General features: G+C 43.3%; 5 protein-coding genes across 7 annotated transcripts in view; 4 read left to right on the forward strand and 1 right to left on the reverse strand.

Moving 5' to 3' along the window:
* Positions 1-1334: 1334 nt before the first annotated feature.
* On the forward strand, positions 1335-2537 carry GJA8 (gap junction protein alpha 8). The gene has a single exon (XM_009984062.2). It carries the CDS (start codon positions 1335-1337, stop codon positions 2535-2537), a length of 1203 nt encoding a protein of 400 aa, XP_009982364.2.
* An 8900-nt stretch (positions 2538-11437) lies between these two features.
* LOC104381154 (Golgi pH regulator) lies at positions 11438-31758 on the forward strand. 3 transcript variants are annotated; one of them, XM_086617519.1, is made up of 14 exons: positions 11438-11497; positions 14938-14997; positions 15871-15974; positions 17481-17587; positions 18483-18584; positions 24740-24860; positions 25112-25192; positions 27603-27746; positions 28975-29089; positions 29486-29578; positions 29939-30034; positions 30594-30683; positions 31323-31388; positions 31551-31758. In XM_086617519.1, exons 1-14 carry the CDS (start codon positions 11456-11458, stop codon positions 31755-31757), a joined length of 1428 nt encoding a protein of 475 aa, XP_086473645.1. In that variant the 5' UTR covers positions 11438-11455; the 3' UTR covers position 31758. The 3 variants fall into 3 exon arrangements, with proteins under 3 accessions (XP_086473645.1, XP_086473653.1, XP_086473662.1); XM_086617527.1 differs by having other exon boundaries at positions 27603-27712; positions 29001-29089; XM_086617536.1 differs by lacking the exon at positions 11438-11497 and adding an exon at positions 12000-12047 and having other exon boundaries at positions 27603-27712; positions 29001-29089.
* A 1733-nt stretch (positions 31759-33491) lies between these two features.
* PDZK1 (PDZ domain containing 1) lies at positions 33492-40693 on the reverse strand. Its single transcript, XM_086617507.1, has 8 exons — positions 40484-40693; positions 39925-40177; positions 38825-38961; positions 37334-37529; positions 36881-37077; positions 36174-36368; positions 34580-34879; positions 33492-33572 (listed from the first exon to the last, which is right to left on the reverse strand). Exons 1-8 carry the CDS (start codon positions 40691-40693, stop codon positions 33495-33497), a joined length of 1566 nt encoding a protein of 521 aa, XP_086473633.1. The 3' UTR covers positions 33492-33494.
* An 18574-nt stretch (positions 40694-59267) lies between these two features.
* Positions 59268-62168, forward strand: CD160 (CD160 molecule). The gene is made up of 5 exons (XM_086608427.1): positions 59268-59296; positions 59425-59523; positions 60200-60544; positions 61669-61800; positions 62068-62168. Exons 2-5 carry the CDS (start codon positions 59433-59435, stop codon positions 62166-62168), a joined length of 669 nt encoding a protein of 222 aa, XP_086464553.1. The 5' UTR covers positions 59268-59296; positions 59425-59432.
* Positions 62169-69574: 7406 nt separating this feature from the next.
* The window catches only part of LOC104384367 (cell surface glycoprotein CD200 receptor 1-B-like), a 10716-nt gene continuing 10639 nt past the window's right edge, over positions 69575-69651 (forward strand). Inside the window, exon 1 of the mRNA XM_009992745.2 lies at positions 69575-69588. The gene's annotated coding sequence lies outside the window, so the exon portion shown is untranslated. The remainder of the gene's footprint in view (positions 69589-69651) is intronic.

The raw sequence follows: 69651 nt of genomic DNA on the forward strand, positions 1-69651 counted from the left end.
CTGAAGGAGGAGGGAAGTTTAGATACTCAGACTTCCATGCTGTTAACTGTACCTTCTTCTTCCCAGCACTTGTGTATGTGTGTCTGCATTTAGGAAACTATAGGTGGAGGTAGTATCTAAGAGCTGAACTTCTAGATCCCTATGAACAGCTGTTTTATGAATAATGTTCCCTGTTTCACTTGTCATATTCCACAAGCCGGTCTCTCTGGATCACTGTAATATTGTGCATTCCTCAGAGACGTCAGACTGCTGTGATGTGTTAAATCAGCCCATCCCAAATAAGTTTCCTCTTTATTTTCCGTATTCACAGATTTTCCCTTGCCTACAATTACATAGTGGGAAATTTAAGATACACAGGATGAAGTCCTGGCCTAGGAATAATTTATTATCACGCAAAAAGAATGACAGATGTAATGTTTGACTTAAATTACTTGAAAATTGACTACTTTCTTAGCTTTCCAATAGGATATCTGCAGCTGGCCTACAGCTTAGTGTTAGCCTGAGGTAGCAGCACTGACAATTCAGAGAGAGAAAATAGTCTTTTAGGTCCCAGTTGTAGACCTCTGTGTTTTCCTCCAGGCTGGTTCCAGTACCAGTGTGGCAACTGACTTTAGAAGAGGATACAATGAATAGCCCCAATAACACCAAATAATTATACTGTGTATAATGCATACTATATAGCAAAACTAGTATATATGGTAGTTATTAAGCTTATACAGTATTCCTAACTCAGTAATGGTGTTGCAATTGCTGTTCTTACCCAACAGAGTGATTTCTAATGTAGAATTAATAATAAGTAACCTAGAGAGAATTCAAGTTTGTGTAGGTGTAAGACGGGCACCAATTCGAGATGTGTTTGGCTCGTGTGCAGTTCTCATGCAGAAGAGCTTGGGTGCTTGAAAACTTCACTCTCTTTTCTAACCACTGCAGCTGCATGCTGATAAATCTGTTCTACTGTACTGCTGGTGAGTGTCTGTATGTGTACAAAATCTAAGCAGGCTCGTGCAGCTGAGCCTACAAGGCACCATAGAAGGCTCTTACCTGGAAAAGGAGTTAAATATACTCCCTGGCTGAAAAGTAATTGCCCATTTAGAGCCATGGAAGAAAGAATTTAGCAAGCTGTTTGCTCTGGCGTCCCAGCCCTTCTGCTAATAAATCATTATGGCCAGACAAATAAAGAAGCTAGCAACCTTCTTTCTGTTCTCAAAGCATATTAGGGAAATACTTACTAGTTGAAAGCAACAAAAGACATCAGAGGGAAAACCTGAAATCTTTTAAATTTAGCATAATTTGTGGTCATTCTCTTTCTTTTTTCTTTCCTTAGACAGTAAGAAATGGGTGACTGGAGTTTCTTGGGGAACATTTTAGAGCAGGTGAACGAGCAATCCACTGTCATCGGGAGAGTTTGGCTCACGGTGCTCTTCATTTTCCGCATCCTGATCCTGGGAACAGCTGCCGAGCTAGTGTGGGGAGACGAACAGTCGGACTTTGTATGCAACACCCAGCAACCTGGTTGTGAGAACGTCTGCTATGACGAGGCCTTCCCCATCTCCCACATCCGGCTCTGGGTCCTGCAGATCATTTTTGTATCCACACCTTCGCTAATGTACTTTGGGCATGCGGTGCACCATGTCCGCATGGAGGAGAAGAGGAGAGAGAGGGAGGAAGCTGAGAGGCGTCAGCAAGCCGAGGTGGATGAAGAGAAGCTGCCCCTGGCTCCAAACCAAAACAAAGGCAACAATCCTGATGCAACCAAGAAGTTTCGCCTGGAAGGTACCCTCCTGAGAACCTACATCTTCCACATCATTTTCAAAACCCTCTTTGAGGTGGGATTCATAGTAGGTCAGTACTTCCTGTATGGCTTCCGAATTCTCCCCCTTTACCGCTGTGGGCGGTGGCCTTGTCCCAATCTTGTGGACTGTTTTGTCTCCAGGCCCACAGAGAAGACCATCTTTATTATGTTCATGCTGGTGGTGGCTTCCGTGTCCCTCTTCCTCAACCTGGTGGAGATCAGTCACTTGATCCTCAAAAGGATCCGGAGGGCTCTGAGAAGACCAGCGGAGGAACCGCTTGGGGAGGTCCCGGAGAAGCCACTCCCTGCCATCACAGTCCCCACCATCCCGAAGACCAAAGGCTACAAGCTGCTGGAAGAAGAGAAGCCGGTGTCCCACTATTTCCCTCTCACGGAAGTAGGGGTTGAGCCCAGTCCTCTTCCATCAGCCTTCAACGAGTTTGAGGAGAAGATTGGGATGGGACCATTGGAAGATCTCTCCAGGGCATTCGAGGAGAGGTTACCATCGTATGCACAAGTGAAGGAACCGGAAGAGGAGAAGGTAAGAGCAGAGGAGGAGGAGGAACAAGAAGAGGAGCAGCCGCCACCTCAGGAAGAGCCAGGGGTGAAGAAAGCAGAGGAGGAGGTGGTGAGCGACGAAGTGGAAGGGCCTTCAGCACCTGCTGAACTCACCAATGATATGAGACCCCTCAGCAGGCTAAGTAAAGCCAGCAGCCGGGCCAGGTCAGATGATTTGACTGTATGAAGGTGCAGGATACAGGGAGCACATGGAAAGGAAAAGGCTGAAGAGAAAAGGAGAGATAGAGAAAGAATCAAAAGATATTTTTAAGCAAAGTGCTAAAACGGCCATTTGAATATTATTTCCTCTTGAGATTCTCAACTGGAAAGGTACTATCATGGTACCCATGCATTATTTGCCCTGCATGTCCATTTGAAAAGGAACACTTGCCCTGTTTCCACGTGCCAGCTTACTCCTTATAATAATATCTAGACTGTACACATAACTGATGTCTTCTAAAACCTAACGTGGCAGTGAAACCCAAATGTCACCACTGTGAACATATTTACCGGAAGCTTTGTGTTCCACATTTCTCTATGGGGAGGATCTGTCTTTTCAGCCAGTGAGGGGGAAGACTGATCAACAACTGTACCTAGCATTTCTTTTTCTGTTTCCACCTATGGCATACTGAGCAGATCTCCCCTTCGCTGTTGGCATGGAATTGCAGTTATTCAATTCACAAAGAGAATTCTGTGCTTAGCGTCAACACACTGAAATAATAAGCTGTTTCCCCTCTCTATTCGGAAAATAAAGGCCAAAAAATCCCAAACTTCTCTATGAATGCAAATCTGAGTTAGGTAAAAGTATTTCCCCTTTGTCAAAATTGTTTCTGCTCTTCAAGTGATATTGACAGTTGGCAAGGTTAACAGTAGCTCTCTACTAGGATTTAGCAGATGCCCACAGATGGATTATTTGTTCCCAAGAGGGCCATCCAGCCCCAAGCCTATTTCAGAGAACTGGAAAGAATAAAATGCAAGTGATATTTTGTACTTCTAGTCTTGTCACTTAAAGATCTGAAACTCAATTTAGCAAAGCAAGTGTGGGAAGTCTGCTGTGAAAGGAGGAAACAGCTAGAGCCCCTAGAGCATGAAACCAAATATAAGCCTTCACAGCATGATCCTGACATGTGCTCAGCTCCTGGAGCTCCCAGACTTACAGGCACTTTGCAAACCTCAGGTACAGAGTCCTGAAGGCACCTGTGAACCTAAACCAGAGGTCTGGGTAACTATGTGACCATTTAAACCTCTAAATACAAAACTGGTTGTTCAAGATTGAAAAATCTGATAGGATAATAGTCTTTTGACATCCTTTGTTTTTAATTTGACAGACAGGAGCCATCCAGTGGTCTACTTCTCTATTAAATGCCAAAGTCCTGAGTAAAACAAGGCCTTTCAAAAGATGATTTGGACTTTTTGTGCCAACAGATCTGCACAGAACTCTCAGAGCCTCAACAAAATCTTTTTTGTTACAAAAGGCAGAAAAGCACGTGCTTGCAAATGTTTAAATGTCTGTGGGTTTCTAATTTTAGGACTACAGCAGCACCTTTTGGCTGGGACAGTGCAGCAATGTGTTCAGAAGCTTCAGGTTAGCAGCTATGTCCCCCCAAAACTGACCCTCATGCCAGAAAAGTGCAGGTATGCACTCTCATCTGCTCTGCTCTGCAAACCTCAGACCCAGCCAGCTCAGCAAATTCTTTCTGCTGGGCTGCAGCCCATCCCATTGTTCCCAGGGCAGGCTCTAATCCAGGTCAGGAAAAAAAGGTCTTTGGTTCAACACATAAAACTCATCCTGCCATTAGCTAGAAAAGATGCCCTGCGGTCTCCCATTGTAGCAGGGCTCACTCCAAGCCCATGGAAGTCAAACGGGTGTCTGAGAGAGCTCTGGGTAGGCTTGGGCTCACACCTCCAGTCCTGCTGCCCTGTGCCCCAGCCCAGGCAGCCACCAGTTACAGTCAGTTCTGTCCCTCACTGATCTGACCTGTCTGGTGGCGTTCCCCTGCCTTGTTACGCAGCTGCCCGGTACGAGCGCAAAGGTGGCTGGACTTCACTGCCGAGTGAAGTAAGCTGTATATATGTAGAAAGTTTGTAGCGTGCATTGGGATTCCTCAGCACCATAGCGGTGCCACGTATTTTCCTTTTTTTTTTTAATACTATTAATCCTTTTGCTCCTCTTGGGCCTGTGTATTTTCCCAAGGTTTGCAGCCTGAGGTCAAAATCTTTGCTCCCTGGACAAAGGCCGTTAGGTTGTCCTTCCTTGTGAAGGAAGCCTGGAAGGTATTTTCTCAGTCTTAGGAAGGAATATGACAAAGCAACGCATGTGAAGGAACATGTGGAGAGAGAGTCTGGAGGCTACCATTTATCCACTCTCTTAATGCAGAAACAGGAGAACAGTTAACACAAACGAAAGGCAACTGAGGAAAGAGAATGTTTTTCAGCAGGAAAAGGGTCCACTGTGCCCAGTACTCCACTAGAATTCAAGCAAGGGCGAAGATTTAGATGAACAGCAAAATCACCATACTTACACGAGATGAGATCTTTTTATTTTCTTCACAGAAAGATATAAGAGAGGTTCTAAGCATAAACCAGCCCACTCGTTGAAGGGAGTTGGAAACACACTTTCCTATATGTCAAAAAAACCCCACCATATCTGTAATGGTTCGGTATGAGGTATCTTCCACCTTCTTCAGAATGTCTGACCCTTCCAGATACCAACGGACTTGATGAATCACCCCCACCCTTGTTTACTTCTAATTACTTGACAATTCCTTTTACATACAAAGTATTTTAATCACCATCCCTGTTCCTGGCCTCTGACATGCATACCTTCATTAGATCATTGGACTAATTAAGATGAGTGCTTATTCATCCGAGGTATACGGTTCACAATATGGCTGCCAGGTGGTCCAGTCTTTAATCATCAGATGTGGAGTATGTCGTTCTTTTTTACTGGAGTGCCTCAGTAAAATGCACTATATGCAGCACATTGAACGGACACTGCAGTTCTTTCACAGCTGCTGCAGGAAAGCTCTTTTCTTCATGACAGCACAACGAAACAAGCCAGCGTTTTCCTCCTGCATCCAGTCAACTGCTTGCTGATCTTTTTTTCAAGCCAGTTTTCAAGTACCCTGCCAGGCTGCTGGCCAATCTGTAGCCACCAAAGACAAGCCATGGCATCAACACAGTGCTTCTCAGCAAACTGGGCAGGGAACTAACAGTCCGGACTTCTGGCATTCGGCCTCATCTCTGCAATGAAATCACTGTGGGACTGCCAGCAAGTCATTCTTCCTTCTTGTACCACTGGGAATCATCTTCTACCTCACGAAGACAATGTGAGGCTCGATATATTGTGTTAGTAATAGAATGGGAGGTCCTTGGACGGAAGGCCCTACAGATGAGCAAAGGATTATTGCTATTTCTGGATGTGATAGCATATAAATGTGTTTTATTCCCTCTCAGTGAGACAAATTTAATAATTTATTCAAGAAATTCCTAATGAAGTTGCGTAACAGCCTCAGAGCTGTGGATTCAGTGTATGATTCTACTGAAAAAAATAATTTAGCAAAACTTAGACATTTATGTAAAGAAGAGGGAAAATTATCTTCTCGGGAAGGGGGAAGTCACTAGACAATTAGAGCCATGCCCTAAAGGTGTGTGTACCCCCTTGCTCCCTGTGCAAATAAATTACTAACTGATCATATGGCTCTCTGCAAGGAGCATAAGGTGCAAGTGTCAAAATCGCCTAAGGAGGTGAAAGTAGAAGAGAAAGGTAGTGTCTTAGCTTACAATAGCATGTGGGAGTTGGTGTTTTCTAGTGTCTAGAGCAGTGGACCTAGGATAATAATCTTAGACTTATTTCCAGCTCTGCTTCTGACTTGCTGTGATAATCGCTTTACCTCTCGGTGCCTGTTTTCTCCACCTGTAAAATGGGTGTAAGAATTTCCACCTACCTCACAGGGATGTTGTGAGGCTTCCTTAACTCTGTTTGTAAAGTAAGTAGGAATGATCTGATGAAAAGCACTGCTGAAATGCATGGTATCCTGGTTATTTCCTGGCAGAACTGCTAACTTGGTTAATAGATGACTCCTCGACCAGAAGGGCAGTAGTTTGAAACTGTGAACACTGCATTGTACCAACATCATCAACACAAGTGTGGATCTGCCACGAGTAAAAAATACTTTATTGATCCCTCACTCCTTTCTCCCACCTTAGCCTTGGCCTGGTTGTACAAAGCAGTGGTGATAGTGTGGTTATGTGGACCCCTCATCTCCATCCCCAACATCCATTCTGGAGCAGCATTTATGCTTAAATAAGACAGTTCCTGGAGTGGGGTGCAGGTTTGTGGAGCTCTAACAATTTTAAGGACCTTGCAAGGCATGTGGGAGAGGGCTGTATAATGCACAATATTGCTGGGCTTCTGTTTTAAACCACTCAGTGCGAACTCCAAGTAAATTTTCCAGAGTCTCCATGGAAGAGTTTACAATTGTTTATGGAACACAGTAAAAAAGCCACCCTTCATGAATGCAAACCCACAAATTATCACATTATACTGATTCTTTCCTCTGAGTGAGATAGATACCCGTGATCTCTTAGTGTTGAAACACAATGAGGTACAGGTTCCTCCTCCCGTAGGAGGGGAGAGAATTGGGGGGATCTCTGCTCTCCAGGCCTGTGTGGGCAGGAAATCTCCTTACTGAGGGAGGAAAGTCCAGTCCCTCCTCCACTCAGTAACGCACTGACTCTGCAGTTTTACATTTAAAGAGCAGCGGTGTCACACAATGCTGGAAAAAAAAGTGGCAGTTTGCTGTTTTGTATAGAAAAAGGCTTTTCAGGCTGACAACTGAAAGTAATCCTAGCCTAGGCACAGTTTTGTTTAGTAAAGACAGGAACATCCATGAGAACTAGACTAAAGCCTTCCTGTAAGCCTGAGGCAGTTGTAATAAAACGGTATATGGTGCCAGATTTCCTGAGGGCCAGGGTCAGAAAAGCATATCAAAATCAAGGGCCTTGTCTAAGTATTGGAATATTTTTTTTTTCCCCCACAGAATGACACTACCATTTCTTAGGCTCTGTGTGTGCTACACCTTTTAACATGGCTCAGGAAAGGCTTTTTGCCAACGCCAAATGTGCTTATGCAGTTGAGTAGTAACCATGGCAAACAAATGTGTGTTGACTTGCCAAGATGTAGCCTGGCACGCAGTCCTTTCCTTGGAACTAGCTTGGCACACACCTATTTCAGTAGAACAGGCAAGACTCGTGTCTCTCAACAATTCAAGTTATTTTCTCAGCAGCTTGATGTACAAAGAGACATTGAAGGTTTGTTCAGCCTAGAGAGGAGAGGGTTGAAGGGGTAGGGAGTCCGATCTGCTGTCTTCAGATACCTAATGGGGAGTTACAGGGAAGATGGGACAGACTCTCGACAGAGGTGTACAGCAAAAGATCAGAGGCAAGGATCACAAGGAGCAGCAAGGAAAACTTTGACTAAAAAGTTCTGACGAGGAAAAAAAAATGTTCAAATGGAGAGCGGTTCAGCACTAAAGCAGGTCCCCAGAGACATGGTGCAATCTCCGTCCTTGGGGGATGAAGCCTGACTGGGAAAACCACTGAGCACTCTGGTCTGACTTTGCATTGAGCTGAAGGTTGGACCAGCTGGTCCCTTCCTGCCCGACCTGTCCATCTCATGGGAGGCTGAAAGCTCAGGGCAGCAGCTGCATGGTGGAACAACAGGTGTAGGGCACTTTCTGCCTCACCGGTGTGTCCTGGTAGAGCTTGCTTAGACTGCCCCAGCAGGCAACACCAACTAACCAGCCATCGCAGCAGAGGCCGATGTGCAAAGACAGTCAACTGACGTTTGGTAGCTACAAGAGCTGCTTGAGGCCAGAACCACGTGTTGTGTAACTGGTTTGGAAAAAGCATTACAAATAAAAAATCTAAAAAAAAAAAAAAGAGTATGCTTGTCAGCAGAGAAAATTATGGAAATATAAGGGGCTTAGGTCTTTCTAGCTCCCTTTAATTTCAGTGTCAAGTGTGCCTTTAAATCCATCTGAAAGTGCAGAGGACTGCATTTTAACGTTCTGTCAACAAAAACCTGTGTATTTTAAAGCTTGCTGATCTGGGATGAAGCAGAACTGAATAGAAATGGTGATTACAGAGCTACTGACAGAACATTTTGAAAAAAAACAAAGACTGCTGGCCTTTGCCTTGCTAGATCCAGCCTGGCACAGTAAAAGCAAAACAAGCCATTTATTGGTTTCCAAGGAGGAAAGGCTATATTGCTTGGAAAAGTCACGCAGTAGCCCACCAAACAACTTTAAAGTCAACACAGCAAAGAATTTATGGCAAAATATTAAACAGTAAAGCAGGCTCCTGTGGTGTTTCCCTGTAGCTCAGGGGAGAGATGGATTAAAGGATGATTGGGATAATGAAACACAGTCACAAACGAGCATACCAAAAAATCCTGGGTGAGAGGCAGCTGCGGGGCAGAGGCCATGCAGGAGGGCAGCAGGGAGCCCCAGGTGGCAGGGCAGCATGCCAGCTGACGGGCAGGCTGCAGGTGAAGGCTGAAGCGAAGAAACCTGTGAGCTCATCGGCCGAGCACCTCATTGTAACGACAAGGCAAGCCAACTCGAGACATGAATTAAACTCAGCCTGTTAACAAATCTTGTATTTCTGCATTTTAAGAAGGTCAGGAACTTTAAAATAATTTAACTGAACTTTTATGCACTGGTTCTTCTATTTACCTGGTAGAACTGAGAACCAGAACTAGCATGGGCAAAGTGTTTTTTTTCCCCAATTCTTCTACCTAAGTATATGAAGAATTACTGGGACAAAAATGTTCAGGTAAATTTCTCAATACATATATATTAGTTCAAAGAAAAGTCATAGACAATCCCATAAAGGAACTAATCTATTGCTAGTGAACATCATCCTCCTGAGCTCACCACAAATAAATTTAAAAGAAATTGAGAATCAGAATGATGCCTGACTGCTCCCAGCTTCAGAGCTCCTGTTTATGAAAACCTCTGGAGAGAAAATGGATGGATGGCTGCCAGCTAAGCCTATTTGTCATGAATATGCCCCGTAGCACCTTCTGGAAACCTGTGCTATCTCTAAATTTGCTCTTGGCCAACAAACTGTTTTAATTCAATATGCCCCACCTTTCCGCTTTACTTGAAAGATTTGACTTCAGTTCCCTCTACAAACCGAACATAAAATAGCTATGTTCACACTTGAATATGTGGAAGAATACAGCACGGAAATGAGTGGAAACCTGCCAATGTACTGACCAGCCCTTCTTCCTCGTGCGCTGCCTCTCCTCTCTGGCCACCTCCAGCTACATTCTGTCTCCTGAAACTATCAGCCTCTCACAACTGAGAAGTTTGCCTTTGTATCTGTGGAGTGTTGTGGACCCTTCTCCCCACACATGCACATCAGCGGCTATCTAAGGAGGAAGAACATGGAATAAATTTCTGTGTAAAATTTTCTTTTTACACTTTTTGTCTTCCCTGACAGAGAAATTCTGGGGCTGGGGGGTAGATCTGAGTTTTTCCAGTAGGAATTATCTTCTTCCCCGTGTGCCTCTCCCAAGACTCAGAGATCAGTAATTTACAGCTCAGTAGGGGCAAGTTTCAAACCTATTTATAAACATAAGCAAAGAAGAAAGTTTAAAAGACCTATGACCAAACTGCCTTGTTTTTTAACCTTATGTTGAAGTAAGAGGACTTGCCAAGGTGTAAACAAGAGCAGAATTTGGCTTTGTACAATTTATTTTTAAAGGATTTCCTGTTAACTTCTGTCTTTAAAAAACGACCAACAACTAACCTTGCCCCACAACCTGCCAATACACAACAAAACAACCACAAATCTCTCCAAACTCAGGAATCTCACCACTTTAGGAAAGACCAGTTTCTAAGTAGCAGATGCAGAAAGGAAGAACAGGGAAGCTCAGATCTCATCTCTGCAGTAACTGGCAGCAATACCAGAAGCCGTAAAAAACAGGCCTCAGATCAGATACAGGAATCTGCTCCCTCAGTTCGTTTCCTCAGTGAAAGCTGAACGTTTTTTTCTCTTTGCAACGCTGTAGACAAGGAGACAAACTTCAAACCGAGACAACTGACAGCAAGACAGAAAGCCAAACAATCAAAGAGACTGTGGGACTAATCGGTGACTCAGCACAACCGAACATAGATTCGTTTTCCTAGTGAAATGAGTTGTAATGAATAAAGGTTCCTGATTTTCAATCAGCAGGGGCTCCGTGCTTCGTTAACCTCTCGGCTAACGCACTTGATCCTTTCTCTTCTCATATGATTTATTATTCCAGATGTAGTTTTGTGTGGCAAAGGTTAGGTGTGTTTTTAAAACAAAAAACAAAAGATACAGACACTGTTAAGGGCAAGCAGGGACGTGACTTGACTGTGACATGAAGGATTGGATCTCACACTGATAGGCATCAGGAAATTTTCTGTTTGAACTTTTACTTCCCTTCTGGCCCCATTCCTCGATACATTATAATTGCAATGCCCCAAAGGTGTCCGCGGCTGGGTTCTCGGTGCAGAGGGAGGACGGAGGATGGAAAGGGCGCCTCGTGGGAGATCGGTCTCCCCTTAGGTGGGACGATGGGCCTAGAGGAGCCGCGGCGTGCCACGCTCCGCTGCTGCACGACTCTTGACAGGAGTCCAAGCGGTGGCAAAACGGCGTTTGCACCTCCGGCCAACCACCTCCTTCCCCGGCCGGCAGCGAGACCCCTTCCCTCGGCTTCCCGCTGCGGTCAGGGAGGCACCATCCGTCCTGAGTTTCGCCAGCGGCCAGGAAAAGGGGTCAGGTTTCCTCCAGGGCCCCCTGCCTGCGGCAGCGAGTCCCGGCCACCGGGCCCACGCGTGATGCCCCCGGTGGGGGCGAGACCCCCTCCCCGCAGCCCGCAGGGACGCCACACCGCCCCACTCGCCCGCCGCCGCCAGCCGCCAGCCCCCTGCGGGGCGGAGCTTATTCCTGGCCCCGCCCCTTCCCCTGGCCCCGCCCCGCCGCGGAGAGGGCGGTGCGCCGGGCTGAGGAAGACACGCGCGCGCCTGCGCACTGCCGTGGGGGCGGGCGGCGGCGCTGGTGGCCGCCATGAGCTTCCTCATCGACTCCAGCATCATGGTCACCTCCCAGGTACCCTGCTGCTGCGCGGAACGGTCGCCCCCCTGCCCTGGAGGGGGGGGGGGTGGCGGGGGGGCGAGGTGGGTCTCGCCGCGGCCCGCCCCGGCCCGCTCACCGCCGCTCCGGAAGCGGCCGTTGGGAGCGCGTGGGGGCGGTGCCTGCGGGCGCGCATGCGCAGCTGCCGGCGCGCCGGGCGTGCGGCCCCTGAGGGAGGGTGGGCTGGGGGGCGGCGGGAGCGCCGCGGGGAGCAGCGGCGTGTCGCCCCGCTCCCGGCGCCCCTCGGCCTCGCCCGCCGAGCGCAGGGAGCGGCTCCCTGCCTTCACCGTCCGGGGCTCTGCAGCAACGGCGGAAAAAGGCCTCGCTGCTGCAAGTCGAGGGGCTTTAGGCGGTTAGCTTGTCACGTCGGGGCTGCCCGCCCTTTTCTGCCGCCGGAGCTCCTGTTGCAGGAGAAGATGAGCCGTGCGCGTCTTTCGGGCGGCTCCCTTACGTGCCGCGGCGACCGTTGCTCTCGTGCAATTGTCAAGTCAGAGCGTGTAACGCATAAAAAGGTTCAGCGAATAAGGTTGTGGCGAATGGAGCTTTTCTTGTAATAGTACATCGTTTCTATAAATTGGAGTTTTCTTGGAACAGTCAGGGAAGTTCGTCTTGCTATTCTCTATGTAGTATTTACTTTGTTTCTCGTATTCCTCGAGAACACTAATCATTAGGCAGTTGGACGAGGTGATCGTTGTAGGTCCCTCGGAACTGAAATAGTTCTATTCTATGCTATTCTGTGTGAGTCTTCAACCCCTGGTTTGCCGCTGAGGAGTTTGCTTGTTTTCGTCTTTGGAGGATTTTTTTTCATGATCTGCTTTAAAGAATTTAAAAAGACACCACTATTTTATCTTAAATGCCTCTTTCTCCATTGGTCCATCTGTGATTCAACACTTCCTTCAGCTTTTTCCTTCTGTTGCCATCAAAGTCATCTGTTAATTAGTCTTTGTTTTACAGCAGCAGAATTCACCTGGGAGCCCTTTAAACCCTTTCATGTCATTTTTATCATTATGAAGTGGGTTGTGGTCTTAACATACTTGAAATTGTACTGTTTTGTGGGAGGAAATACTGCCTCCTCCTTCATTATCCTCCTTTGCTAGTAATTTATCTCGTCATTGTGTTCTCTTTGACTTTCCTCTCCTGCTTGCTACCCTGCTCCTTCCTCAGTAAGCATCTGAATACCCTTTCTTCCTGTCTGCCTCTCTGGCAATTGAGGTGGTCCAGCTGTTTGCTTCTGCCAGAAGCGGAAGGTTCTGCTCCCTCTTCACTTCCACTTCGCTGCACAGTCGTACTCTCTTATTATTTCTCCAGTATTTGGTTAAATGAGTTTATCAGATCCCTCTGTGATCTAGTTAAGCTTCTGAGCTGGTGTGAAATTCTTGTTCTGTAGTGAGGAGGGATGAGCTGAGGAAAGAGAACCTTTTTCCTCTCAACAGCAGTTGATTGTCTTATATAGACTTTAATGCTCAACTCTGTCATTTTGCTGACAGTTTTCAGGATAGCTTTTGGCTATTTCTTAGAAGTACAGTGTCCTCCTGCTTCATAATGCTTTGAATTTTGCTCCTAACATGCTTTTTCACTGTCAGTGGATTGAGTGTAGCTTTAATACTGTTAACAATTCATGCAGAACAAAAACTTTCCCATTATTTGCTTTACATTCTAAGATCTAAATTGTCCAATTTGCTTTTCTTTCATTTGTGATGGTAGCTTTGCACCTTCTCATCATCTTCAAAAGTATCAAGTTCGATATTAAATTGCCGCATGTAATTATCAAATGCTCGAGGATTTTCTGACTTAACATTCACCTGCATTGTCTTAAGAGTGTGAACTGTTAAGATAATGTCTTTCAGTGCTTTTGTGCAGTCCCTAACACAAGGGAAATCTAATCTTCATATATAATTTCCTCTGTTATTAATATACTTAATTATCTCCTCCTCTTTCTTTTACTTTATTTGCTTCTTTTTGAAAAGTTTGTCTCTACCTTTTTCCTTCTTCTTGCTGTTACATGTGAAATTACTTTATGTAAATATCACTTGCTTATGGTACTTCTTCAATTTATGACCTGTACATAGGAGGCTTGTAGAATGTCTTACCTTTTTCTTTTTGCTATCTATTACTATAAAGTCTGAAGTCCTCCTCAAACAAATTTTGCCAGCTGTTACCAATCACTAGACCTCATTCCTGTTTCGTTTCTTTCAAGGCAAATATGTTTGATCTTCCTTGCCCAGTGTTCCAAGTGTTCCTTGTCTGTAAATTATGTTAGTCTGTTACCTTTGCCACTTCTGGGATCCAGTTACTCCTGATGCACAGTAGAATCATCTACAATGATTCCTGCATTTTTGTCTTTGAAAGTTTCCTGTTTCCACAGAGGGACAGAATGCTCTGGCCTTTTCCATGTGCTCTGAAAAGAAATGCTATCTTCATGCCGTGCTTTCTGATAAACACTTTTTTCTCTTTGCTTTGGTCAAAGCTACCTTTATAAGATATATTTAATATCTTCTGAATTCTCTTTTTGCTTGGGTTCTTTTAAATCATTACACTCGTTTTAAGTCTTCTGAGAAATAGATCGGGCTACCTGTGGAAGGCCTGACAACACAGTCTCCTTTTACTCTCTGAAGATGGGTGATTACAGTTTTGATGACGTTGCTTAATTTATATTCATTTCATTTAAGTCATCTGCAAAACAGCTGTGATATTGAGTTTGTCTCTTCAGGTGTATATTGAAACCAAACTACATTTTGTAAAGTGCTCTGAGAGCCGTTGAAATGCAAAGCATTATTGGCTTGTCCTGCTTCGCCTGCCTTGTCCATGTGGCTTTCTGCAACTCCGGATGGTGGTTTGTGGCATTCAGTACTGCCTTATCCCTACTTTAGAGGTGCTCTTAACACCTTTCACCTGCATTGTGTCAGTGTGTAACCAGATTCAGTGTAAAGATCTCTCCAGAAAGATGAAGTGTGCTTCTAGTCTTGAAGAAACAGCAGATATTTTTATAAAATTTGCTCATCCCTAGAAGATGTGTGCATTGTGGACGTTGAAGTGTTTACTTTGCCACCATTTCTGTGCTTCCTGTAAAAACTATAAGCTGTAGTTCTATAGATTAGAAGAGTGAAACAAGAAACAACAGTGCAAAGGATTCTGGCAGGCCAGGAGCTGAGGAATTCTGAGAACTTGGGAATACAGAGCTGGGCTGTCTTGACTGGATCTTCCGCAAGGTTTTAGCCGCCTGTGGCTGCTACACTTGAATATTTAAAATATTCTTCTCTCCATGGTACTGTGGCAAATTTTAATCTTTTGTGGATTTGGGGTACTTTGGCACGGCTCTTTTTCTTCCACTTGTTTCATCTACAATCAGTAGTAAAGTAGCTTTGTATTTTGCAAGGTGCTGGAGACAAATGTTAAGTGCTTCATCTCTTCTGCAGGTGCTGTTCTTTGGATTTGGGTGGCTATTCTTCATGCGTAAGCTCTTCAAGGATTATGAGGTGAGAACCTTTTGTTACAAGTCTATACCTTAAAAATTACTCCTGATTATAGAAACATTTTTAAAACTGCAGTTGGCCTTTTTCCTCTCTTTAAGCCCTCTTATTTTATTTTTAATTGTTTCTACAGTTACTTTCTTTTTAATTTCCTCTTGTGTTTCTATTTGAACGACTCCTAGATGTCTGAGGAAATGTTTTTTTTCTGGGGCCAGTGGAAGTTTCCATATTAGCTACTGTTAAAAAAAAAAAAAGGAGGTGCAGGGGTTACAAGAAACTGTACTGTCTTTTGCTTGAGTAAGCCTGCCTTACGTTGATTGTAAAATTTTTGAGACAAAATCAGATTCAGAGGTTATCTTTAAACTCAGTGTGGTTTGTTCATTGTGGCTGAATTGTTTGTGAGGATGGGATGGAATAAAACTGATGCGTCCTCTTATCCCTAGAGGAGTATGAGGAAATACAGCCTTGGTCTGAGATGGCTTAAGTGTGAGCCAAATTCAGACCCCAGAAGTTTTTCTGATGTGGATCTTATTTTTAAGTCTGAAGTTAAGATCAGAGAGCTCTGTTGGCAAGGGTCTGTTGTTTGTCAAGTTGACACAGAGCATGGCACGCTTCACATCCCTTCTGTGTAATGCATCTCTCTCAAACGTGCCAATAGCTGCAATCAGTGTAATACTGAGCAACTTGTGAGTTTGCTCTCTGGTTTCTAGCAGGCTGGTGGTTTCTTCCAATTTAGACAAAGGGCAAAGTGCCTTGAAGCAAGAGACCCAGTTGTGTGCCATTGTACCTTGTGATTTGTTTTTGTTACCTGAGTGATATCAGGATGCTGTTCTAGGAATGGAAATGCCTGATGTCTCTGGCTTGTTTTCTCCTTCACAGGTGCGACAATATGTGGTCCAGGTGATCTTCTCTGTGACTTTTGCCTTCTCTTGTACCATGTTTGAACTCATCATCTTTGAGATTTTGGGAGTACTGAACAGCAGGTGAGTCGGGGAGCTCACTCAAGAGCTAGCCTTCCTTGTACTCTGCAGCATCTTTAGTCCAACTTCTAAATTAATGGATTAGTCTTAGATTGGGGAAATTATGTGAGAAAGTTGCCAACAACTCAATGAAGATATTTGAGCAGCAACATTTGTTTATTTGACAGAACATGAGACTAGAAGCCTTAAGTTCCCGATTTTCCATGCATTTGCTATTAGTGTGGTCCAGGTCCTTAGGGCAAGGCTTCAGTCTTTGACTTTCTCCATTTGTGAAGTTAAAAGAAATGATTTCTTTTATGGGAGTATTGTAAGGCTTCAGATCATGCTGAAGAGCACTTTTCAGATGTTAAGAACTGTAGAAACTATAAGCACTAGTCTTTCTGTGGTGGTCAGAGCAGGGAATAAGATGTGAAGCTAATTGTGGAGTAAAAACTAGTTCAGTAATAATATGGTATTTGTGAATCAAAGGCACATCCTCCCTTGACACAGGGTGAGGACTTCTTCATAAAGAGGATGTTAAAAACTGTCTGCTTCAGAAGTCAGTAGGAAAGAGAAGATAGAACAGTAACATGTAGAGGCTAGCTGGGCTTCCCATTTATTCTGCCCTACCATGCTGGTATAAGAGAGCAGTCTAAGGAGTTGAAAGCCAAGAAGTACAAAACTGATAAAAGGTAATGTTAGTTCTGAGTGTACATTATTAATCTGTAGAGCTTGCAGCCAGAGGGATCACTGAGGGGAATGCTTTTATAAGCTTCAAAAAAAGGGCTGGACATCAATATAGATGAAAATGTTTGCTTCTGAATTAGCTAGAAAAAAGTGACAAGAGTCCTCATAATTTCTCCTTCCCTGATGCATAAAGAGAATAGGAGTTAAGACTGGGAACAGGACATGTATTTTTTCCATTCAAGCTAAGTGAAAAGTCAGTTCAGCCAAGATGAATCTTATCTGCACTTCAATACTCTCCTTTGTTCAGAGAAGTATTGATCATGATGATATATATGTATTTTTGAATTCTTGCTTTGCAATGTCTTGCAGATGACACAACTCACTTTGAAGTGAAACGTTGAATTATGAACATTAAATATTTTAATCTTTTAAATTTGTTAGCCCTTTTTTGACTCAGCCACTCATTAAAAAATTAATTACTGCTTATACTTACTTTTGATTTACTGTTCAACTAGATGAGCAGTAAAGCAAATGAATCATGCTGCATCCAGCATTAGTCACTGTAGAAAGTACAGTATTTGATAAAATAGCCCAGTGTGTTTTTCTGGATAGTTAATTTTGAAATACACATTCTTGAGCTCTGTATTAAAAACCAAAAAAAACCAAAACAAACACCCACCCCACTCCAACCCAAACAACAAACAAAATTCAGAATATTCTATATGCCAGGTCAATATTATCCAATGCTCGAGGCAATTGAGAGGATTGCATTGAAATGTGATTTCTTTGAGAAATTTGTTGTATTATGATAGTGTGCTAATCAGTGTTTTGACTTTATTTTAGCTCTCGATATTTTCACTGGAAGCTGAACCTGTGTGTCATTTTGCTCATCCTTGTCTTCATGGTACCCTTCTACATTGGTTACTTCGTTGTGAGCAATATCAGATTATGTGAGTACTTGGTTTATGGCAGTGGGGCTGCTGATTTCAGACTACACATACGAATGAGAAATAACTTTTCTGAGAGAGAGAGAGATGTGGTGGTCACTATCCCTATAGCTTTATCCTTCCTCTGGCTTTGTTCTGGCTGGATAACTTCTCTTTGGAACTTTATGCTTTAGCATGAACTGTTTATTGAGCAGTTAGGAGATACTTTACATGACTCCAACAAATGTAGCTTTTCTTTATGGATTTCAGTGAAGTTGAGCACTTTAGAGTAATGTTACTGGAATTTGTTCCTTTACAATTTTAAGCTTGCAGCCAAACCCTGGAACCCTTGGCAAGGCTTTGTCTTCTGCTAGCAGGTAAAAGAAATGAGTCAGATAAGCTCGATAAATCACTCTTCAGGCAGAAAGCTCAATAAATTATTTTTGCTTTATTTTGCTTTCTACTCTCTGGATGAGGCCTCTTCCACGCACTAATGGACACTTACCCTTGAGCTATTGATATTCATTGCTCTTTTGTGTTGAGCTTAGGCATGTAGGTTGGGATTGTTAATTGTGCAGTTTTGGCACAAAGATAAAGTTTTCAAGCTTCATGTTCAGGGTCACACCAAAAGACACAGCTAAGGGATCCCCTGTTCACAGTGCAGCCCTCTTCATGCATCCGTGGGGAAAAGCCGAAGCGGTGCGTTGCTGCATTCGCCTGTGCAGATGGTGGTCTCTCAAACAGCCAGTTCTGTAGGAAGTGAGGGGGTGCATACTGCTAGCTGTTGCGCTGGCAGTTGGCACCTGTTTTGGCCACCTGTGCTCAAAGCAGTCTTTGGACCAATGTAACAATTTTGCAAGCTGGGAAAAGCCCTAAAGGAAGAAGGTCTTTAAAATACTGTTTCTTTCCTCTCTGTTAGTGCACAGACAGAAACTGCTTTTTGCGTGTGTTCTGTGGTTGACATTCATGTATTTCTTCTGGAAGTTGGGGGACCCATTTCCTATCCTCAGCCCAAAACATGGTGAGTTTCATATTCTTGCTTTGAAAATAGGCTTTGTTATCTCACTTTTATCTTGGAGCTATTACTGTGTTATCTCAGCTCTACAGTGAGGACTGTAGAAAGTAGTTCTTGTGACTGAGGGTCTGCTCAGCTTTGAAATCTGCAATTTGAGGGTTGTCAGACTGACAGAAATGGGTGGATATATCTGAATTATTTTCATTAGCTTTCTTCCAGTACCACAGGAAAACTTTAGGGAAATGAATGAGTCGTAACTGAACCTAGCCTATGTAAGAACCTAGTGTACTTTTTGAAGACACAAAAACTTTATCTCCCCAAAAAGTTGATCAGTATTTTTATTTGCTGGTTCTTTTTCTTGTGGAGACTAAAGCTAATTTATTTAAGAAAAGAATCAACAGCCAATCCTTCATCTGACTATTTTCAGTCAGATTATTGTTTCTTGTGACCAAAATCAGATCAGTTGAGCATAGGTGGCTGTCCAGTTGACAAAACAAGGCAGGGTGCCTAAACAGCAGAGCTATAGAGACTGTAGCTGGCCACACGTCTGGCAGTGCGCGCCAACTTCAGTACAGTTTCGTACTGCACCTGAGCCCAGAGGCAGCACAGTTGCATGGTACTAGGATGTGAGTTGGTAAGTCCTGCTGGATGCTGGAGCTGTTTATGTGCAGAATTAGCTTGGATATCTCCGAGTTGCAGTCGTGGAACCAAGAGTATTTATAGTGTGAAGATACTGTTTGCACTTGGGCTAGTTTGGGTCCAACAGGTCGTCAGCGTGTGCCTAGCTGTACTGAATCCTTTGGGCACCTAAGTGTGCCGAAGGATTATAACACTGTGGAACCAGACTACTTGCCACGTGGGTTTCCTGTGTAATTTATGTTGCCCTTATCTGCAAAATTGTTTGTATATTGTTCTCAATGGGTGAAATTCGTTCAAACTGGTGAATGTGTCTGTCTGCATGAATAACAGTCAGCTTAATCTTTCTGTTCTCTAGGAAGCTGCTTTACTCTGTCCTAATCTGTAAGAGAAAAATTGAAGGATACCAACTGCTGTAGGGTCTGCTTACCCTTTCATCTGTGATCCTAAAACTTTCCTAAGAGTGTGTATATGTGTTTTGTAATTGTGTCATTTGCCACTGAAATGCAACAGCTAGTGTGTAGTGCACATCCCTCTGCCCAGAGTTTCATTGCTAAGAAAAACATGTATCCACTCGGGAGCTGCAGAAGACGCTTGAGTTAGCAGAATATAATAACCCGATGGGAACTTAGCCATGGGGTTTAGAATCATAGAATCATAGAATCGTTAGGGCTGGAAGGGACCTTCAAAGGTCATCTAGTCCAACCCCCCTGCAAGGAACAGGGATATCTCCAACTAGATCAGGTTGCTCAGGGCCTCATCCAACTGGGCCTTGAACGTCTCCAGGGATGGAGCATCCACCACCTCTCTGGGCAACCTGTTCCAGTGTTCTACAACTCTCATGGTAAAAAATTTTTTCCTAATATCCAACCTGAATCTACCTCCCTCTATTTTAAAACCATTACCCCTTGTCCTATCACAACTGGCCCTCCTGAACAGCCTCTCCCCATCTTTCATGTAGGCCCCCTTGAGGTACTGGAAGACCGCTATAAGGTCACCTCGGAGCCTCCTCTTCTCCAGGCTGAACAGCCCCAACTCTTTCAGCCTGTCCTCATAGGAAAGGTGCTTCAGCCGTCTTATCATCTTCGTGGCCCTCCTCTGGACCCTCTCCAACTGGTCCATGTCCTTCTTATGTTGGGGACTCCAGAACTGGACGCAATACTCCAAGTGAGGTCTCACGAGGGCAGAGTAGAGGGGGAGAATCACCTCCCTTGACCTGCTGGCCACGCTCCTCTTGATGCAGCCCAGGACGCGGTTGGCCTTCTGGGCCGCAAGAGCACATTGCCGGCTCATATTGAGCTTCTCGTCCACCAGTACTCCCAAGTCCTTCTCCTCAGGGCTGCTCACGATCCATTCTCCGCCCAGTCTGTATTTGTGCCTGGGATTGCCATGACCCAGATGTAGGACCTTGCACTTGGCCTGGTTAAACTTCATGAGGTTGGTACGGGCCCACCTCTCCAGCCTGTCGAGGTCCCTCTGGATGGCATCCCTCCCTTCCAGCGTGTCGACGGCACCACACAGCTTGGTGTCATCTGCAAACTTGCTGAGGGTGCACTCCATGCCACTGTCCACGTCACCGACAAAGATGTTGAAGAGGGCCGGGCCCAACACGGACCCCTGAGGGACGCCACTCGTGACCAGTCTCCACATGGACATCGAGCCGTTGACCACTACTCTCTGAGTACGGCCATTGAGCCAATTCCTTATCCACCGAGTGGTCCATCCATCAAACCCATGCCTCTCTAGTTTAGAGAGAAGAATGTCGTGCGGGACAGTGTCAAAATCTTTGCACAAGTCCAGGTAGATGACATCCATTGGTCGACCCTTGTCCACCGATGTTGTCACCCCATCGTAAAAGGCCACCAAGTTGGTCAGGCACGATCTGCCTTTTGTGAAGCCATGTTGGCTGTCACCCACCACCTCCTTGCTCTCCATGTGCCTTAGCATGGTTCCCAGGAGAATCTGCTCCATGACCTTGCCAGGCACAGAGGTGAGGCTGACCGGCCTGTAGTTGCCCGGGTCCTCCTTGTTCCCCTTTTTAAAAATGGGGGTTATGTTCCCTCTCTTCCAGTCATCGGGGACCTCGCCAGACCGCCACGACTTCTCGAATACAATGGCCAGTGGCTTGGCAACTTCATCCGCCAGTTCCTTCAGGACCCGCGGATGGATCTCATCAGGTCCCATGGACTTGTGCACCTTCAAGTTCCTCAGATGTTCCCGAACCTGCTCTTCAAGTACAGTGGGCGGTGGTTCATCCTCACAGTCCCTGCTAGTTCTTTCCACAGCTTGGGTGGTAAGACAAGAGGCTTTATCAGTGAAGACTGAGGCAAAAAATTCATTGAGTACCTCAGCCTTCTCTATGTCCCGGGTGACCAGAGCACCAGTATCCTTCCGGAGGGGGCCTACGTTCTCCTTGGACTTCCTTTTGTCCCCTACATACCTATAGAAGCATTTCTTATTGCTTTTTATATCCCTTGCCAAATTCAATTCCTTCAGGGCTTTAGCCTTCCTCACTTGATCCCTGGTCACTCGTACAGCTTCTCTGTATTCCTCCCAGGCTATCTGTCTCCGCTTCCACCCTCTGTAGGCTAACCTCTTCATTTTCAGTTGGTCCAGGAGCTCCTTGCTCATCCACGCAGGCCTCCTGGTCTTTTTGCCCGACTTGTTCTTCATTGGGATGCACCTCTGCTGAGCTTGGAGGAGGTGCTCCTTGAACGTGGACCAACTTTCCTGGGCCCCTCGTCCCTCCAGCGCCGCCTCCCACGGCACTTTGCCCATCAAGTCCTTGAAGAGGCCGAAGTCCGCCTTCTTGAAGTCTAGGGTACAGAGCTTGCTGAATGGTTTCCTTGCTGCCCCATGGATCTTGAACTCCACCGTGTCGTGGTCACTGCAGCCAAGGCTGTCCTTAAGTTTCACATCACCCACCAGTCCCTCCCTGTTGGTGAGCACAAGGTCGAGCATGGCACCCCTCCTTGTCGGCTCCTCCATCACCTGCAGGAGGAAGTTGTCATCCACGCATTCCAGGAACCTCCTGGACTGCCTGTGCCCTGCCGTATTGTCTCTCCAACAGATGTCAGGGTGGTTGAAGTCCCCCATGAGGACCAGGGCTTGTGACCGCGAGGCTGCTCCTATCTGGCTATAAAGCGCCTCATCTGCTCTGTCCTCCTGGCCAGGTGGCCTGTAACAGACCCCTACCGTAACATCCCCTATCCGTCCCCGTCCTCTAATCTTGACCCATAAGCTCTCTGTCAGCTCGTCCTCCGACCCCAGGCGAAGCTCCACGCATTCCAGCCGGTTGCTGACATAGAGAGCGACACCCCCTCCTCGTCTCCCCTTCCTGTCCTTTCTAAAAATCTTATACCCCTCCATGTTGACACTCCAGTCATAGGAGTCATCCCACCACGTCTTCGTGATGCCAATAAGGTCGTAGCCCTGCTCATGTGCACGCATCTCCAGCTCATCCTGTTTATTTCCCATGCTGCGTGCGTTGGTGTACATACACTTCAGCTGGGCCTCCGACAAAGCCGACTCGCTGGCTGGAGCGACAGGGGTTCTCTTGGACGGCAGTGTAAGTTCGTTTGAACATACCTGCGATCCTTCCTCAGCCTCTGGACCCTCGGTGCTGGCACTGGTGCCATGCTGACAGCGGTATGAATCTGCAGTTTAGGTAATCCTCTTCAGATCACTGAAAAGGTTCAGTGAAGCTGTGTGCCAACTGGAGATCTCCAGAACTGGTAGTGGGCTGTTTTCTAGTTTTAACTTCTCCTTTACAGGATGATACCTCCACTTAACAGGTGAACAGTGCTCTATCCTACCAGATATAGACATAAGGTTAGAGTGAAGGGTTCTAAGTTTGGGTTTTTTTTTCCCTGCTGTTCTGCTGGAGTGCTGCTGTTCTGCATGTATAGACAAGGCTGCTGCAGGGCTTTATCATGTGGCGGTGGCCCAGTTCAGACAGGTGGGATCCTATAGTGGAAGGAGACGTGACGAGAGGCTGTACTTAGTGAGCCCCTCACCCTGCAGAACGTTACCTGTAGTGTCTTTTCTTGGTGTGTCCCACTCTGCTCAGTTGTGTGTATGGTGGTGTGCTGCAGCTGAGGAATTGTGCTGACAAGTGAGGCCCCATCAAGTACCTGCACTGGCATCCTGTGTCAGGGGTTGCCTTGCCTGGGAATGGTAATGGCAGTGTGCTGCAGCTGGGAAATGCACAATTAATCAAGGGCTCTGAGTCAGGAGCCCTGGTTGGTCTGCAGCTTGTTTAATAGACCTGAGTTTGGTAGCTCGTAGTAGAAGGAAGGTTATGCTTTACTCAGTTACATACTGGTATTCTGATAAGACTCTTATCTTCATCTGAGTTGATAAAACATTCATTTTATCTGACCTGGTCACAAGAGTAGGGTTGCTGTGAGTGTTATGGGGAAGCACTGCTTTAACCAGTGGAATGTCATGTCATTTTGAAGGCACCTCTGTTTTAACTGCTGCTGTCTGACAGTGTGTGGGGCAAAAGGCCAGTGTATTGTAGCACATTCTGTAGCTCGTGTAAATCTCTATGCAGCTGCACATGACTGGGTGTCTCGGTCTCCCTTTGTGAAGTCTTTTTGCCTCGCTTTCATCATTTATTCCCCTCCTCTGAAGCATGAAATGTGGCTTGGCGCTTGGCCATCTCAGCTTTGCAATCATGTAAGCTCCAAATGTGCTGTGTGTGGCAGCTGCTCTATAACTAGCTCGGTGAAAAGTGAGTGATGTTTAGTAGCACATGGCACTGTATCCTGAGAAGACAGGTTGAGGTCTGTGTTTAATAGCTGAGAAGAATAAACTTCAGTATTTGGTGTTGGTTACAGCACAGGCTTGATATTCATGCTGTATTATGTGAGTATATGCTTCAGAGTCCATTTGGTGCTCAGGTGGAATGCCTTGTTGGTGATCACCTCAACAACGTGTGTATGTCCACAGGATGAATACTGAACAGTCAGGAGCAGCATAAGCTTCCTATGCTGTCCTAACTCTGCTATCCTACAAACACACATTGTGTCTGATCTGGAGGAGTCACTTGTAATGACAAATGACTCTCTATGGTTCAGACATTTTGGGGCTGGTTTGCCAGAACTAACTGGTTTAGTAACTCTAATCCTGGTTATTGCGGAAGTGGCTTTGCGGAAGATGCCTCCTTTATAGTGTCTGGTGAATGATCTGTGTTCCCACCTCAGCAAAGTGGAATCACTAATGTTTCATTAATTTAGAACCAAAATGTTGACTGTTAGTCCTCTCTAGATCTTTCCTAAGCTTCTTCATAATTAAAATTTCCCATCCCTGTTTCTAAGCATGGTAACAAACATTTGAGGGAGGCTTTCTACCTCTTTCTTTTCATAGTCCCTGTCGGTACTTCATGTTACCTCTGGTCATTGCAGTGGGAAGGCAGTGGGATTCATTAAGCAGCTCTGTATGTGTGTTGTGTTGTGAAGGCACCAAGTGTGGAGCAGAGTGAAGGGAGCAAGGTTACTAATGCCGAGTTTTCCCTCTCTCAGGAATCCTGTCTATAGAGCAGCTCATCAGCCGCGTGGGTGTGATTGGGGTGACACTCATGGCTTTGCTGTCAGGATTTGGGGCTGTCAACTGTCCATACACTTATATGTCCTACTTTCTCAGGTAACTGCTGCCTTGTGAAATATTTTGTCCACCTTTTTGAGATTATTCTTCTGCTTTTCCTGTGGCATTGATTCAAGTTTTTTCATAACTTTTTTCTGACTCTGGCTATTGCCATGTCTACATACTAGAACCATTTCTATTGCTGAAGCATATTCTCCTTATACAGGTTTCTCTCTTCTTTGTTTCATGGGCGTGTGTGTATTTCCTCTGAAATGGGGTAGCAGGCCTAATTGGGCGTCTTCGTTTTGCAGGAATGTGACAGATGCAGATATTCTGGCTTTGGAGCGACGACTCCTTCAGACTATGGACATGATTGTTAGCAAAAAAAAAAGGTGAGAAGGGAGCAGTAGCATAAATGATTTCTTTCACGGATTTTCAGTCAATATGGTGTAAGATGGTTCTTGAAATTACGAAAATGTTTAGTCCTGTCAGGGCTACGTGTTCTAGTGAAACAGGTCGCTGAATTAGCTTGAGCTGGGTGGTGTTTCATTCCAGCCTGACACACAACTTTGTGTTTTTTTCCCGGGCATGTGCACTAAATACTACCCTTTCTTACTGCAGTGGCACAAATTAGCCTTCCAAGACATATTTTAACTCTGATGGCAGCTTGACTAGACTGTAAGATGGGCACCTTTCTCCCCTGATGAGTAAGTGACACGTAAGCCACTGCAGCTGTCTCTCTTACTGGCAGTTTCAGTACAGAAACTGATTCATACGTGTGAAGTGCTGTCCTGCTCTGTGGATCTGGTGTTTCCTGGTCAAAGCTGAAGCAGGCTAGTGAGCTGATGTGGACACAGCTATCTTGTTGGAAGTGGCAAGGTTTGCGTTAGTTAAGTTTTGCAGAATTGCAAAACATTGCTGATGTGAACGTAGTGCAGGGCACAAGCCTGCCATCAGAACTCTGCTTTTCTTGGTTTAGCTGATTCCATGTACCCCAAGCAAAAAAAGCTGCTTTTGGAAACAGTGTAATTTCATTTACTCTGAGAAGATTTTTGTCTGCTGTTACAAATTCCATATTGCATGCCTTACTAATTGTGCAGAATAAGTACAATTACCATAGTCACTTCAAAGGTTTGACTGTCTGACACTGAATTCTCACAGCAGTCCCCCAGACTTTACTTTTAGCAAACTAATGTTTTAATGGAACTTTTTAATGTATGACAAGGGAGCTTTTAGGTAGCCTAACCTTGCTGAATTAGTCACCAGCCTGTGTGTCTGCTGATCAGTATTAGCATATGAAAGTGTAGTTAAAGCTTAACTTTTTTCTTCCCCTGTGAAAACGTTAAGTGGCGAACAAATGTTAACTCAGTATTTGTAGTCATGTGTGAGACAGTAAGCAGTGAGAGAATTTGATTACTTGGGTTTAATAGATTTAATTAACTAGGATTATCCTAAAATACTGACTTTGGAGTTAAAAGATGCTGTGTAGTGCCGCTTCTGACTCTGTGCTCTTTTGTTTTGTCCAATGTTCTCGGACCTCTGGTCCAAGGAGAGTGATGTTGGGGATGTCTGGGACTTGTAACTGACTACTGTGTGGGTACAGAGATCTCTGTCACCTCTCAAAAGAAAAGATTTACCTTTGTATACTTGGAGCCTTGCATTTCACCACAGCATTTTTGCTGCAATGCTGTGGATCGTTTGGGACGGAACGTGTGAATCGAGTACTGGGGAGAAAGCAAGGGTTAAAAATGCAATTCTCATATTTGGCAGCTATTGGGATGAACGGAATCGTTCTAAGATTTCTGTTATTTGTAGTCTGTGGCCATACATGCTTTTATGTGTGTGATGTGGGATGCCCCAAGGGTGTTTCTTTTGCTGGATGTGAAGGAGTGATTTTTTTTTTTTATTATTACACTGCTTATCAACAATGTTGACGAGGGCTCAGTGCCAAATGTAGCAATACTGGCTGCAGTTAGAAGAAAGGGCCTGAACACTGTTGAATCATGGATCACCTTGACAATCCTATGAATAGTTTTCAGCTTAGGAGTGGATAACTGGCTCACAAATTTCAATGGGGAGAAATGTGAGGGAATGAGGCCAGAAGCCAGCCCTGCTCGTGGGGATTATGCTGCAGTGCACATGGGAGTGTGAGGGACAATGTGCAGCTACTGCTGTAGTGTTGGAATTGGCTTTAGGAGTCACGTTCAGATTGCCTGAAGCGTCCAGTGGTTCAGTCCAATGATGGATTTATGTGCTTCTGCTTCATAACAGCTTGTCATGCAGCCCAGTAGTGAGTGACAGCATATCAGAGAGTGCTGCTGCATACCACCCAGTGCTCACAGCTCTGTGGAGGAGGCGGATGTGCAGTGATAAAGAGGTGTTCAAGGGGAGAGAGGAGCGTGAGAAGTCTTCTGATTCCTGAACTTGAGATAGCACAGTCATGTGTTTGAGGAAAGGAAGGCGACTAATCATATGACTGAGAAATCCATTTGAATTTTTGTTTTTAATTGGGTTTAAATCCCTTTAAGGATTGGAGCAGGATCCTGAATGGAAGTCTGGGGAGGTGTCTCGTTGAATCTTGCTTGATTGGGTCTGGGCTCTACTCCAGAGCCAATAAAGATAATGTTATGAAGCAAGATTGGTGCTTAGGAGAAAAAAAAAAGGGGGCATCTGTTTGCAGTGAATTTAGTTTAACAGTCTTCTAAGGAACTGTATTTGTTTTTTTTCTTGGGGAGGGGGATTGTTTTGATTTTTTAATAAAAATACTTTATCCCTAAGGATGTGTGTTTTCTGTTCTTTTAGGATAGCAGTGGCTCACAGAACAATGTTCCAGAGAGGAGAAGTGCATAACAAACCCACCGGCTTCTGGGGAATGATAAAAAGTGTTACAACATCTGTTGCAGGCAGTGAAAGTATCCTTCGTCTGCACGCTGGCACCTGCCTGGGGGGGGGGGGGGGGGGGGTGGCTCCAGCTTTCTTCTGTTTTGAATGGAAGAATGTTAATTGGGCCAGTTACAAAGCATTTATGTCTCAACACATTTCAGCAATCTGAGTAAAAGGCTTAATATCTCCTGAGGAGTTCGCTCTGTAATGCGGTACTGTGACCTTTTGACCAGGACATGGACACATAGTTTTACAGTGACACAGTTGGGAGTCATATGCTGCTGCTCTGCCTTATAAATATACTGTTGCATCACCATGGGTGAGGTGTACAGCAGGTCGCAGGACAGATGCGCACACTTGCGGTGTCACATTGCAGATGTCTACCCCATCACATCACTGACATGGGAGGTGACTTTCTGTTTTGATGTACCCTCTGCTCATAGGACTGACCTGCATGCATGTTTTTCTTGTAACCTGAAATACGCTCTTCCAGGATGGAGAACCTGTGATGTACTTGAGTGAAACAACAGGGTTGGCTGAGGTGCTGGAACAATTTATCTAGCGTGTAGTTGGCTTTCTGGCCACGTTGGAAAGCCGTGAGAAAAAGAAGGGCGGGAAGGAACTTGTGGACCAAATAAATTGGTCTTATGATTTACCAATGTGACAAAAAGATAGATAGGAACAAAAGTAGTTCTGCCCGTGTGAAAGGGGTAGAAGGAACCTGTTGGGAATTACAAGGGTTGTTCTCTAACTTATAGTCGCCTACCACCAGTTTTCTGCCAGACCACCTAAAGTGTGCAGTTTGCATCTTTAAAGCTGAGGACACTTCTTCCTCTCCTTTCCCACTAGCTGTTAAAATCAGAATTTGGCTGTTTGACTAGACTCTTCATAATAATCACAAATCTCTTGGAGCAGTTACGTAGCAGTTTTGTTTGTGAAGGTGATGTGAGAGTGACGTATGATGATGCACTTCAGTGACAAGGGGCACTGATTCAAGTGGAGCAGCAGTCTTCAAGAGCTTGAGTTCTATTCTGTGATGTGTTCCCCAGGCAGAGGAGTAAAGAGCTTGTTGCATGACTGCCTGAATGCTGCATACTGCCTGCTTTCTTAAAATGGAGTAGTGTGCAATATAGCTATCCTTGAGATTTCTTTAGGTGCAACATTAACAAAGAGCATTAAGACTGAATCGAAAAACCGATCTGGATCAAATAAGTGGTCAAACCATTAGAAGTGGCCCTTGGGCTGAGAGTGGGCGATGTTTTGTTTTTAATTAAGAATTTTTGACATGCTCTAGCCTTGACTGTGCTGGTTTGCCAGATCTGTCCCTTATCCAGCAAGAAGTGGATGCCCTAGAAGAGCTGAGTCGACAGCTTTTTCTGGAAACTGCTGACTTGCATGCAACAAAGGTAGATAGCAAAGTCCCTGCCCAGATGGGTGTTGGATGCCAGACTACTTTGGAAGAGAATGTATGTTATAATAAATTGAAAACTATCAGCAGTTAAATGTTGAAATGCTGTGATGCGGAGGAGTGAGGATCTGTTTCTTTTATTTGAGGTCTAGATGGCGGCTTTCTTCTGGTTCAGACACATATTGGAGTATGCCCCATGTCCCTAAAGCCATTCAGAAACTTTGGAATTAAAACTTTTGAGCTCAGAAACATTTGAATCAAGAGTTGTAGAAGGGTAAAGCTGTGTTTGCTACTATCGTTGCTCCATTAAAATATTGTCTTGTGAGTGATTGTGGAAACGATATATTTATTTTTTTGTGTGTTCTGTTCCCTCTCCCTCCTTTTGTATTTCCAGGAGAGAATAGAGTACTCCAAAACTTTCCAGGGAAAATACTTTAATTTTTTGGGTTATTTTTTCTCCATCTATTGTGTCTGGAAAATCTTCATGGTATGTAATGTTTTAATGCATTTTATGTGGACATATGCAAATGTCACACCCTGCATAGATTTTGCTGTACATGCAGTTCATCAGTTTAATGCTCCAGTTTCCTTAAAATCCTGCTTCTGGAAATTCTGAAAGAAACTGACCCGTAGTTGAAATAAAGCTCTGGATGATCTGTCTTTTTGTATAGAGCATTAGAGAAGCAATTCTTGCATGTGTGCATTTTTTACTTTTTTTAGACAATCTGACAACCCCATGTCCCTTTCTTTGGTGACACAAAGCAAGAGTCATGCCTGTGTCTCATGTGTAACAGCGAGGTATGCTTTTGTTTTCTTCTTTGAACATAAATCCATCTCTCTCTTGCAGGCAACCATCAATATTGTATTTGACCGTGTGGGGAAGACTGATCCAGTCACAAGAGGAATTGAGATCACAGTAAATTATCTGGGAATCCAGTTTGATGTAAGACTTTATTACAGCCTTTTCAGCAATTCCTCTCTTATCTAAATAAAATCATACTGCTGATAGGGAGAGAGCGATAGAGCCCTGAGAACGAGTCTTTGACTTCTGACTTATTGAGGAGGAAGGAAAATGCACCATGAACTTTGCTTTCACACTGATTTTATGCTGGGATGGTAATGTGGTCTTGCCAGAGGCAGTGATTTGCTTGTTTGTTTTGGGCAAATGGAAACATGTTAGTCAACTTGCTTAGATTAATACGTTTAACTGCAGAGTAACTATGTTTGCTCATGTGCTTAAGTGTTCCGTCGTTTACACTCTTTAAATATATCCCTGTGAATATGGGGTTCTTTGTGATTTGTGTAAGCTAAACTGTTTTTCTTTAGTGTTTGGAGTAAACAGTTGCTAATATATTTGTGAGAATGTCTGTTGTATAAACCTGTCTACAATGGATATCTGTACAATTAGGAAATACAAAGACCGTGAAGAATTGGCAGCTATACAATGTGGTATAAATGGGGTTAGCATTAGAGATGTAACTGTATTGTTCTTGTTGATACAGGTGAAATTCTGGTCTCAGCACATTTCCTTTATTCTTGTTGGAATAATTATTGTTACCTCTATCAGAGGATTGTTAATCACACTTACAAAGGTAAGACTCTTATGTGGTTTTGGACCAGGAGAGCTGTTGTCAAATCTTTAACTTTAGATGGGACAAATACTGTATACACTTTCAATACACATTTATGTTTTAAGTGTCTGAATATAAATACTTGCAGAGGGAGGAAGGGAGGAAAAATGCCTTCTGCAGTGTATTTCCCCACTCTGTTGTTACTGCTGTCAGGGAGAGATGTAAATGTTAAATGTGAGCAAGGGTTCAAAATGGTGCTGTAGCCAGGGCTTATTAGTAAGCTTCATGAGACTATGATTAAAATAATTTAAATTGCTTAATTTGAGCTGCTAGTAGAACTGGAAAGGCATTAACATGAGACATGTGACTCTTTGTCTTGACCTGGCTTTTGATACCTAAGCTTGAACTTCAATGTATATTGTTGTATGGCTTTTACCATGTGGTGCTCCTGGCTTAGGGAGATTCATGTTTGAGGCTAAGACTGTAGGTTTCTGAAAGTAGGGTACAGTCACCTCTCCAGAAACTGCTTTTAACTGTTGTTTTTTTTTTTTTTTTATATATTAGAAAGTATTGAATGGTGTGTACCTTTCATGCTGTCCTAAGGCACATCAGACTTATTTGAAGGCTTATTTCCAGTGCTCTTTTTTTTTTTCCTCTTAGTTCTTCTATGCCATTTCCAGCAGCAAGTCCTCCAATGTTATTGTTCTGCTTTTAGCACAGATAATGGTGAGTATGTAGAACCATGGGCACGCCTATATGCATTTATGCATGCATATGTATTTGTGTGTGTGTGTACATATACACATCATAAAATCTTTATATGCTGACCCATCTTAGCCACATAGCCAATTGTGAAACAATTGCTACTTTCTCTCCTTTAATTTACAGGGTATGTACTTTGTGTCATCAGTGCTCCTGATCCGGATGAGTATGCCTTTAGAGTATCGCACTATTATTACAGAAGTCCTGGGAGAGCTCCAGTTCAACTTTTATCATCGTTGGTTTGATGTGATATTCCTAGTTAGTGCGCTGTCCAGTATCCTCTTTCTCTATTTGGCACACAAACAAGCCCCAGAAAAGCATATGGCCCTCTAAGTAAGGACTGCAGTCATGTGCTGCTCTCTGTCCTTTCTACTGGACTGCTGCAACTCCTGTGGACTGCAAAACTTGAAGAGAACTGGGATGTTCTGTGTGTTCCAGCAGTGTAACTGGCTCTTTGAACTTCCACACATGTCTTCATCAAGCTCTGTGGCTCATTTCATTATGGTGCTGTAGCTTGAAGTAAAGGCGAAGCACGTATTTAATGTGAGATAGTTCATTGGCGAGGAATAAGGGCATTCCTTGGTACACCAGTATCTAGAGGGATTGGAACTTGCATAGGAGGCTATCTTGGGTAAGACCTCTTAATTTTAGAAGAACCAAGGCACCAAGGAAATGTGATTTCTCTTTGGAAGATCACCTGATAATTGGGATTCAGAGAACAGCAATTCTGGAGTTGAATGTTTGAGGCTGTGGAATTAAATAAGCTTTTGTAATACCTCATGCAAGTATCACAGTTGTTTTTTGTCAGCTCTAAAGATTTGGCTGGAAGCGAGCTGGAAAGCGGCTAAGATTTGCTCCCTGGCAGAAGCAAAATTGAGAGAATTTCACTCCATTTGTGTATGGAGTGTACACTAGTGTGTATTACTAATACCTGCCGTCCCGAATCTCAACTTTGTTTTCTGTCCCTGTGTAAATGGAACTGAGGTTTTGGATTCCTGTTTGCAAGAGTTCAGTGTGAAGTCAAAGGCCGCCGCTATGCCTTGTTTACCTTATATGTTAGAAATTTGTTTACCTTCTGTGCTGTAAATTTGGTGTTCTGCACAACCTGTGTATTCTACAGTAGCCCATTTCCCCTTCTTGATGTAATTCAAGACATAAAAGTAAATTTTATTCATGTGACTTAAACTTGTAGCTTCCCATAGCTGCTCTCCCAGGCTTTTGTTTGGTTTAAAATTGTTCTGGAACATAAATCACAGGTGATAAGAGTAAGACCTGGGGGGAAAAAAAATAGCCACTCTAATTAATTTATTCTGTGGTGTCTTTGGTTTACAGCAAGGAGGCAGAGTTTACAGCAGCAGTATTATAGAACCATTTATGTCACGTTCAAGAAAATACAGTGTTGACTTGGAGTTAGACAAACCTGCATGACTGGATTCCGTATGCTATTCTAACTAACGTGATCCACAACTGTATGCAGAGGAGAGGAAATAGTGTTTAAACATCTTGAGCTATGAATCATGAAGTTAGCTTGATGTTTGAAAGAAATTTCTGCAATGTTAGTCGGAGAAGGGAGTGTAACGCACAGAGTATGCTGACATGCTGTTTCACAGCAGTTGTACTCCTGAGAGCATGGCATAGAAGAGTCGCCACAGAGATTGAGCTGATGGACTTGGTTCAGCTGCCTCTCCTGGGAAACGGGGAGAAATCAGTTGCTCTTTATTAAGAGCTTATCCTTAAAAGGCTAATACGCTTATGAATTCATAAAGCGTTTCTGCCTTCTGCTGCAGTATGCTTAATTAATACTTCTAGTTCCTTAAGCCTTTACAGAAGTAAGTGACTGCCCGCTTTGCAGGGCAGAAAGCCAGTGAAGTACAATTGCAGTGTGTTAAATGAATGCAAGTTACACTGAAGCGTTTATTTCGGGCAGCTTCAGTTCAGCAAGAGATTGTAGTCCTTTACACGTATGGCATTCCTAGGAATAGTCTAGTTCTGGGAAGTGTAGTAGCAAAGAATGATCGAAGAAAGGGGATTCGGAAGGTTTCTTTTTTGTTCTTGGCATAGTTTGTCTCCTCACAGCTTTGTGTCATCATCGTTGTCGCTGTCTGCTCTTGTAGAGGCAGCTGAGTGTGAAGAGGAGGATGAGCTTGCCTGCAGAGGATGAACAAATATGTTCTGAATATTTTTAGTTTGTAAACATGCTTGTTAGTCTGCAGTGCTACGAAGGACTCCTATTTTTATCTGCACTAATCATGTACGTGTTTGGATGGCAAAATGAGCCAACAAACGTGATTTTTTTTTTTTTTTTTTGTGGTTGAAGTGCTTTTTGGTTAAGTACATTTAGAGAGAAATCTGTCCAGTAGAGGTTTCCTATTGTTTAATTCCCATACCTGCTGAATTTGCATACAAAAGTGGTGCTAACTTCAGATCTACAAAATGCAACTTGGTGAATAAGAAACTTTTGAAAAAACTTTGCAGCTGGACATTTGCAGACAAGGCTAATGAAAAATGAATAGGAGACAGTGTTGATCTTATTCTTCCTTGTCTGTCTCTTTTTCATGATCAGCAAAGCAGCGTTTAAGTACTTAAGGCTGACCACACAGAGGGTTCAAAATGACACTTTCAATCAGATACAACCTTCCTGCTTTTCTGGCTTCTGTCATGCTTCAGATTCTACTGGCACGAAATGAGTAAAATAATTTCAAATAAAATGTCATCATAACCTATCAGCTGCTCTTCCTTTTACGAAATGATTTGTTTTGAAATATTTCACCTGAGTGAAACCTGAAAAGCAGTTTGTGCTTTTTGGTGTATGTAAGCACTTTTTTCCCCCTGCACTTTCAGGATTATATTGCTTATTTGTCATCTTCATTGAGAATTACTGTATTTGGATTATCTTATTCATAAAACCTCTTGTATGTGCACCCTTTCTGTGATTTAACCTTGCATTAAAGATACTCACTTGTATTATATGTTGGGAAGGGAAAACTTGTTCGTGATAATCAGACCACAGCTTCCCTTTTAATGACATAGACTGACTTGTAAAAACCCAGGCTGAAGTTAAAAATCCTAGCTCAGGAATACATACTTGCTGAAAAAAAAATTCCTGTCCTCTAGAGGATCGCTCAACATCTACTTAATTCAGCAGGATTACTCACCCTTTCCCTTGGTTCAGGTGAGTTTCTTTCTGGCTCTGACAGATGGTTTTCTGTATAAGCAGTGGGTTCAGAGGTGTCATGGTCTGGATCTGCCATAGAGGCTGTGATGGGAATGTTCTGGCCCTGGAAGTATTGGTAAGCATCTTTGCTGCACACCAGTAGTGTTAGTCTGTCACCAGTATCTTGGATTCTTGCCACCACTTTGTCATAGGATTCATTCATCACATTCACCCCGTTCACCTCCACCAAAAAGTCGTTATTTTCCACACCTGCTGTGTCAGCTGGCCCATGGTTTTGTACCTGCAAAGGTAAGTCCAAACTGTGATATTAGCATGAAACTTGGAAAGATGCGTTAACAACTGATGGTTAGCTAGACTCTTGTCTTACTGCTTTCCTTACAAGACAGCAAAATAAGCATGAAGAAGGGGAGATTTCTGGGGCAGAAATTGAGAGAGGCAGTAGGCCTAGGCATAATAAACATGGAACCTATCAGTTTGAGATTTAAAGTGCATCTTGATTTTGATAAGACTTTAAGCTGCGTTCAGCTCTGTGGCCCCCAATGTAAGAAGGACATGGACCTGTTGGAGCAGGTCCAGAGGAGGGTCATGAAGATGATCCGAGGGCTGGAGCACCTCTCCTAAGAAGACGAGCTGAGAGAGTTGGGGTTGTTCAGCCTAGAGAAGAGAAGGCTCCAGGGAGACCACCTAGCAGCCTTCCAGTACCTAAAAGGGGCCTCTACAAGAAAGCTGGAGAGGGACTTTTTGCAAGGGCATGTAGTGACAGGACAAGGGGTAATGAATTTAAACTGAAAGAGGGCAGATTTAGATTAAAGAAGAAATTCTTCACTCCGAGGGTGTTGAGGCACTGGAACAGGTTGCCCAGAGAAGTTGTGGATACCCCATTTCTGGAAGTGTTCAAGGCCAGGTTGGATGAGGCTTTGAGGACCCTGATCTAGGGGAAGGTGTCCCTGGCCATGGCAGAGTGGTTGGAACTAGATAATCTGTAAGGTCCTTTCCGATCCAAACCATTCTATGATTCGTTACAGAAATGTGGTATGGTAGAATCATGAAGACAGTTGGGAAACTAATTTTCTTATTATTTGCAGGTCCCTGTCCAGTAACTTTAACTTTACTACATTTCACAGATTCTGTAGTTACCAGTGGAAACTGTCCTCGCAAGAAAGCTAAAGGCACAGACACAATTTGAGACAGTAGAGGTCTGACTTTGGCCAGCTGTGGAATTCAGAGAAGGGAGATAGAATGGGGTGAAGGTGTCTTTCACGTTTTTAGGATGTTCTACAGTCAAAAAATCTATTTAAAATACTAATTTTGGTGTGCCAGTCTCATGAATAAAAGCAAAAAACATGCAAAAGCTGGATTCCCCTTCCTGCTAGGATTCTAACAGAATGAGGAACGTTTTCTGGTGCTTATTTTTAATCTTGGTCCTACAATGTCAGTCTGAGGGTAACAATTACAGCTCTCATCTGAGCCTGCTGGAGGAGACCTGTCTTTTGTGGCTTTTCTTGAATGTATTTGCAGGACAGACGGGGGGAGGCTGTCTGACAGACTGCTTGTTCCTCATCCTACGTTAGTACCTCATTGATGAACAGTCCAGGCTTGTTCTTGATCATGTTTAAACTGAAGCCAAACCCACCAGGCCCTTTCACAATCTTGCAGATTTTTGGCTTGTGATTCACTTTGTGCTCAGTGTGCAACTCCACTCTTTCCTCTGGTTTAGCTGTGGTTGGATCTTGTGCTTTGTAGTAGTACGAGCAGGGGGAAATTTGAGCCTGAAAAAAGTGAGAAATAAAAGTTTATTAAAATAAAAACTTCCATTGTAAGATCTATATTAGGTTTTCATGCTCAACATGTTTTGTTTGAAACCTCTTTAATGACTTGGACTTGAGCTGCAGTGAAGAAGTCTTTGCTGTTAATTTCTGGCTGAGTGGAAAGCTACAGTGTTGATCTGTGTGAGAAGGGCATTTTGTTACTCGTTTTGTACATAAATGATTGCACAGCCGTGTAGCTCTGAATTCCCTGTCTTAAACTTTGAACCTCGTGGTGTGTTTTAAATTTAGAGTTGTTTCAATAGTGCCTATAAAAGTCCGGAAGGGGCCAAAAATTTGGGTGTTTAGTGACTTGCTGAACAAGTGCAAGGAGAGTTGCTGAAATATGAAATATCTCGGACATTTCCTGCAAGTTGAAGAAGTGTCTGTCAGAGCAGGCTGGCTGTTTCATTGCTGCGTATGTCTCTTCGTAATGATAAATTACCAATTCTTAGCAGTAGTTTGCATTTTCTTACCAGTTTATACATGGCATCAGTCTCCTTATCCACTACCAACAGTGTGGTTTTTGCCTCGAGCTGCTTAATTTTTTCCACTACGCTTTTATGATCCAGACCATTCACTTGCTCGCCGTTGACAGCCACTAAGATATCATTGTCTTTGAGACCTGCCTTGGCTGCTGGGCTCTCGGGATCAACATCCTTGATTATATGATCTAAGATCAGAAGGGGAAAAAAGATTGAGATGAAGGTGTATGCTTGTTTAAAGACATTAAAATGCATGGCAAAAGCCAATTGTCAGAATTGTATTTCAGGTTGAGACCGTTTCCCTGATGTAGTCCTGTTTGCAACATGTCTGTCGAGGACTTCCAGATGAACAGTGAGAAGCCAAAGAGAAGGAGGTCTACAAAACCTGTACAGGAAGAAACTGTGTAGTGAATGCCTTGGTCTGTGTGTTAACTTGGTTCTTACCGCCAGTATTTCGTTCCATCTGCAGATAAAAGCCGTAACGGCTTTTTCCTTTCTGGATCTCAATAAGTCGTGGTTTGAGGGGAAGCAATCTTAGATTGGCACTCTCCTTGCTCAGGACCAGCTTCTGGCTTGTGTAATAGCAGTCCGTTTCTTCGTTTGAAAGTAGAAGCATAACGTGATTTCCAGACTTCTTTACCTGTGATAGTACATGTACAGTCTCAGATGTCACCCCTTCAACAACACGTGGGAGTTGTGGATGCTTTGGTAACTGGTGTACTGATATATAGTGGTGTGTGAGTGCTACTGATGAATGAGCCATGAGGTACAGACTACACTACTATAAATTTTTTTTTTTTTCTTCAATCAGAAATTTGAACTGTGACAAGATCTCGGGCATGTAAGATCCAACATATATTTGAGGAAGTTTTCTGTATTTCATACTGTTTTTCTGGCCTCTAGGGAATTAGCTGTGGAGTGCCATGAGGGTGGCATACAGTGCCAGCAGAATCCACTGAGCTTCAGTAGATAGTGCTTGGCTTATCTAGATGTGGAACTCTACAATACAGACATATCATGCCATCTCTACCACTATTTTAGGTTACAGTGACGAGTCAAGTTTCTATCACTCTTGGTCTTCTTCCATCTCTCTGTATTACTGATTCTGAGTTTGGTTTTTGGAGTTTGGTTTTGGGGTGGGTTTTTTTTGTGTGTGTCTATTCAACCTCTCCAAGTCCATTGTTTTCTTACTCCTTTCTAGTCTAGTGGGTGTCCTCTTTACTCATCTTAACCAACATCACTCTGCTGCTGATGTTACAGCAGCTCAACAAAACACAGGTGTTGCATGGTTCTGTAGTTAGTAGCATGCGCTGAATTGCGATGCTGGAATGCTGGAGCATGTACGGCCTGTCTCGTGACTCTGAAATCTCTTCAGCTTCAGCTGTGTTTTAGCAGTGCCAACAGTGGAAAGCTGGAAGCCTCACTGGCAATGTTCTTTGCAGCTGAGGCCAAGTGGTGAAATTACTTGCACAGTAATTTCATTAGTTTTGGACTTCTTTACAGGAGAAAGGAAGTACTGTCTAAAATAATGAATTTTCCCTGTTCCATGCTAACTGTATCATCAGAGAGTTCCCCCTCATCCTGCCCTGAAAGCCACGTTTGATGACTTGCCCTCTTACCGTTAGCAGTATTTCCAGGACTTCTAGGAACACGGCATGATTTATTTAACAGGGTTCCTGGCAGCAGTATACTTCCGTTATTTAAAGTTCTTTGCCCTGTCTTGGTGGCAGTATTCATTCAGAATCGGTTCAAGAGGCTGCTCGACAACAGAGCCCAAGCAGAGGGGCACACCCCCATCTTGATGATACACAAACAGTAGCTTCAAAGATTTACTGTGAAGCATTCAAATCGGCCAGACCTGCCTCCTCAGTAACCCTGACAGGTTGCTGTGAAAGTGGGCCAGAACAGAAGGTGAATCGATATACAAACAAATACCTTTTCCACCACTTCTGCATGCGTGTCATTTTCCACATTTTTTCCATTGATTTCAATCAGGCGATCGTTATTTTGGACACCAGCCTTTGCAGCTGCTCCTTGTGATGAAAGGTCTACTATGAACAGCCCCTTCTGTCCTAAAATAAATGAAGACTCATTACACGGGGCAAGTCACTGAAATGTGCCTGAATTTAACGGTTAAGGAAACTCAGCGCTGATGTCCTTAGAGACTCTTGGTCTCTGCTTACGTGCAGGTTACAGTGGCACTACAAACCTTCCACACAGACACACCTCCATCTCTTATTCTGTCCGGGAAAAGCCACTTCTGTGGGTGAGGGAGGCATTTGTTCACTATCTGCAGCTCAAACAGTCTTTTATTTCTTTACTAAGAGTGCCAAAGGGGCTGATTAAGATTGCTGAAAGGGATTTGATTCCTGCCCCACCCCCAATTTGAAGGGAGGACCTGCTTTTAGTGTTGTTTTATGCATTTCATAATTTCCTGTATTTGGAAGGCTTCCATGTTTGGTCTTTCAGTTATATTGCATTCCAAAATCCCCTCTTTAGAGGAGATGCTTTCCAGAAGACTTCCCTATTCGTTTGACTGTTTTTGGAAGAGAGGTGTATGTGGAAAAGATTCAAAATCCTGTGCTTTCTAAATGAAATAACTTATGAATCAGGAAAAGTGTTTATTACAGCTATCTAGAACCTTGCATGCTGATTCCTGAGGTGATTTGGAGGAGTGGAACAGGACTTCATGTAGCATCTTGAGTGTATATCTGGTTTTAAGTAGGGACTGCAAATTTGGTTTTGGTAAGTGGGCTTAAATTACAAGCAGAAAATAGGTTATTCTTTTTATCTCTTTTTTTTGCTCTTTAATCTTTTCTCCACCCCCATAAGAAACATGGTCCTCAGAAAACCATGCACTGCACAGGCTGTACGGAGGACTAGAGATGGATCTGAACTCATCTTGGTCCTTCTCACTTTTTCTGTTAGCAAGAGCAGTTTGTGTGCCCCATGGGCCCCTGACATGTTAACTGTGGTTGTCTCTTTCCCTGCTGCCATATATACATATATACCATCTCTTCTCCCCAGGCTCTCACCTTCTGTGGTTTTCAGAGAGAAGCCATAGCTTTTCTCCTCCTTCACTAGGTAGCAGAGTCGGGGCTGTGGAACTGCAGTGATCGCTCCATTGGCTGTGGGCGGTGGGGACTGCTGCTCCTGCTGCTGTCCTATTGACACCTTTTGACCCAGCTCTTCCAAGTTCACTCCCTCCTCCTCTGCCTTTTGATAGGATGCGTCATCCAGAACAAGAAGTACAACAGAATTCCCGCTGTTTTTGACAATCTCCACCACCTGTAGTGGACAAGGTGAAATGGCAAGCAGGTGCTAATTGACCTAAAAGCTCTCCCCAGGAAGGGTCGCGCTGTCTACTGTTTTTGTTGTTTCATCCTTCTGCTTATGCACTACGGAGGCACCTCAAAGGTATTTCAAGCCCATGAGCGTAATGAATGATGGAGGGAGATACTCAGAGCAGTTGACTGCACTCTTGGATTTCCTATCTGAAGATGCCATAAAAACTGGAAGAGAAAGCTTCGTATAATGGCAGTTGGTTGGGGTAATGGGGGAGTGGTGTGGATCCCAGACTAAACAGACATGTACCTGTGTATGTTCCTCCTTGTCTACAAACACACCGTTAACCCTGAGGACTCTGTCTCCATCCTTCAAGCCAGCCTTTTCAGCTGGACTGTTCTTCGCCACGTTCCGGATGAGATGCCCTGCTGTGTCTTTTTCAATACGCAGGAAGAATCCGTAGCTCTTTTGGGGCTTTTTGGTCACTTTACATTCTCGGGGCTGGAGAACAGAAGTCATCTCTACCAGACAGGATGGAAAAGATGTGTGTGAGTAAAAACACTAAGCTTATGTCGGTATGTTCCCTCTAAATACACATTGAGACAGTTTGCTTCAGAATTCTTGGGTTTTGGGCGTTTTGTTTGTTTGTTTGTTCCCCCCACCCCCACCCCAGGAAATCAAACAGTGCAAAGTTGAAGCTAGTTAACAAGGCTAGGGAGAAGAAACCAATGCCTTTTCCCCTCTCACTCCTCGCTTATCTTAACTTCATTTGAAATGGGGAGACAAGCTAGATGCAGAACTGGAAGAAAGAAGTTATCTGCCTGTGATAACAAACTGAAAATTGGGGTGGGGATTTAATACCAGAATTAAGTCTTGCAGAGGGGAAATAACAGCAGCACAAAAATACTGGAATGCTATAGGAAAGTTGTGGCAAAATGGGGTTTCACAGAATCGCGGAATGGTCAAGGTTGGAAGGGACCTCTGAAGGTCATGTGGTCCAACCTTCCAGCTCAAGCAAGGTGTCCTGGTTTCTCTGAGATAGAATCATAGAATCAATTTTCTGTTGAAAGAAGCTACATTTGTTAAGTAAACTGCATTTTTAAGAAGACTGCAGCACCTGGATTGGGTGAGACACTTTGTTTAGTAGCTGGCCATGGTGTGCAGGTATCCACAGTGATCAAGGACTTTTCAACTTGTTTTTGCCGACAACCCTGATGTCCAAGATCCTGGAGGGAGTGTGGTCAGGGCAACTGATGCCTAAATTGGCAAATGGATATTCCATACCATGTAATGTCATGCTCGCTATAAATTTGTTGGGGTCGGGTTATCTCTTTTCCTCAATGGTTGCTGTCCCTGGAGGGTCTCACCTGTCATTCTGCTCCTGAGGCCTGCTCACTCACTCTCTTGAGCGATTGTGGTTTTGGGACTTTCCTGCTTCGGGATCACTAGCTGGGAACGGGCTGGACATTGGCCAAGGGGTGGTGGGCAGTGGCACTGTACATCACTTGTCTGTATATATTATTATTACTATCATTATTATTTTTTACATTTTATTTTATTTCAATTATTAAATTGTTCTTATATCAACCCATGGATCTTCCTTCCTTTTCTCGATTCCCATTCTCAAGTGGGGAAGAGTCATTGAGTGATAGAACAGCTGGCTATTGTTTAGCCTCAGACACAGGCTAACTGTGTAGACACAGGGCCCCCTAGAGTCAGTTCCCCAGGACCATGTCCTGGCAGCTTTTGAATATCTCCAAGGTGGAAGGCTCCATTACCCCTCTGGACAACTTGTGCCAGTGCTTGGTCACTCTCATAGTAAAAAAGTGTCCTTACATTCAGATGGAGCCTCCTGTGTTTCAGTTTGTGCCTGTTGCCTCTTGTCCTGTCACTGGGCACCAATGAAAAAGCCTGGCTCCATCTCTTTTCATCCTCCTTTCAACATATTTTTGTACATTGGTAAGTTTTCCCTGAGCCTTCGCTTCTCCAGGCTGAACAGTCCCAGCTCTCAGTCTTTTGAATATCTCCAAGGATGGAAACTCTACAGCTTCTCTGGGCAATCTGTGCAGATGGACAAGCAGGTGGGATCAAGGAAGGACCAGATTGTCCTTACCAGGTTTTCCTATTCTTAGTGTTTTTAGCTAAACAAAATTAAGTTTCAGGAAAAGACGTTTTAACTGGAGCGTTATTGAGTGCAGGGCTTGCATTGGAGGGTGGAAAGCAAGGACTGTAAAGGAACTAGGAAGACCCTTGTCTCCAATTACAAAGCTTTTTTTCTTCTAGTTGGGTTTAATATCTCTACGTCTCAGTTTTCATACAAAATGATACGCTTGCTTTACTTCCATGTCCTTTAGAAGTTACTGGTAGAGTCAAAGTTCTTGGAGCTGTCCGTGTTTTTGCCTCTGCATCCTGATTGGTTCTGTTACGAAGAGGAGCTAACAGAGCTATTTCACTTTGGTATATCATTATATGTGAGACTTGGGTAAGATTGAATGCAGTTATTATGAGGTCTAACAAAAGTGTGGAATATTCAAGCATACACCTACTGACAATGTGAATGTGCCATCGGGTAATTGGAGGAGAGGTGTTTTAATACTGCCTGGTCTGTATGGAGCAAAATAGAGGAGTTGAGACAGTTGCAATTCTCACATGAATCTTGAAATGACCGTAAAACCTCAGTTTGCTGCCTGACTGAAACTTTGTCTCTGACCCTGATGACTTTAACCATGCCATGAGATGTAATCAATATGAAAATGTGACGTTGTGTGAGAAGGGAAAGAAATCAAATTTGGTTTAGAAATGACAGGCTGCTGAAATAATTGCAGTACTTTGATTCAAATGATTCCTCAATGAATTTGTGACAACTGGAGCAGAATTTCCAGTCAGTGTCTCCAGGGTGCTGTGTTACTTCCCCAGAGAATTTGAGGCCAGCTGGTTCAAGAGTATACTTGGTGCTGGGGATTGCTACCAGATCGCTATTAGGCAGTGACCTTTGTCCTCTGGAGGTTTTGGGGCAAATCCTCCTGGAAGCTGTGTCAAGGCACATATGCCAAGGGCAGGAAGGTGTATGGGATAAGACAGTATGGATTCTCTGATTTTTATGATGCCTGATGAACCTGATAACTTTATCTGATGAGTGGACAGGCTCTGTGACGGGGAGAGAGCAGTGGCTACTGTTCACCTTAACTTCTGCAATTACTTGGATACAGTCTCTAGTACAGTTGTTATACCCAATTACGTGACATGTACTGGATAAGCTAACTACTAGATGGGCAGAAAATAGGCTGGGCCACTGGATTCAGAGGGTTTTGATGAATGGTGTATAATCCAGCTGTTGGCTGGTTATTGGTGGCGTTCTTTAGAGCTGGTACTGAGGCCAATACTATTTAACATCTATCTTTATGATATGGACAGTGAGACAGAATACATTCTCAACAAGGTGATAGGTGATACCAAATTGAGAAGGAGCAGTCAATAGGCTGGAGGTTAGGGTTGCTATTTAGAGGGACCTCAGCAGGCTGGAGAAATGGTCTGGCAGGAACCTCGTGAAGTTCAAGAAAGAGAAGTGAAAAAAAAGTCCGTATCTAGACCACACACAACAGTACAGGCTGACTGCTGGCTGGCCGGAAAGCAGCATTGTGGGACAACACATAAGTGCCCGAGTTGAACATGAGTCAGTGGTGTACTTTTGTGGTGAGGAAGGTCAACTGTATACTGGGTGGTATCAAAATGTAGCCAGCAGGTCAATGGAAGGGATTACTCCCCTCTCTTTGGCACTTGTGAGGCCACATATGGTTACTGTAGTCTTCAGTTTTGAGCTCCCCAAGTAATTGGCGTATTGGAGCTAGTCCACTGAGGTGATTTAAGTTTTGGAACACGCAATGTTTAAGCAGGATGAGAGAGCTGGGTTTATTCAGTCTTGAAAGAGAAAGGGAAGGTGGGATCGATGTCTTCAACTGGCTAACTGGATTGTGTAGAGAACACAGAGACAGACTCTTCTTGGAAGTCAACAGTGGTAGGATGAGAGGCAACAGATACAGGTTGCAGAAAGAGAAATTCCAATTAAACAGCCATAAAGGACAGCTTTCTATCATTGGGGCTGTCAGATACTAGAACAGGGGCCCAGAGAAGCTGTGGAATCTCCATCCCTGGAGATACTTAACTGGATGGGGCCCTGAACAAGGCGATCTAAGTTGATCGTGTTTTGTATGGTGCATTGGACCAGATGACCTCCAGAAGTCTCTTCCAACCTAAACTCTTGTATGCTTTTATGATGTGAAGAAACTCTTTTTTGGGTGATGCATATCGTACTACATACTGAAAATAAGCAGTAGTTGTGATTAGAGAACAACTCCAAAGATAGTTGTCTTCGGAACTCCTGCCAAAGATCCATGATGACAGAGGAACAAGATGAATGAAGACAACTTCCTCTAGTTGGAAAGTCCAGGTAATTAGCAAATTTTATTTGTATTTTACTGGAAAGATTTTTTTTCTGTCTCTCTCTGCTGACAGAAATCTGTCAAAAGGCCGAAGTTGTGTTGCAGAGATTAGCCATTAATTCACAGCCTAATAAATACTAAGAAAATTCGTCTGTTTGCATGTAAAGATTTGTTTGCAACTCTATGGTTTTATTTCTCTTTATATCACCTATGTGACTACTGTATGTGAGAACTGGCCTTTTTTTTTTTTTCTTTTCCTTCTTTTAGAAGTAGCTGGCAGTCAAATCCTTCCATGATAGCAACCTACTGCTTCTGAACCATGTCTGTGGCTACCCATGTTACAGACTATTTGCTATTGAAGCAGAAAGTGTGTTGTTGAAGTTAGTTGGGCAGCATATAGAGCAGTATGGATGTGTGGTGGGGGTTTGGCACGGATGTCACTGAAGCTGGAGAATATGGAGGATTTCAGCACGGAGGGGTAGGAAGCCTGCAGATCATGATTCACTTGTTCCCCTTGGTCAGGTGCCTTGTGCTTTTTTGAGTCTCTGTGTAGTTGCACCAGGACTAACTCCATACAGGGATGGACCACTATATTATTTGGGCATCACTTGGAGCACGTCGGACTATATTGATTGCAAGTACAGCTCAAAGCAGTTCTTGACAAACACTGGGAATCTGTGCTAATTCCTGAAGTTAAGGTGCAAAACCAGTGGTACACAAAGCTGAAGAAACAGTAGGCTTTTATGGGAAAGATTATTTCTTTGCATTTAGAAATGGAGGCAAGGTTACAGTGCGCTGCATACTACTCCTTTTAATCCATGAAAGCTTTACATGCAAAATTATTTGGCTCGTAAAAAAGAGTTTTCTAGGGCAAAAGAAATTAGCAAAAATGGAATTTCTTACCTGTATGTTTGTGTGGAGCAGCCTTCACAGGAATTCTCTTTTGCTGTCCTTCCTGTGGCTGTATCTATAAGTAAAGCTGGACTTTGATTGGGCAAAGGTTGATTTAAAAGATGATTTATTTAACCAAGTTTTACTGAATATGTTCAACATCTTGATAAGCTGCCTTGTCCTTGCCTGCAGAAGTGCTAATCATGTGCATTTCTCAGCAGTTTTGAATCAGCAGCTTTGAGTTTTGCTCTACTGATAATTATACTCAAAACTATAGTCAAGGTGGTCATCCGAGGCAAGCCTGATCTTTGCTCTGAGCAAGAGCCTTCTCCAGCTGTAAAAAATATCTTAAAGGGAGTAGATGTGGATTGCGGTGGATTGACATGGGCCAGCAGCATTTGACTCTGCAGATCAAGAGGTTGCCGGTCCAAATCTGTGTGCCCCACATTGGGTGCCAAAAAAAAAGGACTGTAATGGATTAACCTTGGCCAGCAGCCGGATGCCCACTGAGCCATGCTCTCTCTCTCTCTCCTCCTCTACAAGGCAAGGGGAGAAAATAGGATGAGAAGCCTTGAGCAAATTAAGATAAGGGCAATAACTGGGAGAAATATAATGAAAAGATAGGCTCGTGATTGAGAAGTTGCCCTGACTGTTGAGGCCATTGCTCATGTGAAACATGCGCTGCAATCAAGCAACCCGTCTGAGTAAAGTCTCCCTGGAATAGAAGGAGGGAGGTGGCGGGGATATCGATATGGTGAGGCCTGGCAAAGTGGCTATACTGGACTAGTGCTATGAACCTGCCAAGGCAAGCACTATGCTTCCCACGGTGGAAGTGCCTACTGGGTGACTGGAGACATACGCTGTAAACCCTGCCATTACTTGAAATGCCATCCTGAGCCTTGAAAGGCAACTTCTGTGTTATGTTATCCCAGGAGGAATTGAGTCAGACAGTGCAACTCATTGCTGAAATAACCCCATATAGTCCTGGGCCGAAAAACACCGCATTGATTTGATGCATCTCATTCCCTATCACCCACAAGCCTCTGGAAAGATTGAACGATACAATGGCCTGTTAAAGACTACGCTAAGAGCATTGGGCACTGGGGAAAGGAAGCAGTGGGACATAAATTTAGCAGAAGCCACTTAGCTAGTGTAAGTATGTATTATAATTTGTAAGTGTTGGTAAAAGGGAACTTCAGGAATGAGAAACAGAACGACAAGGTTTGGGTAGGGTGTAGAAATTAAACAATATATTAATGGGATAGAGGATATTTAAATATATCAGATAATATGGGACCTGAACATGATGTGAATGGTATGGTATAAAGGGTTGAGGTTGTGCTGGGTCTGGCTGGGATGGAGTTAACTTTCTTCATGGCAGCCCGCATGGTGCTGTGCTTTGCATCTGTGGCTAAGACAGTGTTGATAACACACCACTGTTTTGGCTGTTACTGAATTGTGCTTGCAAAGCATCAAGGCTTTCTCTCCCCCCATGCCCTCTTAAGCGAGTAGGCTGGGCATAAGCTTCTGCAGGATATGCTTATAGACATGGAATGAACTGATGGTGTTTCTACTGTGGGAGGAAGCCTCGAAATTTGAGATCTTGGTATATCAAGATACTTAATGAACTTTCCGTGCGAAGTTCTTGTTATAAAGTCTTATTCAATTTTAGAAAGCTTTAAAATTATTGATTTCCCTCACTAACTTGCTGTGGAATTGGATTATTAGAAATAATACCTGTGTTTTCCTTGGCTGTCTGCTCCAACCGTTTGATTCAAAGGAAAGGTGATAGAAATAAGCATAACCTAAATGTGCTGTAACAGAACAGTCATCGATGTTATAAAAGCCTTACTGTAATCCACTTACTCTAAGTGGATTTGCAAGCCTGTTGTGACTAGGAGTTGTTCCTCTTTGTATGACATATAATCTAAAAACCTAAGTGAGTGAGCCCCAATGTTGTAAGCACCAGAGAATTCAGACCTTGCCTAAGATGGCTTGTAATCTTTCAGACAAGTAAGACAAAGACTGGATGAGGAGGGACATAGAGAAAGGGAATCACAGTGGCTCACAGTTTTGCAGCTAAGCACGGTGCAGATAATGGAAACACATACAAGGATGCGAGGTTAGCATACAAGGAAACAACACAGCATTTGAAGCAACTTGTATTTTTTAATTGTCATGCCACTGTGATAGTCACTTGAGGTCGTTTTGGGTCCAGACAAGATTTTTTCAAGAATAAGGTGCTACACAAATGTAAAATGTTAGCAAAACTTAGAAATGTTCTGTGTTTCTAGAAGGGAAAGTATGGTCATGTTCCAAATGGGAAGGAGATGGAGACCGTTCAGAGTTTCAGAAGGCTTTGAAAAGAAAGTTGAGGGAGAAAGGTCTAGCAGTCAACAGAATACTTAAGCTTCTGGCATGGTGAGTTATGAAGCTTTGCTAAATATGAATGGTGAGGGGAAGATTCTTTGAATTGAGGCTGGTGGTTAGCCCTAGGACCATGATAGGAGTTTGAATGGGATGCTGATGACAAGGTTCAAGGAGGATGTAGCCCATGTGTGCTCAAGAATAGGACCTACATGTCTTAGAGCTAATCTTTGCGTTTGTGGGGCTGAGGTGTAAATTGTATGGAAGATGTACTAATGCATCCAATGCTGACAAGGCCTTGAGCCGAAGAATTCAAAAATTCTCCCATCCTTCCACCTGTGGAATGAAAATTACTTATGGATCAGAGTAAAGGCAGCTTTTAATATCTCCTCTTCTGGTTCTTGAGCCTTTTGGAAGAGTTTTCTCAAGCATGTTCATACAGCTACAAAAATGAGGAACCTAACTGAAAAAAAAAACAACAACAACAACAAAAAAGAAATTTTACCTTTTAACACTTTGTGAAAAGTGACAAAACCCAGGAAAACCTCTGAAGTCACAGTATTCTTATACTGCAGGAGTTGGCCACAGTGACTCGGATGGTGTGGTTCTGTTAGCACAGGGATTAGACTTAGGGAGTCTTCTTTGGCTAAGGTATGTCCCTTTTCATCTATAGCCTGCTTATAGTAACATAAGGACCTTTGTTCCTATCCTCATTGCATTCTGCTGTGGGTCAACATTTACAATGTATTTTCAATCATTTTTTTTGCCAAAGTTTTTCTGATGTTCAGTTAGAGGAAATTCTGTGATACTTACCCGTGTACCAAAAATTATCAGAAATAAGCATTTCCCAGTAGTTGTAAGTAATCACATGGTTTCCTCAACATGTTGGTAAATGGAGAGAAGCACCTGTGTTCTTAACTTTGGTACTTCGGATATCTGGCTTTAGTAAATTCACAGGTTTTGGTAAGTCCTAGCCTTCTTCCCTCAGAGCAAAAACTTCTCGCTTTCTAGTGCTTTCAGCAACTGAATTAATAGCACTGACTGTAGAGATGTTTTGGTATCGTCTGTCTGAGGCATCTTATTTTGGTCCTCTGGAAGGCTTTCAAAGAAGTTGACTTGAGCACATAGCAGTAACAGAAAGTGCCTTAGCATCCTCATCCACACATTCTTCATAACAATCTGAAGAGCTGCCTAACTTCAAGGAGGGGTGACCATGTCCTCCACTGGCAAATGAGCAATGGTGACAGTAAAGGTAACAGTATTTTTCCTACTTAGCATTTGAAATATGATGAGAGTTGTGCTGCACATGCTCTAGTAGCCTGAAACTGGGTGTACATGTGGCTTGTTCCAGAGTGTCTCAGTGCTGGCAGAGTGCTGCAGAGTGGAGAGAGCCAAACCTGGCGCGGCTGGTGTTGTGCCAGGGCATAGTTTCAGTGAGTGCTATTTACCAAAGTCTCGCTCTTTGCCATGAAGTATGTGGCCCAGGACACTTCCTGGCTCTGTTTCGGACACAGACATGAGTAGAATGTGTGTGCATTGGTGCCAAAATGATGGCCCTTATTTAACTTATTCACATCTGAAGAGCTTGTACAAATTTACGCCTGAGTTTTTAAAGGGGTGAAAAAAAAAAGAGAGGAAAAAAAAATATAGCTAGCCTCTGGATCACTTCTAATTTTTTTATAAGTGGTTTTGTTTTGTTTTGTTTTTAAATTGTCACTCACCAAGGTTGTGCTAAGAGATGGTGAAGAGCCATTCCACTGGATGAGAGGAGTACAAAACAGAGCTGTTAATGAAAGATTGGTGCAGTAGATCTTTAATGTTTGTAATACAAGCATAAAGTTACAAAGGTCAGTCAACTAAAAGGTGCCTTTTGTTATTAACACTGTTGTACAAGGAGTCCAAACCCAAGTTTGAATGAATGTAGTTTATATGTTTTGTTCTGAAAATAAAATAGCCCTAAAACAACGCCTATCTCCTCCAGCATTGTTCTATTCAGAAAAGGTTTACGTGGATATTTTGCTGTAAAAGTATTCCCTACCAATCAAGTCTCTATGATGGTGACTATACTGATGTCAGCTGAACTTTCTTGCCTGGGAGAATGTACATCCCTTAAAAATCAATGTAAAGAGAATTTCTAAACAGTACTTGTTTACCTATATTGCTTTCTGAATAACTGCTGACCACAAGCCCGCTAGTCTCCTCGCAGTGCCATCCTTTTCTTGGATTCATAACAATCTAGTTCATGAAAATTCCTTTTCAAATGCAGCATGTTGGGAGAATGCAGGCTAATCCATGTGCTTTGCTGACTCCAGCTGGGACAATGGTAAAGCCATCCCCTGATCCCTGCAGAAAATGATGCCCCTGCAGCTGAGTTCCGGAAAGATGGTACGACCTGGTCTAAGCCGCCGCAACCCACTGTATTAACAAGAGGCAACATCATTTCCAATTTATATTAATATGCAAGGCTGTGAACTGTGGTGGCTGAAGGCTGTGATTCACAACCTCTGTCAGGCAGAGATATGCTCCCTGAAGAAGTTGCTGTTCCCATCCGAGGGGGCAGCGACCTCTTCGGCTAAGGTTTTCCTTCCACAGCTAAATCTGATAAGGATTATGAATCAGAGCCTTGGACTGTTTTAAGATCTCCTTCAGTAGAGTAATATGAAGACATATTTTATTTGTTCTTGTATTTAAGCTGTTCGAAATCCGTACAGCCCTTTCCCTTTGCTCCTTATTCTGTCAATGACAGTTTTTCCACCCTAGTTTGGCAAGTATTATATAACGCACCATGTGATTTGGTAGTAGGAATGTTTGGTTCACTGAAGTCCTCCTTAATCATGAGGCAAAGTCCATTTGAGCTAGCAAATGAATATTCATCAGTAATCCTGCACATAGCCAAATGGTAATTAATTCTTTCTCTTCTGGTGACCACATGTTCCTCATATGGTAAAGAGAGTCGGGGAAAAAAAAAAAAGGGGGAAGCAAATGACATTGCAATCCTGGTGGTTTGCAGGCTTGTAGAAGAAGGGGAGAATACTCCTCTTTCTAGCATTTTGGGCTTATGTCTTCCTAAAACAATGAAGAGGGGGAAAAAAAATCATTTGCTGTCCCTGTGTTTGCAGCAAAGAAAGTTTTTCTGTTATCCCCTGGACCTGTCAGTAAGGAATTATAGTGGCAGTCCTCTTCCCCCAGGCTTTGCTCCTTGTGCTTTAAATATTGAATTGCCTTCCCTAGTGACCTTTTTACTGGAGAATATAAGCTATAAACAATGCTTTCTTCTTTAGCTTTTCAACAAATATTCTTTATTGATCATGAATTTGGGCTTTTAGATGCAGACTTTTTTACAGTTAACTGTGAGGTATGTCTATGCAGCTTCTTTTGCTGTCATGTCATGCTGAAATAAATGTTAGAAACTGGAAATTTCTGTTGAAGCAAAAACTTGAAAGTCTTAAAAATGAGGAATTGTGAGCTAAGTAGACTTCAATGGAGCTATGTGTTTGTTGATAGTAAATGGCTGTACTTGTGTATACATATTCACATGTATGCACAGCAATCAGTCTGCCTGCAGGACTGTTTGGATAACAGCAACTGAAGTTGGTTTGATTAATGCTGCTCAAATGACAATGCCTTTGGAATTCTTGTCTTCCCTTTGGCACTCGTAATGTGTGGGAAGACTTTTCTTTCCAGCTCCTTCTGTTAGGCATTTTCTGGACATGTATTTATTCGATTCTGCCTTTTAATTGCTATATCATTCAGTAGTCTTTGGACATGCAAGATGCTGAGACATAAGAAATAATGTTATAAATCTGCTAGTCTGGCTTTTTCCATTCAGCACATGAAGCTTTCTTTTTCCTAGGGTATGTACCCTTATAAAACTGTTTTTTCTTTTTTTTTTTTTTCTCTCATCTATGGAAGGATAGAATAGGTTACTTAGATCTCAGTTGCATGCACATTTCTTGCTCTCTGGAGATGGATTTCTGAATTTGATAGTACACTTCTTTTAAGATTTTGAAATGTATAAATAATAAGTACTATCTACTCTACTATTTTCTTCAAGGAGCATCAGGGAAGAGATGCTTATGTACTCGTTGTACAGAGCATATGCTCTTCCTTCAAAAATACAGCTCTATGAGACAGAAAGTATCCAGGCCTGAGGCTTTCACAGCAGCAAGTGTGAATCTCTCTTCCTATCTTCCATTCCTCTTCCTGCTGCCTGTGTCCCATCTCATCCTGTCTCCCTGCCAAGTCTGTGAACGATCCAGGAAATGTCCCTAATTTCTGTATTAACCTCTATATTATTGACTATTTAATTTCACTTAGTGAAGATACTATTCTGGCATTTCATTACCCTAAGCTCAGGCTGAACTGATGTCTGGAGGGGCAATGTGCATTAGCCTCAGCAGTTATAAGTGATCTTGCTTCATGGAATCCAGGAGAATTATTTTGACTCTCTTATGTATGCCAGGACCTAACTTTTGCTTCAAATTTCTTACTACGAGCATCCACTCTTGCTACGAGAAGGATTTAAATTGTAACAGTGTTCATTTGCCTCTCTTTCTGAGATCAGTGATCATAATGGAAAGTTTGAACGCAGCTGTGAAGGCAAAGAGAAATACAAACTTCCTGTAGAAGTTTCCATCTTCTCAGTCACTGTATACTTGCTTTTGTGTTGGGGGAACTATTGTGTTCTGCTCTGATGAGGCTTATATGATGCTTATAGAACTGTTAATAGAAATGTGGGGGTGGATAATGCCTCCTCTTTATTAGTTCTTGTCACTTTGTGGCTTTCAAGGGCTTGTTATCTGTTATCACAAAAAGGAAACGGCCACTGCTGTGCTTGGCAGAACGCAGCCCTTTTCCTTCGTAACTATCAAAAACCATCATGTCCTGGGTTTGGCTGGGAAAGAGTTATCTTTTTCGTGGGAAGCTGAGAGGGGACACCGCGCAGGCAGCTAACCCAGCCTGACCAAGGTGGTATTTGATACCACCTGATGTCATGCTCAGAGTATATATTGGGGGAGCAATAGGTGAGGGAGGGGGGTTCGCTTCAAGGGTTGGGAGTGGGCTGAACACTGGGTTCTGCATGGTGGGCAGTTGTAGCAGTTGTTTTCTATGTTTTCTATTGTTCTTATAATAGCATTGTTGTACTTAATTATTCTTTCTCATTTTTCTGGTGCTGTTCTATTAAATTGCCCTTATCCCAGCCCACCATTTTTGCCCTTTCCTCCTGATTTTCTCCTCCCCACCCCACTGAGGGGGAAGAGTGGGTGAGCAGAGACGTGGTAGCCTGGCTGCCAGCTGGGCTAAACCATGACACGTTATTGTAAGCTTTGGGAGGAAAATAAATCTAGACGCTATTTAAACCCAAGATTACTTTAATACTAGAAAAAAAAATTATTAAATAAATTATTCTGATATGGTGTATAAGCCAGTAGAGTAGGTAATGAGCTTATGTTTATTCGTTTAAAATTCCTTCCAAACAAGCCTCAGATCCTACCAGAAATCCATGCCTAAGTACTAAGGACGGAATATATCTCCATAAAATGCATATATAGAAATAAGGTTGGCTCGGTTGTGAGAGTAAAACTGGTTTTGGTGGCAGCAGCGCTGTCCCTGATTTCATCTGGAAGATGACACTCAAACTTTCTAGGAAATACCCACCTACATCTTAACTTATTGCCTGTCTTGAAGATTGTCCTGAGCGACATGGCCGTATCGGAGCCTACCAAACTAAGTGGTCCTAAAATGCCGAACCAGGTTCAGAGCTGGAGCAAGTGGGGTATATATCTCCTCAGGAAGTAAAGACTAGAGAAGGAAAAAGAAAAAATTTTGTTATCCACAGACACAGCTGAAGTTACGTTGTTTCCTTGGGCAGGTCATCCAGAGGGGGAAGAGTTTAAAGATTTATGTCACTTGGGGAAGCCAGCATAAGTCTGAACGAAACTCCTGTGTTTGGCAGTAAGCTCCACAGTATTTGAGTCATAGAATCATAGAATCATAGAATGGTTAGGGCTGGAAGGGACCTTCGAAGGTCATCTAGTCCAACCCCCCTGCAAGGAACAGGGATATCTCTAACTAGATCAGGTTGCTCAGGGCCTCATCCAACCTGGCCTTGAACGTCTCCAGGGATGGAGCATCCACCACCTCTCTGGGCAACCTGTTCCAGTGTTCTACAACTCTCATGGTAAAAAATTTTTTTCTAATATCCAATCTGAATCTACCTCCCTCTATTTTAAAACCATTACCCCTTGTCCTATCACAACTGGTCCTCCTGAACAGCCTCTCCCCATCTTTCCTGTAGGCCCCCTTGAGGTACTGGAAGACCGCTATAAGGTCACCCCGGAGCCTCCTCTTCTCCAGGCTGAACAGCCCCAACTCTTTCAGCCTGTCGTCATAGGAAAGGTGCTCCAGCCCTCTTATCATCTTCGTGGCCCTCCTCTGGACCCTCTCCAACTGGTCCATGTCCTTCTTATGTTGGAGGCTCCAGAACTGGACGCAGTACTCCAAGTGAGGTCTCACGAGGGCAGAGTAGAGGGGAAGAATCACCTCTCTCGACCTGCTGGCCACGCTCCTCTTGATGCAGCCCAGGACGCGGTTGGCCTTCTGGGCCGCAAGAGCACATTGCCGGCTCATATTGAGCTTCTCATCCACCAGTACTCCCAAGTCCTTCTCCTCAGGGCTGCTCTCGATCCATTCTCCGCCCAGTCTGTATTTGTGCCTGGTATTGCCACGACCCAGATGTAGGACCTTGCATTTGGCCTGGTTGAACTTCATGAGGTTGGTACGGGCCCACCTCTCCAGCCTGTCGAGGTCCCTCTGGATGGCATCCCTCCCTTCCAGTGTGTCGACGGCACCACACAGCTTGGTGTCGTCCATTTGAACCAGTGACAAGATCCCAAGAAGTTAAGCAAAATAGTTTATTCTCTTGTGCTTTATGTTTAACCTTTGTGGGGGAGAGTTGTACTGTTACCTCTTGGTTTTCATTTGTCTGTGCACATGAGAGGTTCCCAACAGAGTCCTTTAATGATTTCCTAGGCTTAAACCACAACTTGTCACTGAGTCAGATTCTCTCATGTTAACAATTGTATTTTAAGCTGCTGCAATGTGATTTAACTGCCATACCTTCTTTAAAGCCCACTGTCTGCTTTTGAAGAAGAGAATGATGGAATAAGAACCCTCCTAATTATGTTTAGTGACAGTAAGGTGTAAGGAAAAAGTAGCTAATGGACACTTAAATCAGGTAGGTGTTTATATTAAGTAAGGGAATTGAAACCGAAGGATGTTGCCATTGTCTTAAATTCTCCTAGGGTTAACTTTGTGAGTGGTGATAATCTATTAGTTTGAGGATTTGATCACTTGATTGTGTTAGTCTGGTGATTCACTGTAATACTGTGAACTTACATATTTAATCACCTTAGATAACAGCGGAGCATTGATTTCTCAAGGTTTGCTTGCTTTTGTGTTATTTGGTTGACGTTATTAATTTTATTATTTTGATTTTTAAAAAATGAAAAAAGAAGGTGCATCTTTTCACTAATTGGTACCTGGGCCTATTCTCTTTACAGTTACAAAATACATATATCTTGAGGTACAAAATTTGTAAGCTCTTTGTGTTCTCTTAAAAAATTAGTTCTAAACTGCTTCACACCATGATTAATAAAAATAATGATCACTGTGGAAAAAAGTCTTGTGTTTTAATTCAGTGTAGAACTCTTGGGTTTTGATCTGATATTTTTTTCTTAATTCTAGATATAGGAAAGCAAAAATGACAGCCTATTTTTCATTTATAGAAGCCAATGTATAAGATGTGTAATGATGAAGTGATATTGTTCGAAAGCAAACCCAGCAAACTAGGTTTTAAACTGAGGTAAAACAGGAAGATAAAAGGGTGCCTTTTGGTCATCATCAAGTCATAGACCAATGCATCCAAAATGCAGTCCTGCCATACAATCAGGGCAAAAACAAGTGTCTAGTACAGATTACAAGCAGGACTATTAGAAATCCAGAGCATCTGGTGCACAGCTGTGTCATGCCTGTTCCTGGTGCACTTGTGTCCAAACTGGTAAAAGCAGTTCCAGACCACCTAGAGGATACATCCTTCTTCACAGGTTTGATGAAGACCAGGGTTTCCCACCATCTCATTTACAGAGCTGAAAGGTGAAGCTGGAGCTGACAGGATTTGATTCTGGCAAAACTTGGCAGGTCCTCTGAAATGCATTTTTGGAACCTCTGTTGCGAATCATAGAATGGTTAGGGTTGGAAGCGACCTCAAAGATCATCTAGTTCCAACCCGCCTGCCATGGGCAGGGAAACCCTCCACTACACCAGGTTGCCCAAAGCATCATCCAACCTGGCCTTCAACACTTCCAGGGATGGGGCATCTACAACTTCTCTGGGCAACCTGTTCCAGTGCCTCACCACCCTCAGAGTGAAAAATTTCTTCGTTATGTCTAATCTAAATCTCCCCTCTTTCAGTTTAAAGCCATTTCCCCTTGTCCTATCACTACACGCCCTTGTAAAAAGTCCCTCTCCAGCTTTCCTGTAGGCCCCCTTTAGGTACTGGAAGGCTGCAATAAGATCACCCTGGAGCCTTCTCTTCTCCAGGCTGAAAAAATACAGAATATGGTGTTATCTGGTTACAGATCAATTACTGTGAATGGCTTAATCTGACTTGATTATCTCCTGGAACTTGCCTTATTTGATATTTTTCCTTCATTGTCATGGATATGTATATGTGAAGGTGATAGTCCTGAGCAGTCTCAGGATATGTTTTTTTAGGATATGAATTTCTCCTGTGTTGGCTTTTTTTTTTTAGTTAAGCAACGTAGGATGAAAATATCAAGATTTCAATAGCTAAAATCTATCACTGGTTTTATCTTTTGATTTAGTATAAACACACACAAGAGCTGAAAGCATCTTTTTTTTTTTTTCTTACCTTTCATGAGGACGTATGTTCCTAAAGCAAGAAATACACAGGATACATTGGAGAATATATTGTCTGATGTTGTGATCTATGTTTTTCCTAGCCCTGATATATCCTTGCCTTGCAATCTTGTAACGAAAATTTGTGAACTGTTATATTGAATCTGATGGATTTACTAATGCTGAGACATCTGAGGAGATCTGACTTGCCTTAAACGGACGCTCATTCAGATTTACTCAGCAAGTAGAACTTTGCAACTTGCTTTTCTTTTTTTTTTTTTTTGAGAGGGTATGGTTGAAACAGGGGAGTTTTTCCTCTTTTAAGCCCTCTTTGAAGTAACATGGTGGGTGTGCTGGGGGTGTTCCGTTGCACCCTTAAGTGTTTTCCTATCTTACTCAGCTCAGATGCCTGTTGGGAATGTAGGCACAGCTCACGGTGCTGCTTTAAAGCCTCTCTAGGCCTTTCTCAAACAAAAAGGCTGTTCACTACCCTATTTCTAAGGAGAAACCTCAAAGACACGTTCAGTCTTGTTTGCTTGTGAATATGTACCCACAGGCTCCACCGTGAAGGTGGAGTAACTGGGATTACGCTCACTGACAGACCTGATACTGAATGGACTTCAAAGAACGCGTTGCTTGTTCCACAGGACAAGTCATTGCTTTGGGATTGGCCTGAGATGTGACAAAGTGGAAGGAAAACAGAAAAAAAAAATATCTTACTTTGCTCTCTGAATCGTGCATGCTTTGTGGATGGCTGATGTGTTTGTGTCTGAGCTCTCAAGTCTGCACCTTCCACGGATGAGGTGTCTTTTTAAGGAAGTTTGGAAGCAACTCTGGAAACTAATGGCTTTACTGTATGGAAAGCATACATTTTCTGTAAATGTGTCTGGGATACTGAACTGCTTTCTGCTAATAGCAAGGATTTCGATTGCTTTAATGAGTTGCAGAGGCTGTGAACTGGCAGCTCCGATTATTCCCCTTACATTAACCACTATGCTCTACACATCTCAAAAGCTGTTAAAAGAGCAACTGAGCTCATGTTTCTTGTCTGCACTCTGAAAATGAAACCTCTTCCGAGTCTTCTAAGTGTCTGAAAATTACTGGGTCATCTAAGAGAGGAAATGTTAGCTAACTTGGCCTTAGGTGGCAAAAATCAGTAAAATCTCCTGGTCCTGGGTAGCTGACCCATAACTGAAAGCTTGACACCAGAAAGTGTATGGGGACCCTTTTAGAAAGCCAATAAAGAGCTGAAAAGTAAGAATAAGTGAAGAATAGATACTGTCATTAAAATAACACAGAAACCAACCAGACATTCAACTTCTTGCAAGTACAGCCTACACAGGAATTTCTTTGTGGTATAGGAAAGAACAGATCAATTCTTGGTTTGTCATTTTCACTCCCACCATTTTGTCGTCCTCCCCTACCAAGACGAAGATCAGAACATACCCAAAAGAACTGATGTAACTCACACAAGTACACAGATTACAAGCACTGAACAATGTGGAACAACTGGAAGTCCTGCTGTGGCTTTCTTCTGTGTCTTGGTCTAAGGTGATAAGTGAGAGGGGAAAAAAAGCAAACCTCAAGCAAACAAAACCAAAGCTTTTGATTTTTGGTTATTTATTTAACCTCGGAATTTTTCAAGGTACCTACCCATTTGGAAAATGAAGGCCAAGCAAACCACTCTCGCTTTTCTCCTTCTCAGCAGCATGCCAAGCTTCGCTTGCTGGTCTGGCACTTAGAGACATTTCTAAAAGATAGCTTTGCTTTTCTAGGGAAAAGGAAAACTGATGTTCTGAGGTAAAGAAAGAAGCTCTCTTGCCTCTTAACACTAGTCTGAAACAGGAGGATGTTGTGGTAAGCATTTCTCTATTTTTTCCTTCAGACTTCCTCTATTTTTTCCTTCAGACTTTTTCTATTTTTCCTAATGCTCATGTCAAAATTCTCCTATTCAGAGTACAAATATAGTAACATTAGTAACAAGAATTGTTGGTTTTGTTTTTTTTTTCATTGTTGTAAAAGAGATGCTAGTAGCCTATTGTGCTGTACATTCATTTTAACATCCTGAGACAGTTTGCTGGGAGCCAGGCTCTTGTCTGTGCTAGCCAAATAATTTGATGCAGGTGCCCTCTTGAGGAGGAGGAACAATTACGAAGGAATTTTGCTAGCTTTTTGGTATTTATTAACAGTTGTTCTAAACTGCACCAATAATTGTGTGATTGTGATTGGAGTTCTACCTTTCAGCTGTCGTAGCTAGTGCCCTCCGAGCCTCAATAAGCCCGTTGCCTGCAACTTTTTGTTTACAGATAGCAGGTATGTGTGGGTGTTCTGTTTTGTGGCATCTGTTGTCTTGTTGGTTTGTTGTTTGCTTGGTTGGTTTGGTTGTTTTTTAAAGAGGAGATACATACGTGCTTTCCTGTCTCTGTCTTATTTAAATGCAGAGGGTTACTCTGCCATTTACAAACTCATCGCTTCAGGGGAAGGTCTGTGCACTTTTGACTGCTCAGTAAGTGCTAGGACAGGCTTGCAGCACCAAGCTAAAGCAACACGAGCTCTTCTCTTTACCATGAGAACAACTCACAGATAACTGCCTATGACTTTTTTTGTTTGTTTTCCTTCTTTTTCCTTTTTTAGTGTAGAAGATGACTCTGATCGCAGGGTTCCTCGCTAGGTCTGGAGGCTGCAGCCCCATTCTGGTGTTCCAAATGGCAGCTCTGGCAGTGCTGGTACCAGGTAAGGAGCAGCCCTGGCAAGCAAAAGCATGCCAGTGGCATTTTCTAATCCTATTTAGGAGTTACTTGGTGTGGCTGAGAGACGCTGCCTGGGTTATGGGAAAGAAAGAATATCTGTTGCAATAAGCTTCCAGCAGGGCATGCTCTGCATGATGTTTTTCATCCTTTTGTTTTCTCCATGTTGAATTTTGCCCAGGGAGCTATGAAGTGAAGTTTGATCCCAAAAGAGCAGTATTTTGAGCCGATCAGTAGTTTTATATTATCTTTCCATGGAACAGTTCAATATTTGATGAAAGCAAAAACCTTCAAGTTGAGGAGAAAAAAACAAACAACTCACCCAAATATCCCTCTCTTCTGATGCTTTCACTTTCTTTTTTGAAGAAAGGACACTCTTCTCATCTTCCATTTTTATGAAAACAGCAAAGCTTATAGAGAATATTCTGTTTGCATAATGCCTTTGCTGTGAGATCTATGATAGGAAACAGATTTTTTTTTTTCTTCCTCTCACATGAGGGAAAAAGCATTGTTTTTATTGTAGTACCTGTTATCCTGGGTGCTCTGTGCACATCTGGAGTGTAAGATAGCCCCTGCTTTCACAGTGCATAAACAAATGGGGGAGAGGGAGCTGGCCTGGCACAAATGTCGGCTCAGTTAATGCCCGCTCTCTTCCACCACAGGACACAGCATGCTGGAAGTCATTTATGCATCTACCACGAAATACTTGGAAGAAGGAGAGACCCTGAGTTTGAACTGCCTCATCAGGCATCAACAGGATCAGTCGTCACAAATGGAGGCTCACTGGTATAAAAAAGCGAAGCAGCAAAACGAGACCGGGTTCGGAAAGGAGATGGAAAGCTTGCACCTCTCACGAAACTCAGACCCGGAGGCACAAGTCACATCCTCTCTGCTTCTGAAAATTCAGAAAGTCAACCAGTCAGACAGTGGCCTCTATCAATGCAGGGCCAAAATACAGAATACTGTCCTAACTGCTGTGGGCCACTTTATTAGAGTGAACGTAACAGGTAAGCTCTGCGTGTCCAGCAACTTTCTTGCAGAGGGAGTTGGGAGATCACGTGGCTGTCTCTGAAGTGAAATTTCTGCGTGATGAAAACTGAGTTCATGAAGATGCCTTCTCTCCTTCTAGGGTGTGAAACTAAAAATGATTGCTGCCACACTGTGACACGTAGAATAAGTTTCATACTCCTCTGTCTCTTCATCTATGTGTGCTAAATGCAAGACTGATATGTGGAAAAGGTTAGGGATTTGTTTCAGGTTGGCTGTGGATCTGAGTTAATGGGAATAGTTTCCTATGGGGTTTCTACTCTGAGCACCATTACCAGAGCTGAAAAGAATTGAGTGGAAAGGTGTGTTAGTCTTGGGTTAGATATGGGTCCATCCCTGTTTACCTACCCTCTGTTCTGGGTTTATAGTCATAGCTACATTCACAGGAGGTAAAGTTATTTTGTCTGAAATGGAGATCTATGTATTATCTTAAATGGAGACCTTTGTGTATGCAAACAGTTGAGCCTTACAGCCCCTTGAATTCATTGTAGTATATGTAGACCTCAGGGAGAATTGGTGCTTAGAGCTTAGAGGGACTGGGACTTGAGATATGGCAGCCACCACTGTGAATTATTTTGTTCTTATTGAGGTGTTTTTTTTTTGTTCTCTTGCTTCATTACTTAGAGGGAAAAAAAATATCATGCAGAAAGACTGGGAGAGCTGAAGCATACAGTGGCAGTGCCCATGTGCAATCATCTCTATACGTGTCTTAACTGGTCATATGGTATGGTGTCCTCTGCTTGTGCCAAGTGACTTCAGTTTCAAGCCTCCAGCAGAAGGGAATATCTAATTTATTAGAGTTGTGGTAGTGGTGAGCTACTAGAGCTTCATAGGTTGTTTCTGATCAGGGTCAGGCTGAGAAACCAGCTCATACTCCTTCCAAGCTTTTCTCCCAGCTTTGTTAAGGTGTAGGGATTATATTAATCTTTTACCTTCTTAAAGTTTTCTCCAACATATTTTGACTAAAATGAAAATTAAAAAAAAAATAATTACACCTTCAGTCATGCCTTTGCTACTAAGTTTTAGGTAAGGAAAGATGCAGTTCTGCAGACTTTCATTTTCATGTTGGTCATTGTTATATCAGGTGTGAGCATTGTCAATACCACAGAGAGGACAGAGGGTGATCTGGAACAGAACAAAGCTCTGAGAGTGGATTCTGAGCTGAAGATGATGTGGGCTGTGATCATGATATCCTGGATAATTGTGTATGTCAAAGGTAAGAAGATACATATCTGTATAGATATCTATATACATATATATATATATAAAATTTCCCACCACCCCCCTCCCCCCCCGAAAATAGAACTTATGATTGATTTCATAAAATCATAAGTCTCACAGGTGGATTTCTGGCATGACTTTATGTTTAATGATTCGCCCTTTCCCATTGTAATAATTCCATAGAGGTTAGCGGGCTAAACTCCACAGGTGAGAGAGTGAAATGATCCCAACTAACTTGCATTGGTTTTGAACGATTTTGCAGAAGGTGCAGCTGGCCAGGATTGGATTCAGGCCAACATCCACAGCAGTCACCTGGCTCAGTGTCCGATTCCTGGTCATGCCAAAACAGAGTGCACTGCATGAGCACAAGATCGCTGTTTTATGGACTTCATATGCCTCCTGCATGGCCTTTTGGGAATATGTAGTTTTGTGCTAATGTGACATAAAGTATCCTGCAAATTAAATATCCTCAGCCTGAGCTCAGGCAGTCGATTTAGATGAGTGGAAGTCTCTCTTCTTCGTCAGAGGACCCCTCAAAATAACCTCTGACATGTGGTCTTGCATTAGTCACTTTTTGAATAAGCTTGTGTTTTATCAATTTGGATCAGTACATTTTGCTCCTGAACATTTTTTGTGTGTGTGTGTATATGTTTGTCATCTTTTCCACCCAAAGACTCATACCATGAAGACACTGTTTGTGAAGCCTGAGCTGCCTTGCTTAAACAAGATAATACTCCTGAGATGCTCTAAGAACAACTTCATTTCATTGCACATGACAAAAATCTGGGATTTACATTGCGTTTCATGGCACACTTCAAGGTTCAGGGAACTTATTTCTGGACTTTCTGGTACTGATTCATTGGGATTATTCACTTTACCTGTTAACCTCATCTACATCCTAGGCAAAGAAGAAGAATTTCTTCATGCCTTTTCTAGTTCTAGAATTGAAATTCTCTCATATCTAATGTCAGTTCTTCCAGATATTTCTTTCATTCAGACAACAGATCTCTTAGTGTCATGCTCTTTGAATTGGAGATGTTTTCTTTCCAACTGTACTCTCCAGGACCTGCCTCCCATGCAGGGATGTTTTCCCTTTCTGCTGCAAATAAAGATTTCCTGGGTTGTTCTCTCCTCTGAAACGTCTTCTGACATATTTCTAGTTTATCCTCTGTGCTCTTCAATTTGTTCTGAGAAAGCTTGAGACCCTTATTCAACTCTCAGTAGTATGAGCTCGAGTAGGGGGATGCACAGGAAGCAGAAACGAGGTCAAACTGTTCTGCAAACCAAAACCAGGCACAATGTTTTACTCTTAACTGTGGGATGTCTTGAAAGGCTATTTTGTCTATAATCTTTTAACTGTGTTGTGTTCCTCCCCCCTTTTCCAAGTGTTAATTTAAATTTGCCTTTTGTGTAAGGGGTTCTCTCTTAAAATTTGATACTGAATGACAAAGAGAAGATGGTTACATCTATATCTGTTCGTATGTTTGGGAACCCTTTCTGTGGTTACTAAAGCCTGTCTGATGAGCGTTTCTGACCTCTGCTATGTTTTTTGTACTTGGACATGTGTGTAATGTTTTTGAATGTCAAAGTAGACACGTATCTTCTAAATAAATAAGTGGTCTTTTATCTCCTCATCACTTTGCCAGGTATCTGATTGTTTATGAAGGGCTGCAATTGCTGCTGCTTTGTGAGCCTTTCCATCAAAGGCAGCCTGACTTTGAATTCTTGCTGAAATAAATGTGTATGTCGCATCTGACAGAACCAGCTGCTTAAAGGGCATCCTTGATGCTGAGAAGCAGTAACAAGCAGTATAGACATCTCGCTAGCTGGGGGAAGGGGGAGGCAAGGGGACTTGGGAAGAGCATTGTGTGATGCTGTGTTTTGGGCTCCACTGAGCCAATTCAGACTGCAGATATTTTTGGTGCTATTCTTCAGCAGGCAGCATGCTGTACAATTACACATGGACGTGATGTTTCTCCTGTAGGTTGGTGTAGCTATGTTTCCACCTCCTGGCAACTACAAGGAATAGCTGAAAAAAGACTAAGGAGAATTGTGTTTTCATTTTTGCAAGGCACTAGAAGATGAAGTAGGAATTATAAAAAGGCACATCTCTTGGGCTCAGATTGATTTTTTTTTTTTTTTTTTTAACTCTTCAAAGTATGTTATGTATAAGCATAGAAGCTGTTTCTAAATAGTTTGCTCTGTGACTGCCGTGAAAATGAGTGCTTGAGCTGAAAGGTCATAAATACAAGGTGCTTGCAGCAGGACTGTAAGTAATAAGACACCAAACAGATGTTTTATATTGAGGGAGGGAGCGTGAGTGTATATGCATGGTAACTGGGAAGGGACATGAACACACAGTGAAACTCATCTCCAAAATATCTATGTTCTCTCTGCTGAGGACAACAATTGTTATAGAGGTAAGTGCCCTTCAGTAATTAAGAAAATGTTTATTTTCCCAAACAAAGATCTCTTTCACAAGTCAGGATGACCTCTCCCTGTCTTTGACAACAGTGTGGCCAGAGCTGAGTTTTCTTTCAGGATTCTGTGGATTCATTCTATGGTTCTTTCAGTAGCTGATCAGAAACCTGTAGTGGCCATTTCTTGTTCTTTGCTGGTTCAGTGACATCTGCCTGTTTGACAGGAAAGACCAAGAGTCCTTTTGATAGCCATCTTGGAACTGTTCTGTGTTGATGAGGAAAAAGACACATTTGAGTAGACAGTGAAATACATATTTCTAGAGCTTATGAAGAAATACAGATTGCAAGGCCAAAACTTCTAGATGAAAGTGTCTTTTTCAGTGAAAACTGATTTTCAAGCTAATTATTGAAGTATGCATTCATCCAGGATCCCTTATGGACATGATGAGATCGCTGTTCCTTATGACCTCATTGATTCCACTAAAGCTAGCTTGGAGAAGTTTTGTAACACATGTGTGTATAAGCCTGGTTGAGTAGAGGTGCTGGACTCCAAAGTATTGAATCTAGACTTTGAATGAGGTTTTCTTGGTTGTTCAGTTGCAAGGACTCCCATGTAAACTGCAGTCAATGTCTACAACTTAACTTCTTTTACATGATGCATTGCCTTGCTCGGGAAAATCATCCTGTTAAAAGGGCTTATTGGAAGCCTGTGTAGTTCAAAGGTGCCTCCAGTGTATCCCTTTGGATACATTTTTTAATTCCTTTACCCAGAGGCTATTTATCATTACAGAAGTCATAAACTAGCTCTGACAATAAACCATATAGAAGTGATGTGCCACGCAGACTTCTGGTGATGGAGATTTATAGAATCATAGAGTCATAGAATGATTTGGGTTGGAAGAGGACCTTAAAGATCACCTAGTTCCAAGCCCCCTGCCATGGACAGGGACACCTTGCACTGGAACAGGTTGCTCAAAGTCTCATCCAACCTGGCCTTCAACACTTCCAGGGATGGGGCATCCACAACTTCTCTGGGCATCCTCTTCTAATGCCTCACCACCCTCAGAGAGAAGAACTTCTTCCTCAGGTATAATTGAAAGCTATCCTCTTTCAGGTTAAATCCATTACCCCTTGTCTTACCACTACATGCTCTTGCAAAAAGTCCCTCTCCAGCTTTCTTGTAGCCCCTTTAGGTACTGGAAGGCTGCTAGAAGGTCTCCCTGGAGCCTTCTCTTCTCTAGGCTGAACAGCCCCAACTCTCTCAGCCTGTCTTCATAGGAGAGGTGCTCCAGCCCTCAGATCATCTTCGTGGCCCTCCTCCGGACCCACTCCAACAACTCCATGTCCTTCTGTTGGGGCCCCAGAGCTGAAGGCAGTACTTTGCAGACAGGCCAAATAATTTTTCCTGCCGTCTAGGAGGGCTGTGAGGTATGCAGATCTTGGATCTCTCCAAGCAGGGAGCTGAGGAGGAAAAGAGGTGAGAAAAACTGATGAGGTGAGAAAAACTGCCAGCACTGTTTTACTCTCCTACTTCCATTTTGAAGATAGCAGCTTGACTCCGGGCCCCAGGGCTGGAGGCATTCCCTCTTTGGGAGGGGAGGAAGGCGGTGATGGGCTGGATGTTTGTGAGAGCTGACCTGACTTCATGTTGCATTTTCCACCTGCAGACCACTGGTCTACAAAAAGGGCAGCCAGTTCGGGCAGCACAAACACGAACGAGGACGTGCTATAGGACTGGGCTTCCCCTGGCAACACTAGCCTTCTGCATCATACTCCCTTGCATCGAGCATAAAAACTGCCAGAAGCGCTGTTAACCAGTTGCAACGCAGAAGAGAAACGGGTCGAGACATTTGACTGGAAACCACTGTGGAGAATTTTTCTAAACCACTAAGTGACGCAGAACTATAGGTGTTAACCTGGCTTATAAGAAAGGGAGTTTATGACCGCAAAGAAGCCCATATGGTGAGGAAGGAAGCAGGTAAAGCAGAAGCACCCTTTTTGGTTTATTAGACTGCACCAAAAGATTGTAGGCAGTGATAAATGCCATCTGATGCCAATGTCATGACTTGAGTTTGCATGAGAGGTGGGATGTGCAGTTTTTTCCACTGTAGATACGGGTTTCTATTTCAGGTATGCTTTGTTTATACAACTGACTTGTTCCACTTGATGTAGAAATCACAGAGATGGAAGCCACTAAAAGAAAACTGTTAAGTCGCCTCCTTTGCTCTGTGATAACAGTATGGATTTCGTATTTGGAAGTGTTGATCTACCTGCTCTAGAAACAAAGAAAAGGAGACAAGGTTTTCCCTTCCTGAAAAAAAAATAAAAATCAATCTACTTCTGTGTGATGAGTCTGAGGAGGGCTGAGTATGCAGCTCCTTGAGGCTGGAGTAGCTGACTCCCAGCTGAGTCTGTTGGAGGTTCCTGGGACTTCTTGCAGGATGTTCACAGCTCTCCATGGGAGGAAGGAGCTGTTGCTCTCAGAGAATGTTAGTTTCCCTGGGGTGAAGGAGGAGGAGCAGTGAACAGCTGAAGGAGAGAGGCCTGGTAGTCCTGTGGCTCTACCTTACTGTCTAAACCACGATTGGTGATGCTACGTGCAAGATTGACTGATGGTTGAGGAAGGATCACCTGGGGTCTTATTTCTGCTACACATCAGTTCTGCTGTTATTCCTGTTCTTTTAGAAGTATTATTTGAGGTCTGCAGCTTCTTTACATGCAGTTCAGGATGTGTGGTGCAATTCCGTTACATTTGGCTGTGGAGTGGGAGACCAACACCTCCGGCTGAAAGATGGGAAGGAAACTTTTATCCAGGGAATTTGAGATACATATCAATTCTTACTGCAGGGTTTTGGGAGTTAAGTGTCCACCCATAAACTATCTCTTTTCTGTTCATCTTTGAATACTTGTATGAGACATGTTTTCTTGGATTATCCACAGCTCTGAAGGCTGAAATTGTACTTACAGGTTGTTGGTTCCCAGGTTCTTCCTGGGAAACCAGCAACAAGGTGCAGCAGTCTACAAGTGGCAGGACTTAAAGTAGCTAAGGTCATGAACATCTCTGTTGTAGATAGATTTTGTTGCTGGAGTATTGGGATTGAGTGAGAACCCCCTGCAGTTAATGGCCCACAAGTGGTAAGGGGATTCTGTAGGGCCAGGAGCAGAAGTTGTTGAGAACAGCCATGCTGGTCCAGCGACTGTGTGATTAGGGGGAAATTAGCTATAGTTAAAAAAGAAATCCTTTTTCTTGGTCTCTGGAAATTGCAATGGAATTGTCTCTGGACTTTATAACCTGGAAGTGTCAGGTTTTAAAGGATTCATTATCAGCAGTGCTTCCCCCATATGTTTGCTGATGAGAGCTGTAGATGGTTTATATCTAGGAAAGTCAAGCTGTTAGGTACCTGGACCAGGTTTTTGTTTTTGTTTGTTTGGGTTTTTTTTCCATGCAAGAGAAAATGTAAAGCAAATGTCCTCTCTCTTTCTGAAAGCTCAAGCTCTTTCAGGCTACCAGGGGATGTTCTTATTCTTGTTCATCCTTTGCTTCTGCTCTCTGTTCCTGACATTGGGTTACAGCATTTTCTGAAGAGGCTGGCTGCAAGGCTGCTACAGATGTGAGGTGTACAACTTGGCTCACATAATAACTTCATGGGACTAAGCTATTTTCTAGATGGGCTGCAGTTAAGAAGGTAAGTATTTCTGAGAAGAGAGGAGGTGTTCACCTGCTTTCTTGAATTACAGCTACTGAAGATAAAAAGACAAAATACTCATCTGCTGTGGGGCATTTTTATTACTTCCCCCCCCCCCGGGAAAAAAAACCACTTTGTTGTAATGCTAATATTAGTATTATACTAAATATTAATATCTTGATGAATTCAACACACAGACACCACAAACCTCTGCCCGGCTGTAGAGGAAGCTAGAAACCTATTTACCTTGAGGTATATGTTACTAAAACACTGTAAATTTATAGTTGTTTAGTATAACTTGTTCATAATTGGTTTTAGTGCTCCCTCTTTTAGGCTAGTTCTCTCCCTTTCAGAAAGCCATCTACCCCCTATTTCCCAGTTTATAGAGAAAGCTTTATGGTTTTACATATTTGGAACTGAAAGAAACTGGCTCATGAACTGGATGGGTTGAATTTCGCAGCTACAAACCACCTGTTGTTTCCACTGATTCCAGCAAGCGTAAGACAAATAGGAAGCCTGAGAAGAAAATGCACTGTGGAGGTACAGCTCCTCCAGTTGTTAACTGTGCCAACAGTCTTCTGCTGTGCTAGTGCAGGGCTTCACGGATGTGTTTTCAGGGCTAGGGTATCTTTCAGAGAGTAAATATACCAGCAGGCTATAAAGTCAAACCAAAGGTCTGTTAGCCCAGAAGCATTTGCAGTGGCCAGACGCAGATGGTTAAGGAAGGTAGCTAAGAACAGAGCAAGCACACAACCTCTCCTCTCCCCGAAAAACTTTTTAGTTTCTGAGAATGAACAGCTTTGGGAATATCTACCTGCTGCCCCTTTCAATTTATCTTCCTCCCAGGGCGTTCAGAGTCTTGCTACAGTCTGTAATGTCATTGCCAGTGGAGAGACTTGAGGAATTCCTAAGAGACGATCGTTGCTCGCAAGCAAAAGGGACAGCAGTTGAGCTGCAGGCTCCTCTCGGACCTGGTGCAAAACTCTTACAAGTAGTGAACACGCTGCACAAAAATAGCTGGGGGCCTGGCCCCTGAGATGCATGGGGCATGCAGACACACAGACACATATTTTCATTATGTTGGACTTTTATTTATCCAATTTTAAGTTAGTGCTTTGCATAGCTCAAGGCTTGTAGCTTGTGTTTGATGTGTAATAGCAGACAACTTCAGGTTGTGGTTTGTTCTTCATGTCAGAAAGCACTTTGTTTCCCTAGCTGTGTTGCAACCTCTTCAGGGGAGTGTACAACCAGAGAGTTTGTTTTCTCTGAGCTCTTTCAGAGCAGGAAGAGGCTGTATCTGTCTGTGAGACAAATCAGCTGCATGTTAAGATCTCAGGAGCATCAATGAAAAGAAATTAATGAACTGTACAGCTGAGAACAGGGACTATCTGGGAGGGAGGGAGGGAGGGATGGTCGGTCCTAAACTGAGATAGTTTTCACTTCTTTGCAAGGACAGAGTGGGAGGGGAGGCACATCTCTGCAGCTGCCTGGTGCGCAAGAGCCACCCCGTAAGCAGCCACCAGGACTGGTGTCCACGTTGATCTGGCTGCGTACACCAACGTCTGTCTTCTCATCTCCAGAATGGCAAGTATCAGAAGACCAGAGCACGCTGGCACTGCTGCTGTTCATCTCCCACACTCCCTTGGCCCGAGGGTTCTTCTCCAGGCTGACAACCGGGTAACTTTCTCCAGCCTCAACATTCATTGGGATGAATCCGAGTGTGAGTGGTGCAGTTCCCCA

The sequence above is a fragment of the Tauraco erythrolophus genome, chromosome 1 (assembly GCF_009769465.1).
Source record: "Tauraco erythrolophus isolate bTauEry1 chromosome 1, bTauEry1.pri, whole genome shotgun sequence".
Classification (NCBI taxonomy): Eukaryota; Metazoa; Chordata; class Aves; order Musophagiformes; family Musophagidae; genus Tauraco; species Tauraco erythrolophus.

Excerpts from the sequence above, each read along its gene's own strand:
- GJA8 (XM_009984062.2), top strand. The coding sequence starts at position 1,335 with ATGGGTGACTGGAGTTTCTTGGGGAACATTTTAGAGCAGGTGAACGAG.
- LOC104381154 (XM_086617519.1), top strand. The coding sequence starts at position 11,456 with ATGAGCTTCCTCATCGACTCCAGCATCATGGTCACCTCCCAG. Across the intron at positions 24,861-25,111 it reads TATATGTCCTACTTTCTCAG|GAATGTGACAGATGCAGATA; the intron begins GTAACTGCTGCC and ends TTCGTTTTGCAG. Across the intron at positions 30,684-31,322 it reads TGTTAATCACACTTACAAAG|TTCTTCTATGCCATTTCCAG; the intron begins GTAAGACTCTTA and ends TTTTCCTCTTAG.
- PDZK1 (XM_086617507.1), bottom strand. The coding sequence starts at position 40,693 with ATGACTTCTGTTCTCCAGCCCCGAGAATGTAAAGTGACCAAAAAGCCC. Across the intron at positions 40,178-40,483 it reads ACAAGGAGGAACATACACAG|GTGGTGGAGATTGTCAAAAA; the intron begins GTACATGTCTGT and ends TGTCCACTACAG. Across the intron at positions 37,530-38,824 it reads ATGCAGAAGTGGTGGAAAAG|GTAAAGAAGTCTGGAAATCA; the intron begins GTATTTGTTTGT and ends GTACTATCACAG.
- CD160 (XM_086608427.1), top strand. The coding sequence starts at position 59,433 with ATGACTCTGATCGCAGGGTTCCTCGCTAGGTCTGGAGGCTGCAGCCCC. Across the intron at positions 60,545-61,668 it reads TATTAGAGTGAACGTAACAG|GTGTGAGCATTGTCAATACC; the intron begins GTAAGCTCTGCG and ends TTGTTATATCAG. Across the intron at positions 61,801-62,067 it reads GATAATTGTGTATGTCAAAG|AAGGTGCAGCTGGCCAGGAT; the intron begins GTAAGAAGATAC and ends ACGATTTTGCAG.